At 40.2% G+C, this 72,089-nt stretch overlaps 3 protein-coding genes across 3 annotated transcripts in view; 1 reads left to right on the top strand and 2 right to left on the bottom strand.

Moving 5' to 3' along the window:
* Nucleotides 1-31,391: 31,391 nt before the first annotated feature.
* On the bottom strand, nucleotides 31,392-51,356 carry LOC311085713 (cell adhesion molecule CEACAM1). The gene is made up of 7 exons (XM_084118289.1): nucleotides 51,181-51,356; nucleotides 48,421-48,756; nucleotides 45,520-45,651; nucleotides 43,306-43,461; nucleotides 41,269-41,580; nucleotides 36,409-36,516; nucleotides 31,392-31,710 (listed from the first exon to the last, which is right to left on the bottom strand). The coding sequence occupies exons 1-7, from the start codon at nucleotides 51,224-51,226 to the stop codon at nucleotides 31,676-31,678; spliced, it is 1,125 nt and encodes a 374-aa protein (XP_083974415.1). The 5' UTR covers nucleotides 51,227-51,356; the 3' UTR covers nucleotides 31,392-31,675.
* A 3,171-nt stretch (nucleotides 51,357-54,527) lies between these two features.
* LOC311085718 (CD48 antigen-like) lies at nucleotides 54,528-59,424 on the top strand. Its single transcript, XM_084118302.1, has 4 exons — nucleotides 54,528-54,703; nucleotides 55,615-55,932; nucleotides 56,272-56,547; nucleotides 56,625-59,424. The coding sequence occupies exons 1-4, from the start codon at nucleotides 54,655-54,657 to the stop codon at nucleotides 56,774-56,776; spliced, it is 795 nt and encodes a 264-aa protein (XP_083974428.1). The 5' UTR covers nucleotides 54,528-54,654; the 3' UTR covers nucleotides 56,777-59,424.
* A 6,323-nt stretch (nucleotides 59,425-65,747) lies between these two features.
* The window catches only part of LOC311085719 (uncharacterized protein), an 8,407-nt gene continuing 2,065 nt past the window's right edge, over nucleotides 65,748-72,089 (bottom strand). Inside the window, exons 2-4 of the mRNA XM_084118303.1 lie at nucleotides 69,553-69,864; nucleotides 66,668-66,770; nucleotides 65,748-66,096 (exon numbers count right to left, since the gene is read on the bottom strand). Of these exons, the coding sequence (XP_083974429.1) occupies nucleotides 66,676-66,770; nucleotides 69,553-69,864 (407 nt within the window). The 3' untranslated portion in view covers nucleotides 65,748-66,096; nucleotides 66,668-66,675. The remainder of the gene's footprint in view (nucleotides 66,097-66,667; nucleotides 66,771-69,552; nucleotides 69,865-72,089) is intronic.

Consider the following 72,089-nt stretch of genomic DNA (forward strand, 5'->3'; position numbering starts at 1 on the left):
TTCCGCCTGGGAACGCTGGGGGGAGCGGGGAAAGTCACCAATATCACCAGAACAGGTTGTTTAACCATCCAAATGATTTCTAGACAGTTTTATTGAGTTAAAAAAGTTACCAAGTTCTCCTTTAAAGAAAAAAAGATTGATAAACATGTATTTGGAATGGAATTAAATAAGTAGGCTACTTTGAGTGTCTTGTTCATTACATTTATTTTCATATAAAAGCAACAGAACTTAAATTCCATCCAGTTTATTAGCAACACTGTGCACGAGCGTGAATCCCGTGAATCCCATGATATCCATCTTTGATCTCGCAGGTGTCAGATCCACGGCGCGAAGAGAGAACTGTCTGGCTTGCCTGCGCTTTTTTCACTCCTCCCCTCACTGCAGCCACCTACTCTCGCATACATTTCAGGCGAGGCAAGGCGCATCTCAAACAAGCCTCTTCTCTGCTACAGCACACCATGGTCGCAGATCAACATCATCATCAAGCTTCCTCAAACTCGCTCGCTCATTATGATCTGCGCTGTGTATGAACCTATTTTTTACAGTCTATGGTATGAACCAATTTTTTACAGTCTATGGTATGAACACTTATCCACTTTTTCATGAGAAATATTACGCATTCGTTTTTTCCAAAAATGTTAGAAACTAATTTTGTTTATGCGTGCCTCTCTGAGTTTTTTTTTTATCTTTTGTTAATGTTTTATTTATTGGTTTATTATTTTGTTAGTTTATATAAACCTTAATATTATTTTCTTTGTGATTAAGATTATTAATATGCCTGATCATTGTGCCCCAAATAAACTTTAAAGATTATCTTTGTTAAACGGTAAAAACGAGCATCTTTCATTCGACGACTTGTGGTTGCATCTCGGGACAAAACAAAACGTACTCGGTTACCAATGTAACCTCGGTTCTCTCTAGAAGAGGGAACGAGTATTGCGTAAGTTGCTTACGCATCGGGAAAGTTTTCTTTCTTCGAGATCTGAAGCCAAAAATTATCCTTAATTTTGTATTCATTGTCAACGCAGTGCAGCAGCCGGCAGACCTAGGCAGGCTGTATAAGCGTGCTCATTGGCTGCTCGGCGGCAACTGCTTAAGCCTATCAGTGAGCGCTCTGATACGCGGCCTCCAATGAGGGCGCTTCGCGCCCTCCACACTCTTCTAACCTTTAGAATGGGTGTGGCCAGCGTGTATATAACCAGCGCTCACAGGCTAAATATCTGGTTTTCGCAGTCTGAAGCGCAAAAGCTCGTGGCACGACACGGCAGGTTACGCAATACTCGTTCCCTCTTCTAGAGAGAACCGAGGTTACATTGGTAACCGAGTACGTTCTCTTACGAGAGGTTCTCTCGTATTGCGTAAGTTGCTTACGCATCGGGAACCCTTTGTCAACGCCGTGTGCGCCAAGCATCCAGCCCATGAATCCCAGGGAAACCGGGGAAAACATACTGCTGGAATATGTGGCCGGTCGGAGAGACGGGCCAGCACAGCACAAAGCACTTCACTTACTTCACGCGGCCGGTCTATAAGCATATAATAGTGCAAAACAGTAGGGCCGGCAGAGCGAGGCCACACAATACATAAGCACTAATTAGGGTAAGAAAAGAGCGGCATAGTCGGTCTTTCATGAAGAGAATAAACCCCCGCGCTACATAGTGGAATACGGGCGGACAGCAGCACGGGCCGCGGGGGGTTCATCCGTCTAGCTCCTCTGAGGAAGCGGATAATGAGCTCATTCCTTCCTATTGCCCGGCCGCGCGTCGTCTCCACGAACGCTGCAATAGCCGCCACATATACTTTGAGCGTGGAAGGGGACCTGCCCTTTTCCAACAGCTCTTGTAGGAAGGAGAGCACCCGCGGGACCCCGCATGCGCGTGGATCCAAGCTTTAGTAGTGCACCATTTGGAAAACACCGACCATTTAGACGTGTAGAGCCGTCTCGTAGAGGGGGCTCTAGACTGTGTGATCGTGTTCACGACCCCTTCTGACAGGTCAACAGGTATCCGTTGATCACCCATGCATGCAGAGGCGAACGCTCTGGATGGGGATGCCAGATCGATCCACCGGCTTGGGAGAGGAGATCCTTTCTCACCGGGATCGGCCATGGGGATGAGTGCGACAGCCTCACTAGCTCTGGGTACCAAGTTTGGTTCTTCCAGCGCGGGGCTATCAGAAGCACTGAGTGGTGCGTTTCTCTGATCCTCAAAATGACCTGTGGCAACAGGGAGATCGGAGGAAAAGCATACAGCGGGAGGCTGGGCCATGTCTGGGACAGCGCGTCCTCGCTTTCCGAGTAATATTTCGGGCAGTGAGCGTTGTCTTTCGACGCAAAGAGGTCGATCTCCGCTCTGCCGAATAGGCGCCAGAGAAACTGGACTGTCTGGGGGTGCAGGGACCATTCTCCCGGGGGAATGTTGTCCCTGGACAGTCTGTCTGGACCGACATTCAGGTGGCCCGGCATGTGCGCGGCTCTCAGCGAGCGCAGCGATCGGTAAGCCCACACGAGAAGGCGTTCTGTCAGCTTGCACAGATTCCTGGATCTGACACCGCCCTGTCGGTTCACATAGGATACCACGGACATGTTGTCCGAGCGGACTAGCACATGGTGATCCTGTATGAATGGGAGGAAGCGCTTAAGCGCGTTCTCGACCGCTATCATCTCCAAACAGTTTATGTGGAGTAGGGCTGCACAATTAATCGAATTTCTAATCGTTCAAAGCCGCGATTAAAAAAAAAAAAAAAAAAAAAAAGCCGCTTACATTATTCTGCGTGGTGTGTTTAGAGCATGTTACGCTGTGAGAGGCGAATCACGACTACTTCAGACAACCCAGCACAATGGGAACTACCAGAGACGTAAGTGTACGCTGAAATAAAAAGTCTCTCACTTCAGAAAAACGGACTTTCCTGTCCTGTCAGCCGCTATACTGCAGTAGCGCGCACTCTTCCATTGCACGCGCTAATGCGGCGGAGCGCTTCACTAAATAAAGCGCAAAATAAACAAGCATGCAGCGTCGTTGCGTTTTAAATTAGAAAAAAAAACGCGTTGTCCAGATTCAGATGAGATGTTGTCAGGATATAGCCAGTATGATTATTCTATCGTTATTTTCATAACTTGTTACTACAAAAAACTCTCACCTCAGAAAAATGAAATTTCATGTCCTGTCATCGTTATACTGTCCTCATAGAATGCACTCTTTAATTGCACGCGCAAATGTGCCGTTGCGCGCTGTATCACTTCACTAAAGCGCAAAAAAAAAAAAAAAAAAAAAAAATACGAGCATGTAACGTAGTAAATTAGTAAGTAACGAAATAAAAGTAAAATACCAATAAATCACGTTATTGGTACGTCATGTGTTTTGCATGCAGGTATAATGTTCATTCGATTTATCAGGAGCAGCTTCCATGTTTCTTTAACAGTTCTTGCAAGTATTGTGTATCACCATGGTAGCATAACTGTTGTTTCCATAACCCCAAAATGCCACTTATTGGTTATTTTGTATATGTTTATATGACTGTGGTGGCTCACACCAAGATTGTATTAACAAACACTAGTTTGGGACTGCTAATAGCTTAACCTCGTAGGCCGACTGTTTATTTATCAGTATTAGTCATATTCTTACAATTTATTTGTTTGTTAAGTAAAGGGGGACAATACTTGTGTGTGTGTCAACAATTTTTAACACATTGTTGATTTTTAACACCATTTTTAACACAATTTGTAAACAAATGTATTATAATAGGCCTATATAATTCCTAAAAAGGTGGGTCGCAGCTTGATGACCATGGGGAAATGTGGGTCCCATGGCCAAACTATTCAAAACATCATTCAATGTACAGTAAATTGTGATAATCATAATTAATAATCGCAATTACAATTTCAAGGGAATAATCGCCAATTATGATTTTTGTCATAATCGTGCAGGCCTAATGTGGAGGCATTTTTCCTGGTCTGACCACAGGCCAAAAACCGGTTTGCCCTCGAAAAGAGCGCCCCAACCTGAGGTGGAAGCGTCCGCCCTCTCAGGGGAGCGAGAGCCGTGTCCATGCACTTTGTGAATGTACGGGGTGCTAAAGACAGGCCGAATCTCAAGAATGGCCTGTGACGGGGTATTATCTGGATCTGAATGTACGTGTCTTTCAGATCGAGAGAGATGAACCAGTCCCTTGGGCGAATCTGCGCGAGGATCTGCCTGGTTGTGAGCATTTTGAACGGTCTTTTCATAAGAGCTTTGTTCAAATATCTCAGATCCAAAATCGGTCTGAGAGCTCCGTCCTTCTTGGAAACGAGGAAATAACGGCTGTAAAAAGCCTGACTCGCTCATAGAAGGATGAACCGGTTCTATAGCCCCTTTGCACAGAAGTGTGCTATTTCTGCTCGAAGTAGATGTGCTACTTCTCCGTTCACTCTCGTCTCGGTACGCGCCTGAAAGCGCGGAGGGCGGCGAGCGAACTGCAGAGTATAGCCCATTTTTACTGTGCTTAGCACCCATTCTGATGCGCCTGGAATAGCTTCCCACGCTTTTGCGTGTGCAGCCAGGGGCAGAATGGCCTCCGGGCTCGAGAGCTCGAAACGGAGGGGCGGGCGCGTTGCGCACGCTCTTGGTGCTTAGATACGGCGGATCGCACGCAGCGATAGCTGGGCGTTTTACACACAGTGTCCCGGTGGCTTTGGACGGGGAACATATAGTGTGCGCCAGTGTATAATAAGGTACAGAGAACCGCTGACACGAGAGACTGGTTTAGTCAAGCCTTTAATGGCGAAGGAAGATAAACAACGACGAAAACTTCACGCGCATGCGCCGCCTGGGTCTGCGCATCTGCGCTCCACGTCACAGAACACGTCACGATCCACGTAACACTCCACATCCTGGCGCCACCCGTTTTCCTCCGGATTCTACGCCCTCTTTTCCAGCTTGAGAAACACACAAACAGGGAAACAAAAAGGTGGAATGTGACAACACAAGATAAGATGACTAAACCATTCGTGCCATAACAGACAGAATATCTCACGGAGCTGCATAGAACACTAATGCAACGTCTCAAAGAAAATACTTTTAAGCCAAAATAAGGATACAGGCGAAGGCAGCCCATCTACTGAAGCTCATAATCTTTCAACTTGTCAGGAGGCCGACGGAGACGAGCAGACCGCCGTGGGACCTGCACCGGGAAAGTTGATGGAGTGGCCAACTCGTGACATGGAACCTCCACCAAACAAGATGGGGACACTTGTCTATCCACCTGACGTCCGTTGCCATCAGACCCTGGAGGTGATGCAGGCTCCGCTATCGCCAAGGGGATATCTGGATCACTTGAGGGAGCGCTAAGTGGCACTCTGCCCTCCTCTTCACACTCCTCTTCACTCTCAGACGCTGCACCGTCTTCACAATGACCTAGGACACTTGGGAAAGAGTCAACTTTATAACAATCAGATAAGCGGACCCTATAAGAAGCACGCCGCAGCTGGGAGCCTGTAAACTTGCGGATGTTGCACCACGTACCGTCAGATCTAAGCACGAGATATCGGCTTCGAGCTCGGAACTTATTGCGGTCACTATAAAGGTAAACAAGGTCGCCCGGGCTAATATCTGGTCTGGGTGCACCCCGACTTCGTGGTGCTTTTGCCTTAACACTATAGGGGTGGTTAGCGAGGCGTTGTGCATGCTGCATTGAAATCAGTTCCCGGTCACGCACAGGTAATTGCTCGAGAGAGAACTGATCACGCTGCAACAGCATTTCACGAGCGGACATACCACGAGACCGGACACGGCTATTTAACTGAGCAACAGCTACCGACAGCAACACAGGGGTGACGACCCCGCAGTGTGGTTCTAGACGTAAAATCTCGCCCTGTAGCTCCTGTATAGCCTTTTCCGCCACTGGATTTTTGTTGATATTTTTAGCATCGCCTACCTCAATGGCCAGCCTGTGCTGAGCAAGCATTGCGTCTTTGGCCAGTGCTGAAAAACCTGGTGCTGGGTCCGTTCTAACTACGGCAAAGGGGCCATTGAGCGGACGAAGGCTAATACACATACGTATGATACCATCCCGCAACGTTTCCTTCCGTTCGTCATCAATCAACAATGCAGCTGTGAAGGATGTCACACACTCACGAACGACTAGGATGAGCTGACGTTCACGTTTAAGCACGTCAGCTGCAAAGGTAGACCCGACCGTCTCAGGTGGATCGCAGCAGGACTGCTCCACTGCGAACACTGGGGACTGTGCCAGTGAAGCACATTGGTGACATCCCTTACTAGTAAGCTGAACGGCGGCCTCCAAATCCAGTGCATAGAAGTACCTGCCGATAACGAGTCTCAACTGGTGTGCCGAGGGGTGATCTAACCTAATATGCAATGACATAAGCAAACCATGCAACACTGACCTAGGAACGACGATGCACTCAGTGGTGGTCGACAGTGGTGTGTTGCGTCGTACGACTAAAAGCCCATCTCTTGCCAAGGTAACAGTGTTCAAATAACGTTTCACATCTTTAACATTAGTAACCCTTTTGGAAGGGCGCGTACCCTGCCGAAGATGCGCGTGCACCCTACGAATGTCCGGACACTCTGCCTGAATGGACACCCACGTGGCTCTATTGGCAAAGGGTACCTTTTGAGCTCCACGCAAGATGTCAGCGACGTCAGTACGGCACACCACAGAGACCATAGATTCACGGACGAAGTTGCAAACCTGACATGAAGGACTATCACATTGAGCAGCATTACGACTAGCATAATCTGACGGGAGAATGGCAGCCCCAGCGACATGCCTAACAGAGACCTGGAAGCGGCTTGCAGTGGACAAGAAAGTGGTAACTCGCGGGCTTGCAGAGAATTCGCCCCTGCACAGCTTTTCAAAGGCCTGTACGCATGGTTTACTGTCAGTGAGCACACATGCCTTCTGTGATGACTGAATAATGTATGGGCTGCAATGTTTGAGGGAGGCAGCTATAGCCAGGGCCTCAATCTCGCACGGAAGCCAATTAATCTGATTCTTACGAAGTTTAGCGCTAAAATATCCAGAGATCAGCAGCTTTTCCTCCCGTGTAACATACATTGTAGCGCCTAACCCTGGATCCCTGAGAGCACCATCAGTGACAATCCAAAGCTGATCATCAGGACGCGGTATCGTCACAGCGCAACTAGTAGATAACGCCTGCTGAGCCTTATGAAAACACTGGAGAAGCTCATCTGACCACACAATCGCAGCCGTCGACTCACCCCCAGCGACCACATTGTCGAAGGGAGCAAGGATCGACGCACAACCCTTAAGAACACGTGCTAGGACTTTATACGCACCGATGAAGGACCGTAGGCCACGAACAGTCGCAGGGGGAGCACATGAAGCCAATGTTGCAATGCGGTGTGAACTAGCATGAATAGTACCCTGACTCCACACCCACCCCAATATGTCGGTCTGGACCGGGGCAACGACAGTCTTACTGGGAGCTAAGCACAGATTGCATGCCTGGAGAGCCACTAAGACCTTTTCCCACACTGCAAGAAGGCCCTCAAGAGTGTCAGCCCCACAATAAAGGTCATCAGCAACCTTAGCCACCTGTCCCTGTTGAAGGAGATCACCGAGTACCCAACAGGTCAGTTCTTCTAACGCAGTTTCTGAACCAGGCATGCCCATGGCACATCTGGCATACACCCGGACTCCTTTAAATGGCGTGACGACCCCGCAGTACTTCATGGAGGCTTTGGATAGTGGAATTTGGTAGAACGCCTTGGTGAGGTCAGTGGCGATAATATACCTCCACTGAGCAATCTGACGCAACGTGGCGTCCACATTTGGCATAAGGGATGGCTGGGGTTTGCTGTAACGACCCACATCGGCGAAAGCTGTAACGAGACGAAACCCGCCATTAGGTTTTTTGATAAGAAATGATGGGTTGACATATTCAACGTCGATGTCAATGTCTTCAGGCTTTCGAAAAACGCCTAGTGATTCTAGCTCGTCGAATTGAGCCTGCAGCTCCTGTAACTGGCCCCTGGAGTACTGCGGAACTCTTCCCTTCCGTTGCGGTGGCTGGACAGGTCCCATGTTTACCCTCGCCTGGAAGGGGCCAGCAGCGCCATTATAGCCTCCAAACTGCGGATTGAAGACCTCATCAAATTTCCTATGAATCTCGTGAAATTTTTCTCTGATGTCTGCCGTCATAATACCATTGGGGTCTAATGAGATAAGGTCAGAGAATAGTGTAAAACTGGGCGAACTGGACTTGCAAACAGTGGCCTGAGAGGTCTCCATTGGGGCATGTTCAGTTAGGGACTCCGGAACGTAGGTCATGCGAACACGGCATACATGGTCATGTTTCTTAATCCCCTGCGGTACGTCAGTCAAATTGGGAATCCTGATTTTTCCGGATACCCCTACGACCAACGATGGGGCAAACCAGTGTGTACGGCCCTCGTGCGGCTCAACAGCAAGCTTGTCGCTAATGTTTGCTAGTTCTGCTGGAAGCTCAAATTCGACAAAATCCCCCGGCCACACAGTATGTGATGAGGCGGCACGGAGTACGTGAGCTCGCCGAATGGCATGTCTGTCTCCATACGTTTGACTGGCACCATACTCGTATGTGTCAGACCCCACACTGACCTGATGTCGAGCAGGGCGGATGGAGATGTCATTACATTCCATAAAGGGGATGCCAGCGAGAATGTCAGAATCCAGGTTCTCTACCACAAGTCCGTCGAAAAAGAGATTGTGACCATCTCTCTGAAAGTGTGTGCGTGTCTCCCCCACTACCTTCAATGGTGAGGAGCCATCTGCCTGACGAGCTGACTGTGTACTACTGGAGACTTTAAGGCCCAGTCTGCTCGCACATGCTGCCCTTATCATGTTTCCTGTCGCCCCACTGTCAATGGTCAGCCTTATGGGGATGTGGCCATGGAAGGCTTCGATGCATGGTGACTGCATAATATGAACGCGCTGTACTGCCTTAAGGTTGGATGCACTGTCCTCGTTGTCGTCCTCAGACTCGCTGTCAGAGTGACTCAGTGAGCCAGCAACTTGCCGCGCCTTGGCAATGAAAGCTCTGTCAGGAGGGGGCAGAAAGGGGCACTTACTGAGAAAGTGATTGTCTGGTCTGCGAGCCTCTTTACAAAGTGGGCAGGATTTCTTTAGTCGACCCAGTGAAGCCAGCTTCTGTCTTGGGGGGTTAGACACAGCCAAGCGCATTGCTCTAGCATCCTCTGAGGACTGCAGCTCGTCTAGTAATGAGCACAGGGCTTGAGATATCTCTGGTTTAATGGACGCCAGAGTGCGTGAACGTAACTCTGTGCCATACCTCTGCTTTACAAGCTTCGGCAACTCGCTGTGTATAAGACGAAGCCAAGTGAGAACAACAAAGTTTTCTATCGTGGGGGAGAGCTCCTCATCCTCTGCAATGAGTTCACCTCCATGAGTAATACCAGAGTCTCTGCGTAGTAGATTATCCTCAACAAAAGCCATTAATTTCTGGTACAAATCCTCTGGTCCTTCATTAGACTCTAGTTTAATAGCAGAAAAATCAATAAAATGTGCACCAGTCGACTGGAATCCATAATGTAGTCTGATTGTCTGCCATATGTTATCAATGCATGTAGAGCTCTTAACAACAGTATTTCGGGAAATAACTGGGCAGTAGTTAGCGATCTGCCCCAGCATAAGCTCAAGCATGCCGACCTTTTGTTGGCGCGTGCGCCGTTGCGCCGCGGGAACATCTGCGTCATCATCGGTAAAACCTCTGAATGGTGAAGCCCTCGTCTTTTTTTCCCAGCGCGCGCCGTCGACTAGAAACGGAGCGAACTCTGTGTCCAGAGATAAAGTGTAGACGAGGTTCTGACGCCAGTTCTCAAATGAATTTACAGTCTCAACTTTTGTGAGGCACCATTGTTTCGGTGCTCTGTGTGTATTAGCCATGGCTTAAGTCTCGCGTTACACCAACAAAGATAATCCACAACGCGGCTCGTTTATGCGCGTCGATAGAGTGAATTAATCTCGCATGAACTCACCAGGCTGTTTGGGGAGTGAGTGCGTTAAAGCTGCCACCACGCCAGTGTATAATAAGGTACAGAGAACCGCTGACACGAGAGACTGGTTTAGTCAAGCCTTTAATGGCGAAGGAAGATAAACAACGACGAAAACTTCACGCGCATGCGCCGCCTGGGTCTGCGCATCTGCGCTCCACGTCACAGAACACGTCACGATCCATGTAACACTCCACATCCTGGCGGTGAGGCGCGATGCGCGATGGCGGCGTCGGGGGCGAAAATGTTTGTTAGTATGTGTGAGCGCTCGAGGGCGGGCACAGGACATACATTCAAAACATGACCGGTCGTGCGAGGCCGTGTGACAGAGCGGGCAGTGAGTAGGTGTGGGCATGGAGAAGTGGACACGTGACCTACTTTTAACACTAAAGCGGCTTTTGCCTGCTTTATGAGAGTGGGCTCTGTGAGAGACACGGGATGTATAGTGCTTGTGTACAGGGGTGAGCACAGAAACGTGGGCACATTCACTGCACTTGAAACACATACGGCGTCAGCCATGCAACCAGACATTATGCTCTTTTGAAATTTCTCTGGGTTGCCGTGAGAATGGCGGTTGCGCGGAGGCGAGCGGGTAGATATACCGGCTAGAGATGGGGAGTCGACTCCAAAAGAGTCGATTCCTCGACTCTCACTAGCCCTAGTGTCGGAATCGACTCCAGGTCAGGAATCGACTCCCAGTGTCGAGTGTTTTTTTCAAGTTCAACACAGCAACAGTTCATTATAACGAAAAGATTATAATGAATGTAAAGATACGGAAATTAAAACAAAAAGATAAAGAAATGAGAGGAAAAAATAAGTAATGCCAGGAAAACAAAGAACAATAATGTATAGATAGTTTTTTAGTTTTTTTTTTTTGATAGTTTTGTAAACGTTGTTTAAAATTCAACAGTTAAACGTCGTGCATGTGGAAACACTTGAAAGCGTTTCATCGAACAGAACTCGCAAGTCTTCAACGGCCAAGCACCAGTCAAGATGAGATGGATGAGGTAAACGCTGTAACGCTAGTTATATGTTTTCCTGTACAGTCCCAGATAAATATTTAATTAAGATAAAACACGTAATTCAGTACTAACATATTGCACACTTAAATATGATTTGAAGAAGCTGCGATGTGAAAAGGAGGGGGATTTATAAGGTTTAGTTGAATAAACATTTTAGTATAGGAAACATTTGTATCCTCGCTCTTGACTCCTCAGGAAGCCTCCTCGTTCCTCGCCCTCCTCCCGGTGGAATTAAAGAATTTAGATGTCCTACATGAGAGCGGAGCTCGATCGGTTTCAGGGTCGTAGGACATACGAGCGAGAAGTGAGGAAACGAGGAAGCATATTAAGACGCACCTTCTGAATCCTGACCCTATTTTAATTCAAAGTAAATGGAGTCGAGGAGTCGATTCCACCGACTCCAAAATTAGGAGTCGGGAGTCGGAGTCGACTCCAAAAAAACCGGAACCGAACACCCCTAATACCGGCTCGTTGACTGCGAGGTAAACAGCTGCAGTAGCCATGGCAACGGGGACTGACAGAGCGTGAAGCTTCGACGGTGGTCCAGCCGCAGCACTGCGGGACTTAACCGTCTTTTCTTCTCTCGTGTTTAGACGCTCATAAATACTCGAGCACCATGAGTAGGTGTGGTGCGAGAGGCAGGTTCGCTTTCTGTAAGTAAGAAAAACTGGCGAGCTCGGAGAAGCAAGCAGCATCAATTTCTATCTGCCCGAGAGCCGGGATCGAACACAGATCTCCCGCGCGAAAGCGTATGATTTTGCCACTCGAACCACAGGGGAAAACACATTAGCTTTCGGTTAGCGCGAGCATATAAAAAGCGACCTCATGTGTCGCGTCGGCGTTTGTTTGCAGGCGTGCGTGTATTTAAAACAGGCTCGTTTACTGCAATAGTAATATTTCCAGCCGCCTGAACTTAAGAGGGGACTGAGAAATGTGTGAGAATTGGCGGTTGTCCGGCCGCAGCGGGACTAAAACACTCTCTTCTCTTTTCGCCGGTGAGTGAGGCGCGCGCGCTGAACGTTGCTCGTGACCGTCCGCTTTGTCATCCCTTGTGAACGGCGCAATCTGCGCGGCCCAACAAGGGAGAGAGCGGGCTTGCTTTCTGTATGTAAGAAAAACTGGCCGTGAGCTCGGAGAAGCGAACAGCATAAATTTTATCTGCCGCGAGAGCCGGGATCGAACTCGGGTTTCTAGCGTGAAAGTCTAAGATTCCGCCACTGAGCCACAGGGGAGAATACATTAGCTTTCGGTTAGTATATTGGCCTTGCAGAACCATCACTCTACTATCCAACAAGTTAAACACCTCCATACAAGACGCCAGGACACCCGGTTGTCGTTTAGAGCCTTTATAGAATGGTGTGAAACTGAAATACAGATTTACACATGTATGAATAAAAGATAACATAAATGTTCCAAATACAGTTACACAAAAATGTATGAATTCCAGGTAAGTGGTCGAAAAACTGAATAAACATTGAAACTGTCAAGTACAAAGACTTTCACTTTGCTCCAAAATATAATTAAAACGAGTATAAACTAGATATAACACATTTAAGCAAATGTAAGCTAAGCCAAAGGTGTTAGCTGAATGAACTGGCATGAATGTAATCCATATTGTTCAAATGTATAAAATAAAATCATTAACATAAAAGGGTTCAACATTTGTAAAGATTAATGCTGACATAAATGTCTTACTTACAGGGAATGCCTTAAAAAGGGCTAACAAAAGAGGATTGGAACAGATGCCAGCGCATGGATAACTGCAGACCAGTGGTGTAGTCTACGTGATACGCAGGTATACGCCGTATACCCACTAGAAAAGGCCAAGGATTTCCGTATACCCACTTAAAAAATCGTGAGGATACTTAACAACTTCGTTTTGTGTCAGAACTTTCACACTTTCATTCATAAATTCACCCCGTCAGTGTTTGCGAAGCGACACCGAATCGCGGAATCCAGTCACAAATGGAGCTTGCTAAGCAGAACGTCATCACGGAATTTGGCTATTTTTTAATTAATAAATCAAAAGTAGGGATATGATATGGATGGACTAGTGTCTGTGAATATTAAAGTTAAAAGAGACTGCAATTGTTCTACGCGTCTCCGGGAATGAGCGCTCAATGTGTGCTCCACTACGCACGCACGCACACACACACACACACACACACACACACTGAAGCACGCGTGACTCACGCTCGTGGTGTTTTCAGCGTTTCACTGTATTGAGACATGATGTAGGATAGGATACACATGTGCACTTTCATCGCAGAGCTGCTATGAGAGTCAATGCACGAGAATTTCACCATTTAATTTGACAAAACTATCATCATTCATTCGTTTCATATAGCCTACACATAGAAACTGTAATGTCTTCAAAACAACCTGTCAAAATAAAAGTTCGGTATAACTTGAAGAAATTATAACAGAAATATATTACTATTGCACAGTAGAGTATACTTCAAGTAGGCCTAATAATAATAATAATAATAATAATAGTTTATTAAAACACACAGAAACTCAAATGTCTACAACCCACCAAAATAAAAGTTTGGTCTAACTCAAAGAAATTAGAAAGAAATTGCACAGTAAAATGAATTTTAAAATAATAATAATAATAATAAAATCTATTAAAACGTTATTTTAAGGGAATATCACACAAGTTTTCATACATGTTATAATTTAAACAGTAAACTTGCCAAAACAATAACACCTTTTTTTTTTCTTTTCTTTTTTTTAAACACCATTTCTAAAGGTAAATTTGTATTTGTGCCTATAATGTTTCATTATTTATTTATTTTTATTTTTTTTTAAATTGTCAGCTGATAAAACCTGTGCTTCAGGGACCATATTCATATAACATCTAAGGCTAAATGTATCTCTTAACTGGCTAAATTAGCCAGATTCCCAGTGAAATGCTCTCAGACAACAAGTGCAGTGAGTTTGCTTCTTTCTTCTCTGAGAAAATCAATAATATCAGAAAGGTGATCAGCACATCCTTGAGTTGCCCTGGGGTCAGACAGATCAAACCGCCTGAGAAAGTAGTTACTATGTCTGATTTCAAAGAAATTGATGGCAAAATTTTGGAAGAAACCGTACAGCACCTTAAAACATCAACCTGCGCTCTTGACACACTTCCCACATCATTTTTCAAAAGTGTGTTAAACTGTTTAGAAGCAGATCTCCTAGAAGTGGTAAATGCCTCACTTCTCTCTGGGAGTTTTCCAAACTCCCTGAAAACTGCAGTTGTCAAGCCCCTCCTGAAAAAGAGCAATCTGGATAAGACCATATTAAGCAACTATAGACCGATCTCAAATCTTCCTTTCATAGGCAAGATCATTGAAAAAGTTGTCTGCAATCAGCTGAACAAATTCTTATGCTCAAATGGATACTTTGACAATTTTCAATCTGGTTTCCGACCGCACCACAGCACAGAGACAGCGCTCATAAAGATAATAAACGATATTCGCTTAAATACTGATTCAGGCAAATTATCAGTGCTGGTACTACTCGACCTCAGTGCTGCATTTGACACTGTCGATCATAACATACTTCTTGACAGGCTAGAAAACTGGGTGGGGCTTTCTGGGATAGTCCTAAAATGGTTCAGGTCATACTTAGATGGGAGAGGTTATTATGTGAGTATAGGAGACCATAAGTCTGAGTGGACATCCATGACATGCTTGAGTCCCTCAAGGCTCAATTCTTGCGCCACTCCTGTTCAACCTGGATGCTCCCAATGAGCCAAATAATGAGAAAGAACCAAATTGCTTACCACAGCTATGCAGACGACACACAGCTCTACTTAGCCCTATCGCCTAACGATTACAGCCCCATTGACTGCCTGTGCCGATGCATTGACGAAGTCAACAGTTGGATGTGTCAAAACTTTCTTCAATTAAACAAAGACAAAACTGAAGTCATTGCGTTTGGGAACAAGGATGAAGTTCTCAAGGTGAACGCATACCTTCACTCTAGGGGTCAAACAACTAAACATCAAGTCAGGAATCTTGGTGTGACACTAGAGTCAGACCTTAGTTTCAGTAGTCATGTCAAAGCAATAACTAAATCAGCATACTATCATCTGAAAAATATTGCAAGAATTAGATGCTTTGTTTCCAGACAAGACTTAGAGAAACTTGTTCATGCTTTCATCACCAGCAGGGTGGATTATTGTAATGGACTCCTCACTGGCCTTCCCAAAAAGACCATAAGACAGTTGCAGCTCATACAGAACGCTGCCGCCAGGATTCTGAGCAGAACCAGAAAATATGAACACATCACACCAGTCCTCAGGTCTTTACACTGGCTCCCAGTTAAATTTAGGATTGATTTTAAAGTATTATTACTGGTATATAAATCATTCAATGGCCTAGGACCTCAATACATTGCAGATATGCTCACTGAATATAAACCCAGCAGATCACTCAGATCACTAGGATCATATCAGCTAGAAATACCAAGGGTTCGCTCAAAGCATGGCGAGTCCGCTTTTAGCTATTATGCCAGCCGCAGCTGGAATCAGCTTCCAGAGGAGATCAGACGTGCTCCTACAGTAGTCACTTTCAAATCCAGACTCAAAACACTTCTGTTTAGCTATGCATTTAATGAATGAGCACTGTGCCATGCTCGTCCGACTATCTGTACTGTACTGTACTGTATTTTATTTTTTATTTTTCTAAACTGTTTTAATTATTCTTATTTCTTTTTATTATTTTAATTTCTTCTATGTAAAGCACTTTGAATTGCCATTGTGTATGAAATGTGCTATATAAATAAACTTGCCTTGCCTTGCCTAAATTAGATGGTGATTAACAATAAACAGTAGAAAATCAGTCCAGTCTCCCCAGCTGTAAATGTCATTGGCTGTTAAAGTCTTGTGTTGCTTATAATAAATTGACATGTTGATAACACCTAATACTTCATAATGCTCTCAATTTCATGTCGATGCATACTATATGCATTAGTGAGTGTGGTGGTGCTTATGGGGTGACGCTCTGGGATGGGTGAGTATGAGGCGGTATATTACAGTATACTCACTACAAAAAACTAGACTACACCACTGCTGCAGACTACCTGCTGCCTTGATTTCTCTGAGCTGTCTGCTCTCTTTACTTCCTGTCTCCTCCTTCCTGCTTCCTGCTGGCAGACTTAAAGGGCCAGTGCGATCTTGGGGCAGAGAGGAAGGCCAGAACAGTTAGCGTCATCATGTCTTGTGACGGCGTTTGCTTGCAGGTGTGCGTGTATTTATAACAGGCTCGTATACTGCGATAATAACAATTCCAGTCGCCTGAACTTAAGAGGGGACTGAGAAATGTGTGAGAAATGGAGGTTATAGTCCGGCCACGGCGGGACGAAAACACTCTGTTCCCCTTTCACCGGTGAGTGACGCGCGAGGACGGAGTAGCTTTCTTGTAACGTAAAGAGAGCTCCAAGACCGTCCGCTCCTGCCATCCCTTGTGAGCGGCGCAGTTTGAAATATATGCATTAGAAAATTATTTATTTTGACAAACATCAATCACAAATGGTTTCAACCTATCACAAACATCAAATAATCAACAAAAACAACTATTACTACTAATTACAACTAACACCCCCCATATGTATGTGTATGTGTAGTGTTTGGTGTAAATGTTCATATGAATATGAACATTTATACATAGTGTTATGGGGGGTGTTAGTTGTAATTAGTAGTAATAGTTGTTTTTGTTGATTATTTGATGTTTGTGATAGGTTGAAACCATTTGTGATTGATGTTTGTCAAAATAAACCTTCTAATGCACATATTGCTTGTTTTCCCTATTCCACCTATGTAGAAAACCTTGTGAGTTTTAGTACCCTCATAGCACAGTGTTGCCCTGAGGCAACGAACAAAAAAATACAGTTTTAGTATATAAATAAAAACAAAATAAATCTTTAAACAATCAAACATACTTCTTTACATACTGATGCACATGCATATATTTTTTAATAAAACAATATTTTAACTTAAACATGTTAAAAAGTGATATTTATCTTACTAATTGGTGGCACTCTGTAGCATGTGGTTTTGCTTCATTAAAGCACAGCTCCACCCCCCCAAAAATGGTCACACCCACTTCAGCCCCTCATTTCATTGAACAAACATGTCAGGTGATATTATATATATAAAAAATATATATAAAAAAATTAAAGGGGCGGTGTGAGGTCCAAAAATGTGGTTTGTTGCCTGAGGGCAACACCATGCCATAGAGGGTTAACTGCATTTAAATTTTATTCATTTTATCTGCGGTAACCATAATTTGGTTAGTCATAACATTAAAAAAAACTTAACTTACTCTCACAAAGCAACAAAACAGTTAACAAATTAATCACCTATATATGCCTTGTACAGTGTGGACCTCAGACCGTCCTTGCCAACTGTTTTGGGCTTTTGCACTACCAGCTCACTAACCGGTTCAGGATGGATTCCCTTAAGTAAAAGACAAAAACTAATTACAGTCTGTAGTCACTACTGTTGTTATAGATACACATCGGTTCTTTAATCATAATGACATGTTTATCACAAACCCACCTGTGTTCTTGGTCTGTGCCATCTTTGTAAGCCACTTGTGAAGGGGGGGTGGAACAGCCTGCAGACCCAGCTGTGAATAGTGTGCGGTCTGGTACAGGATGGCAACTATGTGATTGCAGAATCCTTTACCAGCCGCACAACTGCAGCAGAAAGCCTTCAGGTTGGCACTTTCTGCCTCCAGTGATATCTAGACACAATAAATTAAATAGGTTACACTGAAGTCATACTTATGTTGCTACATCAATGTTCATAATAACATGAAACTATAACTTTCAGTAGGGTGACCAGATTTGAGTTGGCAAAAAAGAGGAGTGTATTGAGTTTTTGAGATATTTCATCGAGAGTAATGGGTGTGCAGAGCTGCGTACATAATGCAAATATGATTACATTTCATGTATGTTCAATGCTATTTTATTATATAGGTTTAAAAAAAAGAGGACATGTCCGGGAAAAAGAGGACGTCTGGTCACCCTACTTTCTGTAAAATAATAGTAAGTGAAGAAAGTGCCGCAACCGCAGCAAGAAGAGTGAACACGCAAGAACAGGCAACTTTTTGAACTTTTGCCAACCGGCATTCTGTCTATAGTCAAACCTCCAGTTTGTGAGGCTCCTCGCTCTTTCTCATTGATCTGAAGCATCTACCTCTCACTACTACCTGTCCCTGGAGTATATTTGATACTATAACCGCATGCAACTGTTGCAGGCCCCGCCTCCGGAGACCCAGCAGACAAATTACTGAAAATACAGGAAAGGAAGAAGAGAGTCGGGAATCGCGTCTGTTCTCTGCCAGCTCCTCTGTATCGTATGTTTATTGACAACAAATCAATCTTCAATATCCACCAGTTTCTTAAACCACAAAAATAAACTTCTATAATCTCTTTTCATTGTTTGTCCTTTTCTCATTTAACCTGTAACATACAACAACCCTTTTTTTATACTTTCTCATGGGTCAACAGTCAAATCTAGCAAGTTATTACTTTGATTATTCACCTAAGTGCATATTTTAAGTCTGTTTCAACTCTTAAAACATTTGTGACACTTGTTTCACCGTTAGTTTGTCAAAAATCAACATTTCAAAGCATTAACAGCTATTCAGGCCGCAGTTACACACTTCTGCATGAGCTGGTCACGTGACCATCAAGCGCGCCAAGCGCGAGTTCAGAGTGAGCTTTGCACATAACATATAACAAAACCGATTCACTTTTACACATAACTCAATGGAACATTTTGATCTGAGACACTGAATAAACATGTTAGACTCAAATATTGCATTACACAGAAGTATTTACAGTAGTTTTACCTCAGTATGAACACTTTTAGAAATCACAGATGTAAGTTATCAAACTCTCACAACCAGCCCTCACTGTACATTGCAATTAAATGGATGTTACCCTATTTGGTCAAGTCTTTCCCGAACATTTGTACTATATACCTGAAAATACAGGAAAGGAAGAAGAGAGTCGGGAATCGCGTCTGTTCTCTGCCAGCTCCTCTGTATCGTATGAGCGGAAGCTGCAGAGATAGCCTGTAAGCGCGATCCCGTGTCAAAATAAAAGTCTCTGTTTCAAGTGTCCTTGCAAAATAAAAAAAATAGGTCCTTCATGAATGTCCATATGAAAGGGTATAGAAGGGGGATATTATTATATATATATATATATATATATATATATATATATATATATATATATATTGTGTACTCATTTTTCATGGGTACCACACTCTCCCTGACAAAAGGAAATGCAAAATCCCATAATCAATCACTCTTAATAAACAGAAGTAGCAACCCCATAAGGTGTGTGTACTGGAGGTAAGTATAAGTGGGGGTAAGTGATAGGTGTGGTGTAATTAGGTGAACCCCAAACAGGCATGTGTGGAATGGGGTAGGCAGTAACTGAGTTCAGTGTGGGGTAGGGGTGGATTGCAGGTTGGCCCAACATGTCATATGTATAAATCTGTTTTGGCCTCCGCTCCCTGGCTGACTTTCTCACACTGGTTTCTCCTTCCATCCTCAGATCCCCGGCTCCATCTATGTCCTCAGACTCACTTTCGGGATTCGCACAGTTTCCTTCATCAGCATTGTCTGGACATGTAGCGTCATCAAGGTAGGTATCTGTAGCTACTAACCGAATGTTTTCCCTTACAGGTGCTCGTTCTGGGAGTTGGTTGTTCCCCACTATTGGCCAGCTGACTGGAGCTCTCAACCAGTATCCTCCTACTCCACTCTCGGCATCTGAGTCTGTCAGATCACCGTCTCCGACGTTCTCTTTGTTGACTGTTTGTCTAACTGTCTTTCTCTGTCTTTCAGGCCGCCTGGATCTAGGTGTCATTGCTGGAGCTTCCACCGGTAAGTCATTCACCAGTAACAACAGGTTTCGATGCAGCGTCCTGGTTTTTCTGCTATCACCATTCTCAGGGTATACCACATATATGGGGTTGTCAGTCAATTGTTCCTTTACCACATATACTGCTTTCTCCCAGTAGGACCGCAACTTTCCTGGGCCTCCTCGCTCCCTGAGGTTCCTGACAAGTACTCGATCCCCTGCCTTCAGCACAACTCCTCTCACTTTACGGTCATACTGCTCTTTCCCTCTGGCGCTTGCCTGACGGCTGTGACTTCCTGCGATTTTGTATGCTTCAGTCATTCTGTGTGCCCACTGCTCCGCATACCCGTTTGGTGTTGTTTCTTCCTCTTGCTCCACCAGGCCAAAGATCAGATCCACTGGAAGGTGAGGATGCCGTCCATACAACAGATAAAAGGGAGAATACCCTGTGGACTCGTGTCGTGTGCAGTTGTAAGCGTGCACCACTTGAGGTAAGTAGTCCTTCCATCTCTCCTTTTCCCTGTCTGTTAGTGTCCTCAGCATCTGCAAAAGGGTCCGGTTGAGCCTTTCCACTGGGTTCCCTTGGGGGTGGTACGGAGTAGTGCGGGAGTGACCGATGCCAGCAAGTTGTCTGAGGTTCCGGAACAGTTCATTTTCGAACTCACGGCCTTGATCGTGATGTAATTTGGCCGGGTATCCAAACCGTGGGATGTAGTCCTGGAACAAGCGTTCTGCTGCAGTCCGACCTGACTTGTTTTTTGTTGGGTAGGCTTGGGCGAACCTGGTGAAATGGTCCATGACCACTAAGATATACTCATATCCTCCTCGGCTCGGCTCCAAGTGGAGGTAGTCTATACACACCAGCTCCAGAGGTGAGTGTGATGTGATACTGCCCATAGGTGCTCGGACGTGTGCGGTGGGTTTCTTCTGCTTTATGCATGGGCACCTCCTGGTGACGTACCCCTCTATCTCATTCTTCATGTACGGCCAGTAGAATCGATCCCTTGCCAAGCTGAGTACTCTCTCCGTACCCACATGTCCCATCCGGTCGTGGAGGTGCTCGAGGGCCAACTTCTTATACATGTTTGGTAGGACTAGTTGTGTTCTTTCCCTTGCCCTTCGGTAGAGGAGTCCCCGTTCCAGAAACAGATTTTTCCACTCGTACATGAGCTTCCTGCTGGTCCCTGTCATGCTTCGTCTCATTTCCTCCGTTGGTATGACCCCATCGACTTTCCACTGTCTTACTTGTGAAATCACTGGGTCCTCTTTTTGGGCGGTAACCAGCTCTTCCAGTCCAATTGTCGGCAACCAAGTGGTAAATGGCTGTAGTTCGTCTCCCCCCGTAGACAGGTACAATGCAGCGATCCAGGCCACATCCTTATCTTCTGATACGCGACTACCCTCCCAGGCTGCTCGTACTACACTGGTAGACAACTGTTTTGTGCACTCTGACTCAAATGCTTCAATATCCAGGGGGAGACGGGACAGAGTGTCTGCATCGATGTTAACCCTGCCTGGCCGGTATTTGATGTCAAACCGGAAGTCGGATAGCTCCCCAACCCAGCGATAGCCCACTGCATTCAGCTTCGCTGTGCCCATCACGTATGTCAGTGGGTTGTTGTCGGTATACACTGTGAAGTGTGAGGCGTAGAATAGGTAGTCCCGGAATTTCTCACATACCGCCCACTTCAACGCCAGGAACTCGAGTTTTCCGCTGTGTAATCGATAGTTCTTCTCAGCTATCGTCAGTGTCCTGGATCCATACCCGATGACCCTCAACTTTCCCTCCTGTCGCTGGTACAGGATAGCCCCCAAACCCTCTTCCGATGCATCGGTATGGAGTGTAAAGGGTTGATTGAAGTCTGGATATGCCAGAACTGGTGGTTTCTCAAGCATATTAATTAGTCTCTCTAGAGTCTGCTGATGGTCTCGGTTCCATTCCACTGGAGTCTTTGAGGGAACTTGTGGCCCTTTAGTTTTTCTTCGGCTGTGTACATCCTGCTCAGTCCCTGGCTTCCTCTGCAGCAATTCATACAGGGGTCTTGCGACTCTGGAGAAATCCTGGATGAATGTTCGATAGTAGCTGAGAAATCCCAATAACCTTCTTATATCTCCCACCGTCCGAGGAATCCTGCGTGTGAGAGACCGGACAGCTTCCAGGTCCTTTGGATCTACCCGCACCCCTTCAGCCGACACCAGACGCCCCACGTACCTGACCTCTTGACGGAATAGCTCACATTTTTCAGGTTTTAACTTGACCCCGTGGCGCTGAAGGGCTTTTAATACTCTCCTTAGGCTCTCTACATGTTCCTCAAAGGACTTTGCGTAACATAGGACATCATCTAGGTATGGTATGCAGCACTCATCCCTTAATGAGTCAAGCATCTCCTCCATGCTACGTTGAAAAGCAGCAGGTGCGTTTGACAGGCCGAAAGGGATACGGACCCACTCATACAGCCCCCAAGGTGTAGTGAATGCTGTCATATGTCTGCAACCCTCAGCGATAAAGCCCTGGTGGTACGCCTTACCCTGGTCTGAGATGCTGAACCAGGAATATCCCCCCAGTGTGTCAATTAGCTCCTGTATCCTGGGCAACGGGTGTCGATCAGGTATAGTCTTCTTATTTAGGAGACGATAGTCCACGCAAAGCCGGAGGTTGCCGTCCTTTTTCCTAACACAAACCACTGGAGCGGCATATGGCGACTTGGACTTGACAATCCATCCTTTTGTCAGGAGATCTTGTATATAGCTTTTTACTTCACTGAACAGGGGTTTTGGAACTGCCGAATACGCCCTCTGAACAGGAATGTCATCCTGAAGGATTATTGACATCTGCAGACTGGGGATACGTCCGATGTCGTCGTCGCCCTTACTGAAGGCGCCAGACTCCTCATATAACATCTTCTGTACGACTTCACGTTGGCTCTCACCCAGATGTCCTAAGTCAACAGGAGGATACCACCCGGCTGTGTTCATCCCTCCCTCTTGTGTCGCTGCAGTCTGGACCCTTGCCATCTGCCTTGCTCCACTTGTTCGTCCAGAATCAACTATTTCCTCTACCCGCTGCAGTGTTCCGAGGAGCGTACCCTGCTCTAGAGCTACGTCACATCCTGTGTTATTCCCTATGGGTATAGAGATGCATGAATTACGTTGTTTTGGTATCTCCAAGAGTCCCTCCCCAATATCCAAATGGCTTAAGCGGGCATTATCCTCTTGTGGTTCAAACAAGACTACAGAGTCCATCTGTGCTAACTTTGGTGAAACTCGACATTGAACCCAGGCGACCTGTCCTGCTGGAATGATGACTCCTCTTTGGCCGACCTTTAAACGGCCACTTTCCTCATCTTCATCTGCTGTCCGTATCACCTCGACTAGGGTCTGTGCCTTCTCGCTAGGAACATTAATGGCTCCAGCTAGTAGCGTGGTAAGTGTTGGCACGAGTCGTTCAGGCTGTCCCTGAATCAGTTCCTCTACTACATTGAAGCCCAGAAGTGGTCTCTCAATCGGCATCTTACTCACTAAGAATGGGACATTGATGGACAGGTCGGGGTCCTCATTTCCTAGCAAGTTAACTGTAATGATTGTCCATCCGTCGAATGGAATCCTCAATATTGGGTAGGTATTTATCTTTCCACATTCGATCCACTATGCTGACCTGTGCACCTGTATCAAGTAGTGCTCTCACAGTGAGTCCATTTAAGTTGCACTGGGTTAATGCTTTGCTTCCAATTAGCTTAATTATTGTGTCATTCTTTTTCTGGCAGGGATCCAGATCATTGGCTCCTGGGCTCCTATGCACCACTTTTGTGTCTGTTGATTTGTTTTTTTGTCTCTGATTGTTGTGTCCGGGCCTGCCCAGCTCTGAGCAGGTTGCATAAGTGTGGGACATTCGCTCTGCGGTCACTGGTTGCCCCTCTACAGTGGCCGGTGCTCGTTTCCCTGCCGCTGAGGTCGTCTCAAACACCCAGCTGCCCGGTGCCCTTCCTCACCACAAATGAAGCAATGGGGACAGTCCTGTCGCCCTTCTCTTGTACACTGTGAACAGCAACGTGACCGGCTTACTCTGTGGGAGACTGGATGACTGGTGCAGCAGTGACAGCCCCGCTCGACCTGTGCTGCCATGGAGTGTTGTAGTGTATCGACCATGTTGGTTAGAGCGTCGATCCTCGCAGTCAGTTGTTTGATTGGGTCGTTCTGGCTTTTCTTTACAGCAGCCTCTGTCCTTCCTCCCACATCACTGCCAGGTTCACTATGGACTTGGGCACTACTCGCTGTGGACTGTTTTGTTCTGGTTGGTGGCCCCAACTGTCGCAGCCTCTCATTTTCGTCGCTTGTGACTTTCATTACATGTCGGAGGATGGCATCATCAGTCACGTTACTGTCAGCAAGCAGTGGCTTCAGTTCGCTGCGAATGTCTTTACATCGGTGACTCAAGCCCTGGTACACTGTATGTAAAAACACGTCCTGCACGGTGGTTGCATTATACTTTCTCTCTGAATCAGCCTGTCTTGCTGCGAAAAGTATTTTCTGTTTCAGCCCCATTACTCTGTACAGGAATTGCTGAGGGGTTTCATGCTCACTCTGTTTGGTGCACATTAGTTCTTGGAACAGCTCTGTGCTATTTCGGTCACCCAAGTGCGATTGTAAGAAACCTTTTAATTCAGCTACAGTCATATCGTCCTTGTTCATTAACATATCTTTAAAAATGCCTGGCTTGATAATTCGCAGCACCCCTCTGACAATGTCGGCATTGCTGAAGTTCTCTTTCAGACCACTGTCTATTTGCCTGCACACGTTGTTATACGTGATGTCTGACGAGTGGTCCCCAATCTGACCTCCGTGTATCTTAAACTCACGTGGCTGGATATACTGTAACCCCGTAGGAAAAGCAAAATCATGAGCTACATGTTTGGGTCGCTCAGTATGATTTACATGTGTTGTAGTGGTGTTTCCCTGCGCTACAGTGTGAGTCGAGTCAGTGTTCTGGTTAAGTGTCATGTACTGGTGGATTTTTCTACTTATATCTTCATATTCTGCAAGCATTTTATGTATATTTGTGTTTGTTTCAGATTCAGCCCCCTTAACTACCCCTGAGTCAGATGCCACATGAGGTGGAGCCATGTAAGTGTCACCAGTGGTGGATGGATGTAACACATGTGCAAAGTGAGTGTTTATATCAACATCAGGTGTAGATACAGCAGCGCCAATCTGTTTTGCTGATTTTACAGTATCTTGCAATGTCAACAGTTCGCTCATCCCTTGGTCCTCAGCCTCAAGCAAAGGTTCACTGGACATGTAATCGTCAATGTACTTGAAACAAACCTCACTATCCTCCAGATCCAGTTCACTTGTGTGGTGTCCAGGTACTGGCCCGATACCCTTGGCAATGCGGAACAGTTCGTCAGCAGATAAAGTGATTAAATCTCTCTTTACGTCCCACACCAGCTGTTTCCTTGCACGACCCGCCATTATGTTGCTTTGTCGGCACTCCCGTTGTAGCCTCAACCTCAGGATGAAAAGACAGCCACCAGCAGATCACCTGGTACACGCCTTGTTGCCTCGTTGTCCGTGGATGTAGCAGCCGCCGGCCTCTAGCCCCAACGCCGCCTGGTCCCACGTCCTGGAAATCTTTGGATCCGCCTCCTAGCGTCACATGGAGTGGATCCCGGACGAGCCCCCAAGAATCTGTTGCAGGCCCCGCCTCCGGAGACCCAGCAGACAAATTACTGAAAATACAGGAAAGGAAGAAGAGAGTCGGGAATCGCGTCTGTTCTCTGCCAGCTCCTCTGTATCGTATGTTTATTGACAACAAATCAATCTTCAATATCCACCAGTTTCTTAAACCACAAAAATAAACTTCTATAATCTCTTTTCATTGTTTGTCCTTTTCTCATTTAACCTGTAACATACAACAACCCTTTTTTTATACTTTCTCATGGGTCAACAGTCAAATCTAGCAAGTTATTACTTTGATTATTCACCTAAGTGCATATTTTAAGTCTGTTTCAACTCTTAAAACATTTGTGACACTTGTTTCACCGTTAGTTTGTCAAAAATCAACATTTCAAAGCATTAACAGCTATTCAGGCCGCAGTTACACACTTCTGCATGAGCTGGTCACGTGACCATCAAGCGCGCCAAGCGCGAGTTCAGAGTGAGCTTTGCACATAACATATAACAAAACCGATTCACTTTTACACATAACTCAATGGAACATTTTGATCTGAGACACTGAATAAACATGTTAGACTCAAATATTGCATTACACAGAAGTATTTACAGTAGTTTTACCTCAGTATGAACACTTTTAGAAATCACAGATGTAAGTTATCAAACTCTCACAACCAGCCCTCACTGTACATTGCAATTAAATGGATGTTACCCTATTTGGTCAAGTCTTTCCCGAACATTTGAACTATATACCTGAAAATACAGGAAAGGAAGAAGAGAGTCGGGAATCGCGTCTGTTCTCTGCCAGCTCCTCTGTATCGTATGAGCGGAAGCTGCAGAGATAGCCTGTAAGCGCGATCCCGTGTCAAAATAAAAGTCTCTGTTTCAAGTGTCCTTGCAAAATAAAAAAAATAGGTCCTTCATGAATGTCCATATGAAAGGGTATAGAAGGGGGATATTATTATATATATATATATATATTGTGTACTCATTTTTCATGGGTACCACACAACAAGACAACATTACATGTTATCTCACATAGAAATACACAACTTTACAAAACAATGTCAGTAACATTTCACATTTACCTACTAATGTTACAGCTTCACCAAACTACTGGTTGTTATGTTAATCTCATGCCATCTCACTTAAACATACACATGACATATTCACTGCGATGTGTTATACCTTATATTACAAATTCACAACACTTAATTTACAGTTAACGTAAACAGAGTTATAACCGGTGATACGGCTTTGGCTAAAGCTAAAGCTAGCTAAAGCTTACCTTGGTATTTGTGGATAAACTCTTCGTGGAAGAATTTATATCCCTTGTCCAGTTTGTTCCCTTTAGTGGACGAATGCATCTCCACACTCTTCACCACATCGGCGCTGGTGAACTTCGGAAGACAACTCAGGCTCGTCGAAAACACTCTAGCTGCCATTTCTCCGCCAAAAAAACTCATACCGGAACTGGGTTTACGCTTCGTTGACGTACTTCCGTTTTTTGCGTAAAAGGTCTGTTGCACGGCTCGAACAGAGGGAGAGTACGGGTATCTATCACATTCGCCTCATCTCCTGACGCGGCGGCGGCGCTGGCGAGAGCCGGCGGTTGAGCGGCCGGGAGGGAGAGGGCGAGAGAGAGCTCGAGGGAGAGGTTCCGGCGAGCTCCTTAGTCACAACAGTCTCCGGTGGTCTCTGCGAGCGGCGCTTCTTATTGCGCGGCCCGGCAGAGACAGGCGGAGCGACAGCTTGGTCGAAAGCTTCAAGTCGAGCCCGCAGGGTCGACATTGAAAGCTCTTCGCACTCGGGGCAGCCGCCCGTAGAGAGTGCGGTGGCGGCGTGCCCGCGGCCCAGGCAGAGAGCGCAGAAGAGGTGGCGGTCTCCATTGCTGAGCGGGGCGCGGCACGAGCCCCGTTTTTACAAAAACGCCTCGTGCTCTTTTAGAATACAGAGAAAGTGTGTCGCGGAGCGAACACACACAGTAACAGTAATAATGTAAAGGATATGTTGCCGGATAGCGTAGCAGGCACGGATGGCTGAAGGCGGCGAAGACGGCCAGCTTCCTCAGGCGCTGTCCTAAGCTTGCTGGTCGCTGGTTTCAACGGCGGTGGCTCTCAAGATCCAGCGATGCGAAGAGCTTCGCTGAAGACAAGAAAATCAGATATTTAGCCTGTGAGCGCTGGTTATATACACGCTGGCCACACCCATTCTGACGGTTAGAAGGCCACACCCATTCTGCCGCACTGCGTTGACAATGAATACAAAATTAAGGATAATTTTTGGCTTCAGATCTCGAAGAAAGAAGACTTTCCCGATGCGTAAGCAACTTACGCAATACGAGAGAACCTCTCGTAAGAGAACACCATTGTCGAACTACAGTCTCTCCACAGAAATAAAGAACTGGTAATCGGTTACCTTAATATCACAGAATTCTGTGTACAACAATATTTGGAAAAACTATAATTTGAAAAGACTAAATATATAACGTTATGTATAACTGAAAGGTAAACTTCTAAGAACGTGAGGCTGTTTGTCCCCGCCAAAGGATGTAGTCCCTTTTAGCAACTTGTTAGCAACCACCGTTTTTAAGACACAATAAAGTTAAAAAAAATCACAAGCAGGTTATAACTGGTGTGTTTTACTATAATATTACTACAATATAACTGTAGTAAAACCATGGATACCACGGTTACTACGGTCGTAGTTAACTACAGTTTGACTATAGTATTACTACAATATAACTGTAGTAAAACCATGGTATCAAAACCATGGTTTCCGCCAAAATACCACTGTTACTACGGTCGTAGTTAACTACAGTTTTACTATAGTAACTCATACTCAACCACATGGCTCTCTATATGCAGATTAAGTGAGGTGATACTTGGTAACATGTATCTATTGCAAAATATCATACATTTAGTTTTGGAAATATTCAGTACCAATTTATTCTTTTTCACCCAGTCCACTGCTGTGTTTAACTCATGCTGGAGATTCTCATTGAGTTCAGGTAATGTTGATGCTGCAGTGAACAAAGTAGCATCATCAGCATACATAACAACACTAGCCTTTCTAAAAACATTTCTTTCTAAAAACAAATAGTTTATAAATATTGAGAATAAAAGTGGACCCAGGCAGCTTCCTTGTGCTATGCCGCATGATGTTGTTAAGCAGTTGGAAAGACAATCATTGAAAAAAACCTGTTGCGTCCTATTGGAAAGATAACTATGCACCCAGGTCAGTGCTGAATGTGAAAAACCATATGCTTTGAGTTTGGCTATAAGAAGAGTATGGTCTATTACATCAAAAGCTGCTGTAAAGTCCAAAAACACAGCTCCTACTAGTTTCCCTTCATCCAAACATGTTAGCCACTCCTCTGTCATTTGTGCTAGGGCAGTGTTTGTGGAAAAGCCTTGTCTATATGCATGTTGGAACTTTGTCATCAATTCATTTGTACTGAAATAATCCATTATTTGATTAAAGATGATCTTCTCCAAAATTTTGCTTAACACTGGGAGTAAACTAATTGGTCTACTATTTGATCCAGTAAAGCCCACTTTGGATCTTTAAGAAGGGGTATAATTTTTGACTGTTTCCAAAGCTCAGGAAAAGTACCACTCAAGACGGACCTATTGAAAATGTGACTTATAGGTTTTGAAAGCTGAGTCGCAGCTACTTTAAGTATTCTTCCTTCCAAATTATCTATACCTGCAGATGTGTCAATAGATAGACCCTGTAGCAGCTTCTCTACGGCATCCTGAGTTACAGTATTGAATTGGAAATGGCAGTTTTTGCCCTGCATTATGTTATCAACCAATTTCCGGCATGCATCACTGTCAGTTTTGTTCATGTCAGATCTTAAATTATCCACTTTTCTTGTAAAAAAAATTGTTAAAATAATTTGCAATATCATGGCTTCGTAATGAACTGCCCCTCACATTCAACACATTTTGGGGATGGCTTTGGCTTCTTGCATATTAATACATTCAGTATTTTCCACAGTTTTTTCCCATCATTCACAGAGTTATACATTTTCTGTTTAAAATAACCACTCTTTTTACTATGATTTAGTTTTGTGACTTTGTTTCTTAGTGTGCAGTACGTCTTCCTATCTTCAGGCTTCCCTGTTTTTTGAGCAACTGCTTTGGCTTTATCCCTTTGAAGCATCTTCCAGCCATGGAGCACTGTTACTTCTTATTGACCTTTTCCTAAGGGGAGCATGCATATTAACCAATTTCATTAATTTATCCATAAACATATTTAAAGCAGTGTTGACATTCTGTTCTTCAAGAACATCTGACCATTGCATATTATTGGTGTCTAATATAAATAGATCTGGGTTGAACCTTTTAAAGGACCTGCGGAGAACAATTCTGACTCCAGATTTAGGCAATTTAGTTTTTCTTGATAAAGCAATCAGATTGTGGTCACTACACCCCACAGCTTTGGAAACTGTCTGTGAACAAAGCTCTGGTATATTAGTGAATATCAGATCAATACATGTAGATGTATTCCTGTCACCAATACCTACAGAGATTCTAGTGGGCTGAATAACAAGCTGGGTGAATTTACAGAGGCTGGCCATTGAGGACAGTTTTTTGCGTAAGGGACAAAATTTGGACAAATGATGGTGAGTGTCTCTTCAGTGACATTTACATTTATTCATGTAGCTTTTTATTTTTATTTTATTTAATGAACATTGCAAAACAACTGCATATCATATAGCAATTTAAACCACTGTTTAAAATGTGTACACTGCACATTAACATACTGCCATGTTTAACCGAAGCTAACTTATGTCTTAAGGATTACTAAACAGGCAGGGGAGGGGAGTTTTTATCAGGGTTGGAGTGAAACTCTGCTGGACAGTGGAGCTCCAGGACTGACGTTGCCTATACAGAGCTGTTATTCCATAAATATATCATCAGCTTTCTGTTCTTCATCTCTGACTTATTTGTATTTACCCTGTATTTGCTCTTGTCCTGATATCTGATTCTGATTTTTTTCCAGTCACACTTGCTTTTATTTTTTGTCACTTTTATGAAAGCTGCTCTTGTCTTCTTTGCATCTGAAACATCAGGTTTGTTTTTCTCCTTTGAGCTTTTGTGTTTGTGTTCTCCTACAGAAATCTGAAATGACGGAGGTGGTTTATACATGTTTAATCACAGATAAATGATCAAACTCTCTGATTTTGTTTGTTTACAAATGATGTGCTGATTATCTTACTAACATTTGTGTTTTACACTGTATTACTTTTAAATTAAATTTAAATTTACAGTTGATTTAAATCACGCTTTTTGATTCCTTTAGACTGATATCGATATCCACTTTTGGTCGCAACAAAATATGTTGTCTGTTCATTAAATCATGGTAAACTCATAAACATGGAATGTGCAGCATGCATTTATATTTCAGTGTATTTATTATTGATAAAGCTCTTGGGTGTACAGTAATACATAGTATAAATGCCTTATTTCATTTGATTTCAGATAGATCAATTTTTTAAAACCATTATTATGCATCTAACTTGAACACAAACATGCAACACAATTATGGCAAAACAAGCTTTTATTCTCTTAATACTCATCCACAGTGAGAACTGAAAAAACTGATGCGTTTTATGCTAGATCTTTAAAAAAAAGCAAAAGCTGAATGAATGTTCTGACAGTAAAATTATCTTTAACTCCTGTATGAACACAGAACATCAGAGCAACACTAAGAGCATTTAATACTTCAGTCCAAATAATGCGGTGTCTATATTCTTACAAGGTTTTCAAGAAGGCAATCATTAAAAAAATTAAGCATGAAAAATGGAATAAAAACAAAAAATATAATGTAACAGAGTAAGTGCTTCAAATAAAACAAGAATAAAAGCATTTACACTTTAAGTTCAGTATAATATTATTTCTGCAATATTCTGTAAAAGTGTAACAGTAATCAAGCCTTCTTACAGAGTTTAACATGATAAATTACACTAAACAGTCAAACTGTATGTTAATACAAGAAACCTATGAAACCAAGAAACCACATTACAAGTTAATGTGTCTATTGTTACAATGACTATAAATAATCACTGATGGCCAGTCTCCTAACAAGAGTTCAAAGGATCGTTTGACTGTTATTTTCCGCATCATCTGTGAGAAAACAAAGAAAGAATCACAGGGTTAAAAAGAGAAAGAAACAGTCTTATGTCTGCATATAACACTGATGCAGCATGCATTTCAATTTACTGTATTAACAGTGTTTATTAAATTAACTAATGAAGCCATATTAACAAAAAATGTAATGCTGAGTGTTATCAACAGAGTCAGGGCTCCTGCTGTACTAATTAAACCATACGTTTAAACAATAAAGCTTTTCATTCATTGTTAAATTTACTTGTTTAAGTGACCAGGAGTGGCACTGAAAAATGATCAATGCATGGATAAAAAAAATACATTTAAATTTTTTTTGTCAATTTTAGTTGACTGATTTACATTTAATTAATGCATCCATTAATAATAGATTTCTTCATTTTATTTTAGTGTCACTCCGAGTCTATTGTGTTTCAAACAGTGAAGAATCTACTCAAAAGGGAAAATTAATATAGTAGAAGGGGGTCACTTGCGCTTCAGTCTGGTTGGTGCTCACGGAACAGGACATAGAAATCAAGAGAGGAAACCCCAGGTATATATATATATATATATATATATATATATATATATATACACACTCACCTAAAGGGATTATTAGGAACACCATACAAATACTATGTTTGACCCCCTTTCGCCTTCAGAACTGCCTTAATTCTACGTGGCATTGATTCAACAAGGTGCTGAAAGCATTCTTTAGAAATGTTGGCCCATATTGATAGGATAGCATCTTGCAGTTGATGGAGATTTGTGGGATGCACATCCAGGGCACGAAGCTCCCGTTCCACCACATTCCAAAGATGCTCTATTGGGTTGAGATCTGGTGACTGTGGGGGGCCATTTTAGTACAGTGAACTCATTGTCATGTTCAAGAAACCAATTTGAAATGATTCGAGCTTTGTGACATGGTGCATTATCCTGCTGGAAGTAGCCATCAGAGGATGGGTACATGGTGGTCATAAAGGGATGGACATGGTCAGAAACAATGCTCAGGTAGGCCGTGGCATTTAAACGATGCCCAATTGGCACTAAGGGGCCTAAAGTATGCCAAGAAAACATCCCCCACACCATTACACCACCACCACCAGCCTGCACAGTGGTAACAAGGCATGATGGATCCATGTTCTCATTCTGTTTACGCCAAATTTTGACTACCATCTGAATGTCTCAACAGAACTCGAGACTCATCAGACCAGGCAACATTTTTCCAGTCTTCAACTGTCCAATTTTGGTGAGCTCGTGCAAATCGTAGCCTCTTTTTCCTATTTGTAGTGGAGATGAGTGGTACCTGGTGGGGTCTTCTGCTGTTGTAGCCCATCCGCCTCAAGGTTGTGCGTGTTGTGGCTTCACAAATGCTTTGCTGCATACCTCCGTTGTAACAAGTATGCTTGTTATTTCAGTCAAAGTTGCTCTTCTATCAGCTTGAATCTGTCGGCCCATTCTCCTCTGACCTCTAGCATCAACAAGGCATTTTCGCCCACAGGACTGCCGCATACTGGATGTTTTTCCCTTTTCACACCATTCTTTGTAAACCCTAGAAATGGTTGTGCGTGAAAATCCCAGTAACTGAGCAGATTGTGAAATACTCAGACCGGCCCGTCTGGCACCAACAACCATGCCACGCTCAAAATGGCTTAAATCACCTTTCTTTCCCATTCTGACATTCAGTTTGGAGTTCAGGAGATTGTCTTGACCAGGACCACACCCCTAAATGCATTGAAGCAACTGCCATGTGATTGGTTGATTAGATAATTGCATTAATGAGAAATTGAACAGGTGTTCCTAATAATCCTTTAGGTGAGTATGAGTGTATATATATATATATATATTTTTTTTTTTTTTTTTTTTTTTATTAGTAGTATTATTATTATTTTTGTGTGCTTTTTTTTTTTTTTCTGTCTACATCTGAGTGCTTACACAGGATTGGCTAATTGATGTACCACACCCAACTAGGCCAGTAACCAATGCCTTGAATTTTGACTCTTTAAAATCTGTACATCGTTGCCATTGACTGTTTGACTCTGAAGAAGACGCATAGGCGTTGAAACGTTAGTCGTTTTGCACCAATAAAAATCATTCAAAACGTTGTGTGCTCCGGTCCTGCTCTTTGGTCCTAGTAGTTAGACCTGGGGTTTCCTCTCTTGGGAAAATTAATATATTTAACAAAACGTCCCCTTGGAATTATAAGGTTCTATCTGACATTTTTGTCAAAATTGAGTTATTCACATATTCTTATTCTGTGACAACTTATTTACATTATGGGATGTTTTTTTTTAAGTTGTGTACATTTTGGGACTTTTTATTGAAAAAACAAAAAGGTTCTATCTACAAAGTCGAACTCTAACTTGGCTCTATAAGGTTCTATCTGCGTGAGCCAATCAGCACTTCGAATGGACAGAATCAAAACCAATCAAAAAATGAGTCATAGAGAGTATAAGTCTGTGTTTTAAAAAATGAGTCACAGAGAGTATTATAGTTCTGTGTTTTAAAAAATGAGTTTTTGAGACCTTGAAAAAATGAAAAAAATGAGACCTTTTTAGTGATTATATAGTCAGTGAATCATTTTTCAATGATTATTAAACTTTATGAATTAATTTGCTGATGCATGTCTGTTTTCTTGCAGTTTTTAAAGTCTTAAAATGTCTTAATTTTTACAATATTAAGCCTTAAAGGTGAAATAGTCAACAATTTAATTGATTGGGGTCTTAATTACAACAATAAACGTTAGCATGTTATTTCAGCCATACTGATGTCTAGAGAGAAAGCCATTTTACCTGGCCCACTTTAGGTGGAATAAAGTCCTGCTCAGATGTATTACAGTAGCTGCTTTTTGTCTAAACAAAAGAAAGATTAAAGTAACAATTTCTGCAATAATGTGTTTAATTACCCACCAAATTGGTACCAAAAATTAACATCTGCACTGGACAAAATATTTAGACCTATACCTTGCTTAATTTGAAATGTCCTAAATACATGGAAGTGCTAAAAATATGAAATAAATGTCATAGAAAGGATCAAATTTTACTTTCTAACACATGTTGAGACATTGTTACAACATTAATAATTTTATATTTAGTGTTCAAATAATGTTTTGGCAGATAGAACCTTATAATTCTAAGCGAAAAGTGTTTTTTTAGAATTAGAAGGTTCTATCTGCATTTGACCCATTCCAAAAATCCCCATTTACAAATTTGAGAGGATTTTGATATTGTATATTTAGAATACATTTAGGGTCCCTGTTATTTTCATGTTTGAAAGAAACTTGTTCCCCATATACATTTTCCTATATGTAATGCAAAAACTTTGAAGCTCAATATCTCAAAACTGCTCAGAACGCAGATAGAACCTTATAATTCCAAGGGGACGAAAATATATAAATACAATAACTGAATCTGTGAAAACTAAACAAATCCTTTTTAATTGCAAGTTGTTATAGAATATACAGTGTGTTACATTTAGAATAAAATTAGCTCACTTTTTTTTAATTAAATATATTACAGGTATATTATTGGTTAATATCTGAATGAAGGTCAGTGTGTCTCAGACAAAAATATTTGTAAGAAGTCTCTGTAGTGAAGCCAAGAAAATCTGACTGTAAAGTTAAATTAAAAAGTAATCGAGGTCATCTTTAACTTTATATTCGTATTAATGGTGTTAATGTTGTAATGATGTCTGAATGAACAAGAATGAATCCATATCACACATCTTACAGTGTTTGTCCATCCTGATTTTAATTCCCTTGCTGGAAACAAACACATATTTTAATCTTTTATAAAACTTTAATTTTTATTGGCATACAAGAATATGAAGAACAATCTGACCGACATCTAAAGCAGCCGATCACAGTTCTAGATAGTTATGAACTATATATTCTACTATATATTCAGATTCACAAATCTCAGATTTGTTGTGAAAACTATACCTTTGAAAACTAACTGTAGCAAATCATAATTTCATACTCAAAAGCACTTCCTGTATCAGTCTGGTATCTTGTAACAGATAAACACTGATAAACACACCTGTGTGCTTCTACTTTTAGAAGGCGAATAAAGCCAGCCAATCAGATCAGATCATACTGGATGGAGAAAGTGTTCTGCCAGTAATTTTAGTCTGTGCTGAAGTTGCTAAATAATCTTATTAAACCAAACATCTTCATTATCTAATTTTAAACATTTGCCTTGTACCGTTCTTAAATTGATTTGTGCACGCAGTATGAACTTGCAGAAGTACCATGTTGCTTTTAATTAATTATACTTTTATTAACATTTATTATTCTTATTTAAATGCCTAAGCTTATTTTATGTTTAGTTGATAGAAATGCGTGATCTCTCTATCTCAGGATATGATGCACTATTTACTCTTCAGTCTAAAGTTAAACAGCTCAAGATCAGTGAGGTCTTTAATGTTTCTGTATTAATATTGTGTCTTTGTACTGTGTTCAAAATGTATTTAAAATATGTAATATCTTCATTATAGATTAATGAGGGCACATCATACACAGACACAACAAATAGTGCAATTGTTGCTGAGATCAAACACTTTCATATATCTGCAGTTACTATGTTCAGTTTGAGTTTTCTACAGACACACAGATGCAGATCACATTAGATCAGTGTCTGCCCTTCATCTGTTATTGTTTAACAGTATTCAGACTTTACTCAGGTTTATTTCCAAATTATGTGAACTGTGGGTGATACTTACCCTTAGCTCTTTTGCAGCGATAAATCAAACCAGCAACTGCAGCAAACAGCACCAGCAGAACAACACCACCAACAATCCCTGCTATAGCAACTGGAGACAGACCTGAATCTGTAATGATAAAGACAGACATTAGTGTGAATGTGTCCGATCTATTACACACACTATAAACATCAGCACTATATAACCTGAGTGTAGATCTGATACTGTAATGATAAAGACAGACATTAGTGTGAGTGTGTCTGATCTATAACACACACTATAAACATCAGCACTATATAACCTGAGTGTAGATCTGATACTGTAATGATAAAGACAGACATTTGTGTGAGTGTGTCTGATCTATAACACACACCATAAACATCAGCACTACTGTATATAACCTGAGTGTAGATCTGATACTGTAATGATAAAGACATGATGATGGACAGATGATCAACAGTAACGTAATCATCCACATCACCAACGAGCGCTTAGGTTGAATTCGTTTACAACAAAGATGACTGCCGCTGGAGAATTGAGAATTCACACTTACAAATAAGTCAGATAGAATAAATGCATATTTGGCGCGCTGTCTGAGGAGAGGCTCTGGGTTCGGTATTCGGCCCGAACCCAAAGGACTCCCCCCGTATTCCTGGCTGTGGAAGAACAAGCCAAGAGTGAGTGGAAGGATGCTGAAAACTGTCAAGGAATGTTAGGCGAGTTGACAGAGTGAATAAATATATGCTTCCTCTCATGCTGATAGTGTAGTAGACGGTAATTGTTTGATGACGTTGAAGTTGATTGGATTGATTATTTGAACGTGCTCCTCCCAAACTTTGTTTATAAAACATCATGTGTAGATTCCGCCATGCCATCTGTTATAGAAGATATCGACAGCACATTCATTTTAAAAGAGGAAAAGAGAACCGCGATCAAGGCAGTTCTGTCACACATGACAATAAAAATGATTTAGGACATTTTTATTGAATAAATTGCAATTCAAGTTGATAATTCTGAATTAATTTTGGCGGTATGGCTCTGTTCAGGGAGTCCTCTGACCTTTCATAAGCACCATGCAATAGCAGAGAGTCAGAGGACAGCAGCAGCATTAGGGAACACTCACACAGTTTAGGACTGGGAGAGCTGAACTATTCCATATGAACAGAGCAGCAACGATGACAGAAAAGCAAATGCCACGTTATACACGACAAGGAGGAGCTGGGGAGGTGGCGGGCTGCAGAGAAGCTAGCATCAGCAGTTAGGAGCGAACTGAATCTGCTTAAAGGACAAGTTCGGTATTTTACACTTAAAGCCCTGTTAACAGATTGTTTCTGATGAAATAGAAGTGTTACGATTAAAATTTGGACAAATGCTGCTGTCCCGAGAATTTTAGGTTTCTTTCGCTTTCCCAAACACCTCCAGAATGGTTGTATAGGTGCACTGGGACAATCCTTCCTAAAACGCATTAAACTTTCGTTTACAAAGACGTGAAACTCACCGAGTGGTCAGGGGTAATTAATAATTAATTAATTATGCAGAATTTTAAATATTAATCAACTAAACGGATGAGTTATAAAAAAATTCACCCCCCTCACAGTTGTTATGAAGGGCAAAATTAGCTGTATAGACCAAAGCCACATAGAGAGCTAGGCTGTAAACATGTTTTTTTCTGCTGTAAAGTTGGTAATTTTAACATGGGGGAGATACAGATTTGACTCACTTCTGCAGCCAGCCTCAAGCGGCCAGTCAATGAATTGCAGTTTAACTCACTTCCGTGTTGGTTTCAAGAGAGAGACGGGGAGGTTGCCGCTTGGGCTGAACGCAGCCCTGGCCTGCCAGAAATGACGCTTACGCCGCCTTCACACTGGCAGTTGAAATCAGCTCCGTAATACGCAATACGCACCCAGCGGACGTCGTACTACACCGTTGAAAACATAGATATCATATAAAGGCTAGATGTCTCGTCCACGCTGCTGGCCAATGGAGGTCGACGTCCGCACACGGCGGCCATCTTACCACAGGGTGCTCGCTCACTCGTCGTAACATGGTGCATGTACTTTTAAATAACCAGAACTTGCTCAATTTTCTACCGATTTTCAAACGGTTTGGTTTGTTATAAATGTCAGAGATGTAGTTATGACACTGCATACATATGAATAATTATAACAATGGACTTCCATATGAAAGAATTATAGCCACGTTAATGACGTTTGTAAGAAACCAAACCGTTTGTAAATCCGTCAAGATTTCAGCGAGATAAGAGTATTTGTGTGCGTGCTGATCACTCACCTTAATTCACAGAGCCCAGTGGTAAGATGGCCGCCGGTGATGCCAGAAGTGACTTCGCCTTAAGACATCTAGCCTTTATATGATATCTATGGTTGAAAAGCTTCGGAAGTGAGTAGAACAAAAATGGCGGAGAGATTATAACAGTTGATTTTGCCAGTGTCAGAATGTACAATTCTGGATGATCTTTCTGATGAGAAAGGCTGCTGCGTGGAGGAAAGTTGCTCAGGACGTTGACATTTCAGGTCGGCTAAATGTGATATAGTGTAAAGGTATATTTAATTGTATTAACTGCCCTAATAACGTTAGAAAATCATGAAAATAAAAAAATGACATTACAACTTGTTATAAAATCATTATTTATTTTATTAAGAATCCAGGTTTGTTTATCAGTACCATAGCAACGCTAAATTTCCGCTGGAATTGTCGGATAGGAACCGTCTGTAGCCTTTCGCAAGAGTTAATTTTTTTGAACGCATCCGGATGCCGATTTTTTTCGCACCTGACTGCACTCGTTCGGACCCGGTTCGGACACATTCGCATGCGGTCTGCGAATCTCCATAGGAAATGAATGACTTCCGGTCGTTTCGAAGCCGTATCGGAGCTGATTTCAACTGCCAGTGTGAAGGCGGCGTTACGCTCAATTTGTCGATCGGAAAGATGAATGAAGGACATACGTCACTTACTCAGTTGCTCTGATTGGTTGTAGGTCTATCCAATTGAGTGCAGAGGCATTAGGCTTGTTCGACTAAGGCGGGTAATCCATCGACTGGAAGTTGAAGCCGGCCGCGTGCCGCCATCTTGTAGCAGAACTTCACTTGCGTTAGCATTTCATTGACTCCCATTCATTTTGGCGTCACTTTGACAGCGAATAACTTTACATCTGAGGCGTTTAAAGACTCCATTTGTCCATTATTTATTTCTAAAGAAACACGACAATGTATAAAGGGCTCCATTACCTTATATGTTACATTATGGCCCCGTAGAAACAGTTTTTGTAAAAATAGGCTAACGATTGCGTCATAACCACTCGACTCTCTGTCGCACAGTAGAGAAATTACCGTACAGACAGGAGGAGAAGCTCGCAGGCAATCGGGGGGACGTCAAGGGAGAAGCCCTGGCGTTACATTTTAAAATAAATACTATACAAAATAATTAATCAGAATACTTACTCCTGCTCACTCACGCCAAAGAACTCTTTGCTCAAGCTCGCCGTCTCTGCAAGATTAACGTTGGCAGTTTGCACGCACAGCTACTAGAAGATTTACATCTGTCAGACAGGTTGCTCACGTTATTAAGCTTAGTTTGAGTCGGTTTGAGTCTGCGCGTCAGGAACGGAAGTGCAAAAAAATAAATAAAAAATAAAAATCGCTAAAAATGGGCTTCACTTGTCTCAATTGAGTTCCAATGAGATGGCTCTGTCCACTTCTTATACTGTCGATGGTTCGACTTCATGCAGCTCTGCGCAGAACGATTGGTGGCGGTCAGTGCATGAAGCAGTGCATGCTGGTTAGAAATTTTGTCCGACTTGATACAGCGCTGACGCCACGTGACTGTGACGTATGCCATCAAAGTATTGCGAGAGCGATTCGAGAGTAGCCGGAGAACTCAAAGAGCGGCTACACAAGCTCTGATGACGACACAGCTGTTCCACGATTGGCCGGATTTCCCGCATGACAACGATCACGTGTGTTTCGTGTTTATTCGAACACCTTTAGTTCCTATAAAGCTCACAAATCAGTTTTTTATAACAGTAAACACTCAACACTATTGTGTCATGTTTATCAAATTAAAACTGATTAAAAAATGTAGACTCCACTTCATTGATAGTAGCTTATGTTGAACTTTATTCTTGTTCAAACAGACGCTGTATGAAGCTGTAGCCTACATAAAGTATTGAATGAAAATGTCTCTGAAACATCTGTGTATTATTTGGCAAATATTGCATTTATTTCACTTCAGCTGTGGTAAAGTATGCAAACACCACGTTAGCGGTCACTACGGGAACCAGAAAGTGTCCGACTTCACGTCTCCGTTTGCAGCTCCTCCCCGCCTGGACGCGGCTACTCTCGCCGATCGGTTGCATCCAGCCGCAGCCGATGTCGAACACATCTATTTTCTTTCCTGGTTCGGTTGAAACACGCCCCATAATCACAGCCCAATGGAGCAGTATCAGACTCATATTCTGACTAGAATCTGAGTATGACAACATCAGGCTAATATTTATTGGTAATAGTAAGCTGATTCAGAGAGAATCATACATATAAAAAATTTAATAAAAAAAAAAAACCTGAAGCTCTTCTGTGACAAATTCTGTTCTCACTGAAATATTTAAAACCCGTTTCTCTAATGAAAAAATATTGGAAACACTAATCTAGGGTTCCATGAGACAATATGTGAAATAATTTAAATTTCCTCTACAAATTTCGAATTTCTTGCAAACAATTTCTTGTATAACATGCTTTGTTTGTCAGATGTCCATCTTCAGTCAGATTTATATATATTTATATATAAATATGTTGAATTCATGTCTAAATTGTTCACAGAGTACAGATGTAAATAAGATATTGATACTGAAAAATCTGATCTACTCACCACTGACAGTAACACTGATGTTCCTCTGTATGGTGTGTGAGCTGCTGTTCATGTTCAGATGATAATCTCCAGAGTCTGTGGTTTTAGAGTCACTGATGATGAGAGATACAGTTGTTTCACTTTCCCGCAGTCTGCCTTTGAATCTCTTATCTTTGCTGTCATATAATGAAAACCGATTGGTTCTATTATTGATTTCAGCAATACGATGGTCTTCAAACTTCCACAATATCAGATCATATCCCTGCATTTTAATGAGACCAGTGCGTATAGTGAAAGGTTCTCCCTCCTTCACTGATACTGTCGTCATTTCATCTGTCACAGCAACAAACACATATGAAGAACATATGATTACACATATGAATAATACATTTTTTTTTAATCACACAGTTAAGTGTTCTGCGATTGATCTACTACTGAAAATTAAAAATATATATAATAACAGCGCAATCTACCAAGAGCAGCATAAATTCACATAGAGTTGCAAACAAGAGAGATCTACTAAAAACACAGGAGCAGCAAATAAAAAATAACATGGATCGGCAAACAATATATTCGGATAATGTCTTCCTCTGTGATTCCAAATAAACAAACACAAGTGGAGAAAATGCTCTCCTCTCACAAGCTCTCTGTTCTCCACAGCGCCTCTAGCAGCAAATATTACAGCATGTCAAGCGCAAAACAGGTTAAAGCGATGTTCCAGTCCTGTTCCTGGAGATCTTCCTGCAGTGTTCAGCTCTAACCCTGATCAAACACACCTGAAGCAGTTAATGAAGATTTTCAGGAGCACTTGATCATTACAGACAGGTGTGTTGGAGCAGGGTTGGATCGCAGCTCTGCATAGGGAGATCTCCAGGAACAGGATTGGGCAGCCCTGGTTAGAGTCTGTGGTTCTGGAGCCATGGATGTTGAGATCTCCAGATTGGTGATGGAGCTGCAGTCTGCCTTTGAATCTCTCATCACTGCTGTCATGTAGGCTAATAAAGGTCCATTTATTGATTTCAGCAATGAGATGGTCTTCAAACTTCCAAAATATCAAATCATGTCCTTGTATTTCAATAAGACCAAAATGCTAGGTTCTCCCTCCTTCACTGATACTGTCGACATTTCATGTCACAGCAACAAATACATATGATACATATGATACATATGATTACACATATGAATAATTCTTTAAATAAATGTTTCACATGATCTGGAATGATGTTAAAAGTAGTCATTGACCCAGATATTACTGTTTTGTTCTAAAATATTTTTTTTTATTTTGTGATTTCAATGACTTGATATTATTGTACAGCACTATACATCACTTTAATCCTTTAATTGTTTTTCTCATTGGCAGACAGACCGCAGAAGTGAGAGGCGGTGATGGGGAGGAAAGTAAAGCACAAGTTCTCTGGAAAAAGTATCTGCTATGACACCTTTTTATTTTCAGTCAGGGAGGCGAACAAAGAATTACCAGTCAAAACTGAGCTTGTTCCAACTTCTTGCAAACGATGACTTATAAAAGTTTAATTTCCTTCAAGCAGTTCTAATATTTTGTCCATTTCAAATAAAAACATGTCCATGAATGCCAAATGACATTTTACACACAGGTATTATTATCCAGGTAAATATTTGAATGTTCTGGTATGGACATGTGGTATTAAATGTGTGTTCAGCTCTTAAATATACATTTAATTTGTCGTTATAAACAGTGCAGCAATACTGAATATTTGATATTTAATACCTGAAATTTAAATCTCTAGGTGCAAAGTTGTTCTTTATTCAGGGAGCGTGTTGCAGCTCAAAAAGATGATTTATATGAAGCCACATTACAATATTAGAACGGTATTAGTCTTACTCTTACTGCAAACATCTAGACATAAAAAGTACAAACGTGTTAACATATTAATTAAGCAACTAATGGAAATCCGTCTCAGTAAATTATTAAATAAATCCTGCATGCTTTCCTGCATTTTAAGAGTTAATTTGAGCATCTAACTGTTTACTAGACATCACAAAATCAATAATAGAACACAGAACAGAACACCTACTCACCAACAGCCAAATAGAATTTCCTCTGTAAAATCATACTGTTGCTGTTGATCTCCAATTTATAATTTCCAGTCTGATCTCTTCGGATGTTACTGATGTTGAGGTCTCCGGTTTGATCATTCTGATCAATGTTTTTCCATATCGAGTCAACAGGGCTGTTTAATCCATTAACTTGCGCGAGACCATCGCTGGTTCCGATGTTTGTAAATTAACTTTTACCGAATGATTCTACTATCACAATTTTAATAAAAATCTATAAACAATACGTCATATTAAAGTTTAAAGGCTCGAGCATCGATATTTACGATCGTAATGTCACAGCGCCAACAACATTTCAATTCGTATCAAGAGATCGTATAGCCTACGTAACTTCAATTTGGGGAGTTCTGCGTTATTTTGTCCTTCGAAGATGACATCCATTAAATCATACAAAACAGGGGTGGTTTTATAGGCAATAATCCAGAACATAAAAGTTTTTTGTCCAAAAAAGGCTAATTTAAGAGAAATATTTAAATCTGCTTCGTATCTTCACAGAGAATAATTGCCAATTCTTCAACAAGTCAAACTGTTAGAGGTATTTCTGTAGTAGGCTACAACTTCACATCATCTTGCTTGTTAGAATCTTAATATGTAGAGATTAACCCCACCCCCAGCGTTTTTTGTGAGGCACTGATTGGTTTCTGATTCAAAATGTTATAACAATGCCACCGATTTATGTGTCGTCAAAATATGCCCCACCTATAATATTCACTGCACACAGTCAGCCATTGTAACAGTAGTAAAGTTATGATTGATGGAAAAATTAAGCCAACATATAGATTATTTCTGAGAGTAGGTATTATATCATAATGTTCTATTTATTTTTTTCAGTCAGCCTTGTGTGTAGGTTTTCAAGTATGAAGTTTGTAGACAGGAATTTTAATATGTGTATTCCTTATGAAGGTGCATTATGTAATTTATGCTTCACTGGCATTGAAATGGAATTCCAAAAATAATGATAATCACTAAATATTCAAATAGGTTTCCTGAAGCCTATCTGCCTCTGTCTAACCCCCTGGTTTTTCACCAAACTCGCTTCATTGGTTTAGCCAGTGTTGCTATGTCAGTCTGCTCTGGATGCTCAAACACACAGATCAATGTTTGATAGCACCACACAATCACAGTGTTCAACTTTTCTGGGAATCAACCTACAAATTATTTATTGCTGACTCAAACACTGAAAACACACGTCACCTTAACACACTTCAAAATCAACATGAAATGGATTTCAAAACCTATTTTACTTCTATAATGTAATGTGTTACCAAGTGAAACAGAATATTCAATGTGATTTTTTTTTATTTTTTATCGGGATATGATTTTAAATATTAGAATTGATTGGATGTTGATAAGCGTGTTATATACCAGAATGGAGCCGGTATTAATGTGGGTTTGCATTTTATGTGCAAGTCATTTGAAAAGTAGCTGAGAAAGCTATACACAATGATAGTGAGAAATGTGCTGTACTAGCGCTATGTTTCATGCCTGAAGAGTGGATGACAAAATACCAGTTTGGAATCACAGATTTGAATATTAGAAATGAATTTGAAATTTAACCGAGAACAGAAGAGCAGAAATAAATGTCAGACATCCAGTCATGTTCGTAACTTGTGATGAACCACTGTGTTTTTAGACAGCTTAACTATTTAGACAAAGCATAACTGATTTAATGTTCATAAACTCCAGCTTTACCAATTGTGCTCAATTATAAATAGTGTTATGTTGTGGTTCACCTTCTATTAATTGCTAATCGTTCTTTTCGGGTTCTCCAAATGTCCTTTTTTATTTGTATTTTTTTAAATGTGCTTTCACTAAGAAAAAATATAACAGAAACCTAATTTTTAGTGTCTTTAACTTCAGATTTCAATTATAACTTGTTCAGACTTTGACTTTATTACTTTACAAATTGTTCTGGCATAGTTTCATATGCTTATTACTAAATACCTTTTATGCAAATTAAATAATAATTGCTTTTTTGAAATGTTTAAGCTTCTCTTACCATTTTTTCCTAGTTATATAATTAATTCTGATACCTGAACATCAAACTCACAACTCTTATCTTTCTAAAGAGACCAGCATTAAACATGTAGTCCAGAGTGTTCATGAACTGTAACTGTTTTAGTCTGTATATGTCAGGTTTGGGTTTAAGCTCAACTAGTGGGGGCGACTGTTAACAGGTTAAGTCTTGATCTCCAAACTTCCACAGTATCTGATCATCTCTCTGTATATCAACACCAGTGTGTAGAGTGACAGTATCTCCCTCAGTCACTGATACTGACTTCACTCCATCTGTATCAACAAGAAACACATCTGGAGAATAAACGGAAATGGTTTAATCAGCAAGTCAATTTCATACAATACATTTTTAAATGTACATATACAATTGGGCAAAAATGCCTGGGACCCAGAATATTTGTGACTCAAAATTTAAGTTAAATGTGAAAATAAGCAGAAAGATTTTAAACAAAGATAAAAATGTGATTTAACAATTTAACAAGAAATATTTCAGACTGTGTACTATTTTTTTGTGAGTAATAAAATGTAATAAGTGACACTGTTAATATGACTCTTGTACGGACAAGAGATTCCCAAACTTTTTTGTCAGCTGAAGCTCTTTGACCAAAAGTATTTTCTTTTGTAGTCCCCCCGAGAAGTTAATATTTCAATAAATGAACAACTCATTTGAATGTAAATGTTTCTCTGTTGTCAGTTAATGGTCAATTGAAAAAATATAACAGAAACCTATAGCAGGTAAAAAAATAAAAAAAAATCTTATTTTAAGATTATTTATTTTAATTTAACATTATTATGATTTTATATATGTGACTCAAGAACCCCCTTCAATTCCCCTTTACAAACCCCTAAGTGTTCGTGACCTTAAAGGGTTAGTTCACCCAAAAATGTAAATTCTGTCATTAATTACTGTTAATGTACTGCTAATGTACATTAATGTTGCTCCAAACCCGTAAGACTGTAGTTTATTCAACAACTATTCATTATTCAACATTCTCATCTCTTCCACGTTGTTCTCCTACGCTGTTGACCCAAGTAATCACAGTGCAGCGCTTCGGGGTTCATCGTCAGAAAGCCGGCTCACTATTGGCCGACGCTAGTCACGTGAGCACCTCGAAACATGCGTGTGATGCTGACGCAGGGGCTGGCCAATAGTGAGACAGCATTCTTACATAGAACCTGAAACCGCTGCACTGTTTACACTACGTCAACAGCATAGGAGAATGACATGGAGGAGAATAGGTTGTTGAATAAAGTCGTTATTTTGTTTTTGGTTTTGCGCACAAAAAAGTATTCTCATCGCTTCATAGCATTAAGGTTATACCACTGTACTCACTTAGTTTACCAATGTCTTTACTACCTTTCTGGGCCTTGAAAGTTGAAATGCCGTTGATGTCTATGACAGGACAAAAAGCTCTTGGATTTCATAAAAAATATCTTAATTTGTGTTCTGAAATTAACAAAGGTCTAACGGGTTTGGAACGACATGAGGGTGGATAATTAACCCCTTCAGTTTGGCAAACCCTGATACAGACGGTCAGATCAACTCAAGATGCTCACTGGAACATTTCAAATCACGCTGGTGAACAAGAAGTCACTTTAAAGATTGACATTGAGTATTCAAGACCTGTTTCTCCTCTATACCTACTCTTTTGATAAAAACAAACTCAAATCATGATATCTGGAAATAAAGGAGCTCAGAATCAGTAATTTCAGCCAAAACAATGGTAACGCAACATGACATAGGACTTCATTTGTGGTAACATGATTTATTTCCTCATGGTTTAAAGAATACAAAATATAAAAGAACAAATGCAAAGCGGAAAACAAATACTTATGAAAAATATTTGACAAACCTTTCTGTTGCAATTACAATGATGCTAATGAAATATTTAAATAAAATGGACAGGAATTAAATTAAATGATTGAACTTCCATATCACTAAAAACATTAAAATAATAAATTATCTCAAAATAGTGTGCATATTAATTTTTTTTAAATATATATCATATTTACTCATTACTTTCACCTGTCTATCAGCTCTTGCTGTGTTTAGGTAAGTCTGGGTCCATTCTCATCACAATACAACTTTTGTGGAGAATGTAGATGGTTTGTGTGTTGTAGCTGTTCTCCAGTGTTTTCCTTGTGCTCACTAGTTCTGTATTTTGTTTATATAAAGTACCCGCTTGCTTTTAGATCCTTGGCTTCCTTCTCTATTGCCTTCATTGTGTAAAAGTACAATTTGTGCTTATCTTTTTTGAATTTCTGAAAATAATGTTTGCTGATTAAATTATATTAAACATCAAGAAATCTCTTTAATCGTATTCGAATATGAATCAGGCATGTGATAAATTAGAAAAAAAAAGTGTTATTTATATATAAAATATTTACATGTATATATAATATAAATTATGTATAAATATATATATACAGTATATGCAAATATTTCTTAAGTATATACATGCATGTGTGTGTATTTGTATATACAAAATAATTTTTACGACAGTTATTTTGGATGCGATTAATCGTTGCCCAGCACTACTTAATTTCTTTGCATTCAAACGTTAAACCATTGAGCTTTTATTTTGGCGGAAAACTGCAGTGCTTCTTTTTGTTGACAATATATTTATTTAAAAAAAAAACATAAAATAAAATAATATGAATTTGGGAGATGGTTGGAGCATATTGCTTTTCCAAATGCAAGTTATAAGCGACTCAAACACTACAGAGTAGTATTACTGCGAATTAAAACTGTTTATATTATACCACAACTGTTGCGATTTGATGATCACACTAAATATCACATTCTCAAAAATCATGCAATGTAAAAATGTATTTTTACTCGCATTTGGCGCTTTGAAACCCTGTCAGAAGCAATCCATGCATTAAATAAAATATTAGAAAACGTAACATTTTGCAGTTTATTTTATAATCATTTAAGGCTATTTCACAATTTCAATCATCATACGTGTTTATGGATTCAAGGATTATTGTGTATCATTGTGATTATTTCAACTCATCTTCACAAACAGGTAATCCACATAATGATCACACTGAGTTACTCACCGCGGACAGTGACAATGAATCTGTAATTGTTCTCATTCATGCTGTCCTTGATCTTTAGTTCATAAACTCCAGAGTCTGTGGTCCTGATGTTTGTGATGGTCAGAGATCCGGTCTGATGATCCAGCTTCAGTCTGTCTCTGAATCTCTCTTCATTATTCCCAGGTACTGTGATTTTGTTGACTTCTCTATCAATCTGTGCAATGACATCGCTTTCACCTTCAATCCTCCACTGCAGCTCATCTCCCTTTGTTTCAGTAAAATCAGTGTTTAGAGTGAGAGAATCTCCCACCATCACTGACACTGACACTGACTTCACTTCATCAACACCAAACACACCTGAGGAACAAACAGAAACAGTTTCTAAACAGATTACGCTTGTAAAGCTGTCAAGATTTCCATTTACATGCACTTCTAAAATATATGTATTTAACTGTAACATATGCTAATTCCATTTACTATATACAGGTTGGAAAAGAAAGATTCAGGCAATTAGATTTCCTAACATAAATTCCTGACACTATTTTTTTGTACTGTCAATGTAGCACATGCTACTGTGAATCGCAGATCTGTTGCATGTGTTTTTTAATTAAACCTGTCATGACTTGTAAACTGTCAAAGTTCCTGTATCAGGAAGATCACATGCAAACAGAACATGCACAAATTAAACACGATACACGGTATTTAATAGTAAAGCCTGAAAACATGGTAATTTCACACGTCTAATACAGATAATTGCAATTATGTAACATATACTATCATTATATATCAATTAACACGTGACCAGATTTAACATACATACTGATACAAAGATAAAAAACAAAATAGCGTAGTGTACAGGCTACATTCGTGACTACATACTATTTTATTTTGTATTATTTTACACTATCTTGTTATTTTAACTTTTTAATTATTTCTATTATTGTTTTCACCTTACTGTTTTTGATTAAAATGTTTCCTAGAGACCTTATGTAGCTCTGCAGCTTTTCAGTCTTCCAGGTTTGTATTTCCACAGCATGATGTAAGATCTTACAGATTTATGAATGAACCGCTCGTTTTTAAAATGCCATATGAAATACACAGAGTCGAAAAATGGAAGTTCAAACTCAAAATTCTAGAGATGGTTACGCAACCCGAAAGTTCCTTTGAGATTTACTGTACATGGGGATTTAGTTTACACTTCATTTTAAGGTGTCCCTGTTACAGTGTAATTATACATTAAGTATTGAGTAATATTAATTAACAACACGCACTTACTATAGAGTTAGGGTAGGATTAGGATTTGGTTGAGGGTTAGTTGCATGTAGTTATGCATGGACACTGTTATGTTAGGCTATATAACAAAACGTAAAAATATCGTCATGTTATGTTTACCACAGGCTTTATTTTACTCATAAATAAAATTAAAAAAAGAGAAAACCATAGGAAAATCTCATAGGAACCATCGGCGAATTAGACTTCTGGGTTCTGATGTCATCCCACTCTATTGGCTGATCCTTGAATTATAAATTAATAAATATGAATATATATAAATAAATATTAATCTTGTGTTCTAAATCTAAACTTTCTAGATTTTATTTCCTTAAATTATAATTTCAAGATCAATTGGATAAAACAGTATTTAACGAATCCTGTTTCGGTTTGTAATATTCTTCCTAATCTTGAAAAATTCTTCCTAATCTTGTTTTCTCTGAGTATCCCATTCCTTATGGGGCCATAACTCTTCTCAAAGACTAGTTTCTTTCAGAATGAGATGGTCATTTAACTTTGATAAAGATGTAAAAGGAATATTTGAATAAACTTTTATTTTCCAATTCTTTTTTTTTTTTTTACACAAATGTAAATGTCAGGGTCCTTAAGCCATACTTTTTTAGTTTTTTGTAAGGAACTTAAATACCTGGACACTCTCCTTACATCCAGCAACTCCAAAGCCCTTAAAACTGTCATTTCTATGGTAATTCTCAATATAGCCTACCCTGGAAATGGTTTTGTATGTTCTTGCAATCATACAATAAAACATAATAATAATTAACTGCAATCTTTAAAGAGAAACAAGGTGTGGTCGGGTGGCATAATTATTCTGAAGAAATAGAAACTTGTCAACACAACGATAAACCAAACCCACCTGCTGTTACAGGATCAAGTTGTAACAGTAATAAAAATTCTCTCTAATTTTACTCGTTTGATGGTAACCACGTGTTTTCTATTTCCGCTTTAGACCTAGTTCCACTGAAAGTTGTAATGCAATAAACATTATCACGCATCGTCCTTAAATTAAGAAGAAAGAAACGTTAAAATGGTATTCATATTGATAGGATATCCAGTTCACCAACATCTTACTAAAGATGCGTTAATGTGCTTTATTTGTGTCTTCAGTTCTCTCGCGCCACGACTGACAACAATTTCCTCACAAAACCTAAATAGACCAAAACAGCGAATGATTCTGATTTTTTTCTGTTCTATTCCACTATAAGCAGCAACGCTGTTTGTGTTGTCGGTTTTCATGTAAAATAGTGAACGAAAATTGCAGGGCGTCAGAACCCTCTAGTTTTCACTATCAAACACATGCACAAAATAACTTACTAAAATTACCCTTAATGGTGCTGACATCCTGTCATTATTCACAGTGTTATTTATATTTGTATAAAGGTAATAATAGTTAAGAATGGTAAGAAACACTGGTTCAGAATTTCACCAAAAAAAAATTAAAAATCAGAACATGCGCCTTTTGAAAACCGAAAGTGTCGACTTAACGTGACTCACCGTGAACAAGTAATACAAGCCCCAAAAGGAGAGAAAGGTTCCTCATGTTGATGTCACTTCTTACCGCATCCAAACTGAATGACAGCAGTGATCCAGGATCGCCTACTGATGATGATGATGATGATGGGCTCTAATCAAACGGACCAAGTCACGTGATTTCTGCGAAGGTAGCGGATGTGTTACGTCATACTAGTGTCCCAAAGTGAACCTATAGAGTTGGTCAAAAGTTTGAACATTTTCACAGAGACAGAGAGAAAGATTGAGAGAGAGAGAGATTGATATTTATAATCTTCTGAGTAATCTTGTCAGTATCATAGCCTAATAACTATAACTGTCAACAGAATCAAGACAAGTGCTGCTGTTAATCAGTACAGATACAGTACAAGTCAGTACAAGTTCTTTATGTAGAAATCAGTTTAAAACTCATTCACTTGTCTGGATCATCTGCATAACCTATTATTAGCACATATTTCCTATAAGAGCATAACCTGTTAAGTCACATTTTACATGAGCATTTTATCGCCATACAACAAAACTGTCTGATCCTGTTTTGGTCAAAATGTACACTGTGGGGAAAAAATGCCCAATACAACTATTTAGTCATTTTGAAAGAAAACAGTTAAAATGTTGAAATAAACAAATGTTGAAATAAACAGTTACATCATCGTGAGGTCAACTTCAGTCTGTTACCCATGAATCAGACATTTTCATTTCAGGACACTAGGAGGCGAAGCTGTGCAATATAGAGCCTAAATACTAAATGTAGTGTTATATGATTTGAAATTATGGCTTGATATCACAAGTCGTCACAAGTCATGCTCAGTTTCCTTGTAATCACATATCTACATCAAACAAAATACAAAATGTGATGACCGCAGGGAATGAATAAACACTCTGAACTTTCAAATCTCTCTAAATGCACATTTACATTAAATTGTGCAAAGCAAATGGCGGGTTAAATACATAAGAACATTGAGTGAAAGTGTATGTGTGCTGAGACAGAAACTGTCTTCAGGATGTGGTCTGCTGAAACTGTGTTCTGGCCTGCAGAAGACTTAATAATAAGAGATGATGATGATGATGATGATTGAAACATCAGTGTTAAACAAGTTGAAAAACAATTCCAACAACTTATATGTCATTGGTCTAGGAACTGAAATTAACAAAAATATATAGTCGCTGTAAAATGAGAAGTGAGATAAAAAAAAAAAAAACAGAATTGACGTGTACACAATAATGTGACTTGAATCAAGTCAGTTCTTCGTTGAATTCTATTCAGTGTCTTTTGTGAGGTTTGGAAATGATGGAGAGGTTTTTTAATGCTGTTGTTCCCTGACAACATAATATAAGAACATTAAGGGTCAGTTGTGTCTGCCGAGACAGATACTGTCACAGGATGTGGTCTACTGGAAACTCAAAGTCACAAAAAAATATATGAAATGAGAAGTGAAAATAACATGTGTAAGAAGAATTAATGTGTAAACTTGAATCAAGTCAGCTCTTCTTTGCACTTTATTCAGTGTATTCCGTGAGGATTGTAAATGAGGGAAAGGTTTTGTTAATGCTGTTGTTCTCTAGACAGGGTCTGTAACCGCAGAGAAGAGAAGATGTTGAAATAACCAAATGAGACCATCTCAGAACTGATCAGATCCTATTTAAGATTATTTGCATTCAATGGCTACAGAATCGTTATCTTAAAACAACTCTAAACATGAGTCTGATCTGATTGGACTAGCCTATTAGAATTAAAAGTGAACAAAAAGTGTTAAACAAGAAGCAAAATAAAGAGAACCTTAAAAAAAGGCCAATAACACAGAAACAAACACAAATAAAATGTGATAATTTTCCTGGATGTCTGAGTGTTAGTGTGTGTGAATGGCTAATTTTCCTGCTGACATATGTAAATATATGACTTCCCCTCAAAACAGCTTTACTTTGGAATAAAAACAGTCAAATGAACGTGTTTTTTTCTCTTGCAAGTTATAACATGCTTCCAAAGAATGCTTTAGACACTCTCAGCTCAGTTTCTGAGTTAAAGTGAAACTTCTGTGGTCTGAGTTTATTTCAGGTTAGTTTAGTGTCAGACTGACCCAAATGAATGTGGTTTCTGTTGAGTGGACAAACGTCTCGCTCCTGTTTACTATTGCATGTGTGCGGTTGACTGATGGGTAAATGGACAAATGCATTTTCCTTTAAGACAGATTTTTACTCACATCTATTTGAGTGCTGCAAGAGAAAAATGACATGCAACACCTCTGCGAGTATGAGAGCTGTGTGTCAGAAGTCAAGGGTCTCAAACACAAAGTTAGTTCATGTATTCATGACCTCTAGACTAGATTACTGTAGTGCATTAAAAGCTGGTTGTCCTGCATCCTCAATAAACAAGCTACAAGTCCATAATGCAGCTGCTAGAGTTCTTACTAGGTCAAGAAAATATGATCATATAACACTAATTTTATCTTCTGGTTACATATTAAGTTCTGATTGCTACTGACCTATAAGGCTCTGAACAGTTTAGCTCCTGTGTATTTAAAGGGATAGTTCACCCAAAAATGAAAATTATGTCATCATTTACTCACCCTCAAGTTGTTTCAAACTTGAAAAAGAAAATATTTTGAAGAATACCGGTAACCAAACAGACTTCCAGAATTTGTTTTTCTCTACTATGGAAGTCAATGGGCTCCATCAACTGTTTGGAACCAACATTCTTCAAAATGTCTTCTTTTGTGTTCAGCAAAAGAAAGAAATTCATCCAGGTTTGAAACAACTTGAGGATGAGTAAATGATAGTAAATGAACTATTCCTTTAACCGATCTTCTATCGCCATCCATACAATCCATCACACTCTTTAAGGTCACAAAACTGTGGGCTTCTGGCAGTACAGAATATCTAAGTCCACTAAAGGAGGAAGAGCGTTTTCACATTTGGCTCCTAAACTCTGGAATAGCCTTCATGAGAATGTTCGGGGTATTTACATACTACTTGAATTTACATTTCTTAAATACATAACTTAGACAGTTACCTCTGATAACAGATCACTCTAAATTTGAATGTAGGCACGTGCATTTTCTGTAAAGCTGCTTTGGAACGATGTGTATTGTGAACATACAAATAGGCTATATTGAATTGAATTGACAAAGAGAACAGAATGAAGTTCATCTACTCTAGAAATGTAAAGGCTGCAGTAAAGATCAGTCAAGAGCATCATTCTATTGAATATCTTGGAACACAGACTGATTAAAGACAACATTATTATAAACACCAATAGAGGTGAGCGCGTTCTTGTACACCAAACTGAGCGCGTTCTCGCGCGTATTCACGGAGGCGCGCAGAGGGGAGGAGTTTGTCTGTTTGACTCTAAACCTCAAATTATCTACAGATACTTTTTCGAGGTATTTACAGATAGTATTTAAAAACACTTTCTGTCGAAATCGGTTGCAAACTATAGCGATTTATCTCAAACGTTTGGAGAAAATGATCCACGCGTTTATTTTCTTCTGTTTGTATTTTTTTCATCTGTTTGGTAAGTACAGCCTATGACGTCACTCGAAATAACACACATGTTTAAGTCCGTGGATTTGAATCTTGCGCGTTTGAAAAATAAACTATTTTGCATCTGTTTTTTCACTGCATTTACTCAAGATTATCTTTGCAAGATTTAGAAACCTTTATTAGTAGAAAACTGAAGTGTATGATAGAAATGTGTGTATTTGATGCGCTTTTTTTATACTGAGAATGACAATTTGGAATGTGAAGAACAACATATTATACAGTTATTTTGTTTTATTAGGAAAATACCATATACATAAAAAGAACTGGGCTCAATGCAAAGTTTGCAAACCAAATTTTGCACATTATCACATTTTAAAAATGACTAAATTATATGTAAATCTTTTAGGAAAAAAAAATATTTTTAAAGCACTGGATTTTATGTAGGCTAATGTTTCTATTTTTTATTTCTATTTTTGTTATTTATTGATTTTTTTATTTTATTTCCTGGCGGCTAATGTTAATGGTTTAATGTGAATATGTAATATCTCTTGTTCTCATGGCATTAACGTCAGAGGATTTCCATTTTTGGTATTAGTACAGTAAGGTTAAATCCGTTAACATTAGTGAATGTAATATGGTGTCATTGACTGAAAAAGAAAGATAATTAGCATTTATGAATCTATAGATAGATAGATATAGGTTAGGCCTACTGTTAATTTCTACTAATACATTAAAGTTGTATGAATTAACAGTATCATAAACATACATGAGTTAACAATGAACAACAGTATGTTTATAAATCAACATTCACCGGATTAAAATATGCTGTAAATATTGTTGTTTGTTGTTAACTCATGCCACATTGTAATGTTAACAAATAGGACGTTATTGTAAAGTGTTGCCATATTTTTTATATTTACATTATTTAATATTGTTCTTCAGGTGTGCTTGTTGCTGAGTCAGATGTGGTGAAGGCAGTGCCAGTGACGGTGGGGGATTCTGTCACTCTAGAGTCTATTACTGACATACAGGGATATGACAAGATAGAGTGGAGGTTTGGAACCATTCGCATTGCTAGAATCAGGAAAATGAATGGTATCTTCTCTACAGAATATAATTATTCGAGATTCATAGACAGACTCCATTTGGATAATCACACTGGATCTCTCACCATCACAAACATCAGCCATGAACACAGTGGAGTTTATAAACAAAGCATCGGAACTAAGGATCCAGCGATTTACAATGTTACTGTTTATTGTGAGTAGATTTCTACCTATGTTGTAGAGTGCATTTTCCTGTCTTTTTGTATTCATGTTAGTTCCATTTACCCATAATAATATTTCAGAATCCAACTTTATATTCATCTTTTTTTTTTAAACCCAGCTTTTTATGCCATTTGTGTCTGTGTAATTCTACGTTAAATTTGAATCTATTATAAATGTTAGGATATGAGTTAAAATGATGATGGTATCAGTGCTCTTTGTGCGCTCTTTGCACTAACTGACTGACATTATAGTAAACTCGGACTAAGTAAACGTTGAATCCATAACAAAGCATCCCTCTAACTAACTGTCATTTATTTCTTGTGTTTTCCAGCTCCTCTGCCCATTCCTGACATCTCTAGTTACTGTACACAAAATCCTTTATCAAAATGTTCTTTGCTGTGTTCAGTGTTAAATGTGAGTCATGTGACTCTCTCCTGGTACAAAGGAATCAGTTTATTGTCCAGCATCAGTGTGTCTGATCTCAGCATCAGTCTCTCTCTTCCTCTGGAGGTGGAATATCAGGATAACAACACTTACAGCTGTGTGATCTACAATCCCGTCAGCAACGAGACCAAACACATCAGTGATCTCAATTGGTTGAGTTCAGGTAGGTCTGGAGTGATCTTAGAGGTTTTTCAGTCGTGTTATTTATTTAGCTGTTTACTACTTATTGTCTTTCCTCAGGCTGCAACCTTTGTTTTGACACCACTGAAGCTGTGATCCGATTGGTCGTCACTGCTCTGATGGGCGTGGCTGCGGTGGCTGCCACTGTTGTCCTGGTTTATGACATCAAATCCAGAACAGGAGTGGAGAGAACAAACATCAGACATCGGTGAACCAGATATTGTAAACAAGAATGTTAAACTATCAATTACAATGAGGAGAAATAATATTGTTTTTTAATTTATAAATTAATGACATTTAATATGTCTCAATATGAGGTAAATCCAGCCCTGACTCGCCCTCATGTCGTTCCAAACCGTAAGACTTTTGCTGAAGATATGAAGATATTTTAATTCAATCTGAGAGCTTTTTGTTCCTTCATTGACAGCTGCGCAACTACTACTTTGCGCTTCAAAAAGTTAACAAAGAGAACGTAAAACTAATCCTTATGAATTGAGTGGTTTAGTCCAAATTTTCTGAAGTCACGATTTCTTTATATGATGGACAGATTGAATTTTTTCACATATTGATCAGCGAACATAAACAGAAGCTCAACCGAACCTGCTTGATCACAAGAACAAACCTCATTGGTTCTTGCTGAAGCTCAAACGTGCTGGCTGTAATTTTGCTCAGAGTTGTTGGCGAGTTGTCTTTTCTTTTCTCTTTTGAAAATTTTGACTAAACTGCTCGATTCATATGGTTTAGTTTAATGATCTCTTTGGGAACTTTTTGAAGCGTCAGAGTGATAGTTGGTTAGACTGTCAATGGAGGGACAGAAATCTCTCAGATTTCATTAAAATATCTTAATATCTTCATTTGTGTTTCAAATAATGAACGAAAATCTAATTTTTTGGGTGAACTATCCCTTTAAGAATGTTACTGATGACTTTGCTCCTGTGAAAGTCAGAAGACTGGGAAATCTAAAGCACCTTGGAGAATCACAACAGCAGTTCAAAGTATGAAAAGAAAGTGCAGAAATGCTGAGCATATGTGGCGGAAGACGAAACAAGTAGTCTATCTATAAACATCTATAAAGACTGCCTTCATGCTTTCAATGTGGAAGTAGGCACAGCTAGACAGACCTTCTTTACAAATATTATAACAGCAATTTAAAAAACACCTGCACTCTTTTTGCTAATGACTAACAACCCCAAAGCCAGTGAATTGAGTCTGCTTCCTTATTTCTGAGAAGAGAAATAATATCAGAAAGGCATAAGGCAAAGGCATATCCACGTGTTTTGCTGAGGTCATACAGACCGGACCACAATTTATGTTTCTGATTTTGAGGCAAATAATGGTAAAATCTTGAAAGAAACTCTACAGCATTTTAAATCATGAACCTGCGCCCTTGACACGCTCCCCACTCCCAGATATTCTAAGTGGTAAAAGCCTTACTTTTTATGGGACAAAGTCCCTTAAAACTGCAGTATAAGCCCCTCCTGAAAAATAGCAATCTGGATAAGACTATAAGCAACTATAGACCAATCTCAAAGCAAGTTGTTTTTAATCATCTGAACAAATTCTTAAGCTTGAATGGATTGAACCGCTTCAGTCTGTTTTCCAACCACATCATAGTACAGAGACAGCGCTCATAAAGATAATAAATGATGGTCCTCGTATGGTTCAGGTCATAGTTAAAGGAGATGGGATACAATGTGAACTGGTGACCATAAGTCTTAGTGGACATCCATGACATGTGGAGTCCCACAAGGCTCAATTCTTTCACCGCTCCCATTAAACCTGTACTCTCCCACTGAGCCAAATAATGAGAAAGAACCAAATTGCTTACCACAGCTATGCAGACGACACACAGCTCTACTTAGCCCTATTGCCTAACGATTACAGCCCCATTGACTCCCTGTGCCAATGCATTGATGAAGTCAACAGTTGGATGTGTCAAAACTTTCTTCAGTTAAACAAAGACAAAACTGAAGTCATTGCATTTGGAAACAAAGATGAAGTTCTCAAGGTGAACGCATACCTTGACGCTAAGGGTCAAACAACTAAAAATCAAGTCAGGAATCTTGTTGCGATTTTGGTGTTGGACCTTAGTTTCAGTAGTCATGTCAAAGCAATAACTAAATCAGCATACTATCATCTCAAAAATAAAGCAATAATTAGATGTTTTGTTTCCAGTCAAGACTTAAAGAAACTTGTTCATGCTTTCATCACCAGCAGGGTGGATTATTGTAATGGACTCCTCACTAAAAAAAACATAAGAGTTGCAGCTCATAGAGAACGCTTCTGCCAGAAATGATGACATATCAATCCAGTCCTCAGGTCTTTACACTGTCTTTCAGTTACATTCATGTCTGATTTTAAAGTATTATTACTTGTATATAAATCACTCAATGGCCTAGGATCTTAATACATTGCAGATATGCTCACTGAATATAAAACAGACATGCAGATCATCAGGATCAAGTCAGTTAGAAATACCAAGGGTTCACACTAAGCATGGTGAGTCCGCTTTTAGCTATTATGCCAGTCACAACTGAAACCAGTTTCCAGAAGACATCAACAGTATTCAAATCCAGACTCAAAACACATCTGTTTAGCTGTGCATTTACTGAATGAGCACTGTGCTACATCTGACTGATTGCACTGTATCTTATTCATGCCTCCTCTTTTAATTCCTTTTATAACTGTTTTGATACATATAAATACTTTTTAATCAGTCTTTTTTTTAGTTGCTTTTATTGTCATTCTTATGTCTTATGCACTTGTTGTGATCATTTTATGATTCATTTTTACGTAAAGCACTTTGAATTACCATTGTGTAAGAAATGTGATATACAGGAAATAAACTTGCCTTGCCTACCTTAGTCAGTTATGACACAATTCAATTTAATGAATTCAAAAATCAAGTATTTATATAATATTATATTTTAGGAAGAAGCTGAAGATCTTACATTTTAAAATAAAATAAAAGTGAGCAGGGCACACAATCCATGGGAATTATAAGCAACATGGTATAAGATTATTTTGTCCCTTCAAAAAAGCTTCATCTGCAAGACAAGTGCTGTCTGAAGCCAAAACAACGATGGCCGAATGCAGTTTAATTAATATACTAAATGTAGTTTCATATGTTTTAAATAAGACAAAATATGACAAAAATGCACAACACTGCATTTTTTGTTGCAGAGGTTTCTTAATGCTGTTGTTCCTCATAGACACTGTCTGTAACCGCAGAGAAGAGAAGATGTTGAAATAACCACAAGAACTGAGACCATCTGCAGTCTACATTACATTTAGATCAGAGAACAGATATCCATTTAAGATTGTTGTATTTAATGACATATAATCTTTAAATATCCCCTCAGTACTGTTAAATAATATTAAAAAATGCAAAAACCCTCATGCAAGAAACATATTGTTTCAATGCTCACTGAAAAAAATTATTCGGTGAATTTAATAAAAAAAAATGATCGTAAGTGGTTGCACACAATTGATTTTAGCTACATTTAAACAAATGCATTAAGTTGAACTTAATAAATTTTAGTTCAACTTAATGCATTTGTTTAAATGTAGCTAAAATCAATTGTGTGCAACCACTTGCGATCAATTTTTTTATTAAATTCAACGAATCATTTTTGTTTTTGAGTCATCTGAGTTTATTTCAGGTTAGTTTAGTGTCAGACTGACAAATGAATGTGGTTTGTGTTGAGTGGACAAACGTCTTGCTGCTGTTTACTATTGCATGTGTGCGGTTGACTGATGGGTAAATGGACAAAGGCATTATTCATCAACACCGACATCTGATTCTTACCCCTTTGTGCATCCTTGAACAGCTCTTCTCTATATCTCATGACATATTGCCTAAAACAGCAGTAGATCTAACCAAAAAAGTGCTGCAACATTCTGGAAAGAAACATAACAGCACCAGAACGAGAGCTTTCAGTGGTCAAAGGTATAAAGCGTACTTAACCGGAGCTTACTGACCTGTCTGCGCTAAAAATGTGTCATTATAGCCTATTGAAATAGAGTATCTATGGAAACAAGTGATAAACACAGGATTGTATTTTGCAGTGTTAATAAAAGCTAAGGAATAACAACCAGGATGAGAAACTGATCTACGACATCAGTATTTGAGCCTTTTTGCTCTTATCAGAGAGAAGCGCGTTCATGACATGTACACAACCAAGCACCACACCAAGGCGAGCAGACTGAAGGAGTCTTCTGATTGTTTTTTTCTGGCATAAAGCCATATTACGGATTTACCTCAAAGGGTTGAATAAATGATTTATGCTGCTTTGTTCTGTTTATGTTGTTTTCTTCTGGATGGTGAGTTCTAGGCTAGATAAAGTCTTTGGAGCATTCAAATGATTTAGACGATTTACAGATTTATATAGGCCTAATCTATTCTTGATCTTCAGGAGTGTTCAGTGTTGAGACTGATGAGATAAACACCACAGCCAGCATTCCCATGTGGGCTCCATGTGGGTTTTTGATGGGCTGTCACTTGGGCCCTGCAGGCAACTCAAATGGAGCCCAGAGAAACTCTGATTGAACAAAAAACCTCTGCACGCAATAACCTAGAATACTGTCTAACAATTGATGGCTGCTCTGTCAAGTCCTCTTCATCAGTTAGGAGTGTGCTCTTTGATACCAATCTTTCATTTGAAAGCCATGTTTCTAGCATCTGTAAAAAAGCATTCTTCCATCTTAAAAATATATCTAAATTACAACATATGATTTCAATGAAAAATGCAGAACAGTTAGTTATGTCAGGTCCATTAAGTCAAGAACACACAATAAAAATAATTTAAGAATTTTTATTGAATAGATTGCAAACAAGTTGATGTTCCTGAATTGAAATTTGGCGGTATGGCTCTGTTCAGGGAGTCCTCTGACCTTTCATGAGCACCATGAAATAGCAGAGAGTCAGAGGACAGCAGCAGCATTATGGAACGCTCACACAGTTTAGGACTGTGAGAGCTAAAATATCCCCCCTGTGAACAGAGCAGGCAACATGACAAAGCAAATGCCACGTTATGCATAAGGAGGAGCTGGGGAGGTGACGGGCAGCAGAAGCGAGCAGCAAGCATGTATGAGCAAGCTGAATGTGCTTTAAATAGGGCGCCTTGTTTGAGCTTTGGCCATTGAGCAGCGAGGGGAGTTAACGAGCTAATGCAGCTCAGCTGGAGCAGATCAGCTGACGGGACAGTGTTGTTAGCAAATAGCATTAGCAGCGTCTTGACTACCTGGCCTGCCAGATATGTAAGCTTAGCGTTAAGTTCTGCCAGGAAGACTCAATCAGCGTGTCATGTATTAACTCACTTCTAACCAATCATGTGTTAACACTCTCAGTATAAAAGAAGGGTACTTACATTGGTCTGAGTTCGCAGATACTGACGGCGCCAATTACCTCCATCCTCCCCAACCACCTCCAAGATGGTCCTTTCCCTCCATCCTCCCCACCACCACCAGGATGGTCCCTTCCTTTACCTCCAGGGGGTCGGCTGCGCCCCTGCCTTCATCTTCAGGCGGGATTTGCAGATTCCGTTACCCTCGCATTGCTTGCTAAGGACGGGGCCTACGCCAAAGACTTTATAAAATTTATGCTTGCTGAGCTATTAATAAATTTACACTTGTTATATCATTTTATCTCCCGAGTCTTTCTGGTAGAACTGACGCTGACGCTCAATTTCATGCGCTTATGCCATCAATGCTAGATTATTGTAATGCTCTACTGGGTGGTTGCCCTGCACTCTTAATAAACAAACTACAGCTGGTCCAAAACACAGCAGTTCGAGTTTTTACCAGAACCAGGAAGTATGACCATATTTGCTCGGCTCTGTTAACACTGCATTGGCTATAAATTTTAAAATATTGCTGATTACCTACAAAGCACTAAATGGTTTAGCTTCCCAATACTTGAGCGAGCTCTTAACACATTATAGTCCTTCACGTCTATATAGCGATCTCAAAATTCCGGCCAGTTGATAATACCTAGAATATCAAAATCAACTGCTGGCAGAAGATCCTTCTCCAATTTAGCTCCTATTTGGAACAGTCTTCCTAACATTGTTTGAGAAGCAGACACACTCTGTCAGTTTAAATCTAGACTAAAAATACATCTCTTTAACCGGGCATACACATACAACATTACACATTCCTATTATTCAAATCAGTTAAATGATTATTAGGCTGCATAAATTAGGTCAGCCAGAACCGGGAACACTTCCTATAACACCAATGTACTCGTTACATCATAATAAGAATGGCATCGCCATCTACGCTAATGTTAGTCTTTCTGCTTATTTTGAGGTTAACTGTAATCAGCCAGATCCTGGCCGTATCCAGATCAAATGGTGGACCTGAGCCTAGACACGACCACAACGCATCCCTGCAGCGTCAGCAGAGATAGACTCTCCTGTGTGAAGAACTCATCGACACGACAGCCATCGGCACTGATCCTCAACAAACTGATCCTGATGACTCCCATTTTCAACCAGATGGAACTGGATAATATTCTGAATGTTCTGATCCAATCTGACTTCTGACTTATAATGCTGCCTGCCCTGAATCATAATCATACACTGTTCCTTCAGTAGCCAGAGGAGAACTGGCCCCCGACTGAGCTTGGTTTCTCCCAAGGTTTTTTCTCCATTCTGTCACTGATGTAGTTTTGGTTCCTTGCCACTGTTGCCTTTTCCACCTTTGTCGCCTTTGGCTTTGGGCTTGCTTAGTTAATATTCCACAATATTATTGATCTGCCTGCATTGACACCATTATATGAGAACTGAACGCAGCTGGACAATGACATCACTGTTTTCTCCAGATCGGCTATATATATAAATTAACTAAATTAAAACTTTTTTGACAACAAAAATTAACCATCACTGAACTTACTTAAGCTGGACTATGACGCTAATTTCTTCTAGAAACAAATTTTGTTACATTATTACTGATTATTAAGCGCTATATAAAAGTGACTTGACTTGACAGGGAACACAGTCTGACCGAATGAAATGATTGAACAAACATTTTTCGGTCCTACACCTTTCCACAAATGATATATATTTAAAAAATGTTTATTTTAAAACATTTTATATTTTAAAATGTTTTTATACAATATTGGCACTTATTCCGAAATCCACAGCGCTTCAATGTATATCTGTTGAGTGATTTGTAATGAGCTATTAATCAATATTTATGCTTCTAAATATCAAATGATTTGAATGACTTCTTCAAGGATGATTTGAATGACATCTTCAAGCTTCTGAGATTTACTAATTATAAAGTTACATGTGAGAAAAGCACCGAACACCTGTTAAAAAAAACTATATGTACTGTTGTAAAGTTTTCTTTGATCGAAGCAGAGACCAGTGAGACAGTTGGGATCGCGTTCAACAGAAGTTATTCTTTATTGAGAACTCCACTGTACGCGGCTGTAGAAACTTCCAACATGATCTGACTGAGGGAACTTTACATGGTATCTTATAGGCCATTCAGTGGGCTGTCCCTAAAGGTGCTGAACTTACACACAGCCTTAGAGATGACTACTGAATCTAATCATCTAAAGACAATAGAGGCAATTACCCCCAACTGAGATAATGGTACCCCCAAATTGTATAAACAACACATGGTCACGAGAACTAAGACTAGGTAAACATTCACACATAGTTCAACTCTTAGTAGAAAGATCAAAGACTAACAATCCCCCTTCAAAGGAAACTGTTAAATCTAATCAGTAAATGGATGCCCTCATGTTCACCTTGAATGCCCAATACAGTATAGTTCACCTTAGTTTTTTATGTGATGTTATGTAGGGAAATAGGATCAGCAGATCTAAAAACATATTCTTAAATTTTAACCCTTCAGTACTCTTCTAGCTGACCCTGACAGCCGAGGTCACTAGGGTCACTCAGGCCTGTTGCCTACGCATCAATTCTTAGCTAAAACATTTGCTTTACTTTTCATTTTCAATCACTAGAGAATAATGATGAATACTGTCTGAACCGCTTACTGAGAGAGAGTACGTTATCAGCATGTTTTGGTAAAATTTCCTGGTCAGAGCTAGAGCTCAACCACCTCAGTGTGTGTGTGTGTGTGTGTGTCAGCACTCTTTTGTTACAGGATGTTCTGAGGTGAACTACTGTCACGCAGGGGAGGTAAAATGACCATCTGTCATCCAGATCATCGATGGAGATATTCTTCTCACTCACAGCCCATATGTGGACATTTTCTGTTTATCTGTGCCTTAACCAATCATCATTCAGCCTGACGTGATGATGTAGTTCAGTGACCTGTGTGAGAGTATATACGGCCTATGAACTCCTTGAGTGTTGAAACTGACTTCTGCTGATGAAACTGCAAACTATTCTTTAGTAAAAAATGTCTTCAATCTATGCATCTCTTGACTCCTGGTCTTCATTCATCATATCTGGTCCTACATTTTTTTTTTTTTTTTTTAGTATTTCTTGTATTATTTAGTTCAATGTTAGTCTGATGCCAGTCAGATCCCATTTAGTTAAAAAAAAGGTATAGGTAAAAGAACAAATGACCAACTTCTACTGATAAGACATGTTAAAACTTTGCATAAGCTTTCTTTTTGCCTTGACCAATTTCAGCAACTTGCAATCCATCCACCCTGTTCATTTTGACACCATATATTAGTCTTAGTTTTATCCAGTTTTAGCCATTGTCTTTATTGTGTATTTGCACATAGATAAATGTATGCAGATACTAATGGAACAGAAATTACACTTTACACCTATATGATCAGTCACAAATCCCCATGCAAATAAGATTACACTAAGAAGAAACACCAGTTTCAGATTATTTATGATATATCTGCTTTACAAATATCTGTGATACAGAAAAATTATAAATGAGAAGGATTCAGATTTAAGACAAGAATAGGAAGTCCAGGCAACAAACAGTAGTCCACAATAAAATGAATAATAAAAAAAAAAAAAAAAAATCATGGATTCATAAAATCACATTTTCTTTTGTATTTGATTCATTTTAAAAAGTTTGAAATATGAATCAGTTCAGTAAGATCATATAAAACAGCAGTATATATTTACTCGTGTTAAGTGAACTGCAGCCAGCAAACTATTACTCATGCTCGCACTCAAGCACAAAATGGACAAGAGACTGATTGTGATTCAATGCCCCAATATACCCACCGCAAAGGTATTTTTAGTTAAAAGTAAAAAGACTGTGAGACTATAGTTTACATTAATCCCTTCTCTTTGCATGACACATTGACATTACAGTACATAATAGCTCTTTCGGCATTATCCTGAACATTGTATAAGCATTCATTTAATGTGTCATAGAACGGAAGAAAGGCTCTCGGGAGCGTGTGCAAACGCCACATCCTCTTGAATCTTTCGCATAAAAAAAATGTTTCATTACAATCATTTCAGACATTGACAATAAAATGTGTCTACATGTTTACATTGTTACAGATTATTACACATTGATTCTCCTCATTATTCATCCTGATCCTGAGTTTGATTCACTTTATCTTCACTGAAACCTGTTATAAAAACACAGAAATATTCACAGTAAAAACACCAAGTTAAAAAAATGAAAACAGTAATGAATTAATAATAGTGTTGATAACAATGATGATAATAATATTAGCTATTTGTTCTCCTGCATTACACTTGTTTTTGTTTATAAGCCTGCACCATTGTAATGTATTTCACACTGTGGAGAATATTATGATTTGTAAATTTTAATTAAAATTAATATTTGTTCTTTAGTTTTTTATTTCTGATATGATGCTAATTAATGGAGAGTGATATCAACACTGACAGTTAGATTAAATGGATATAAAAGGACCACTGGCTCAGGAGTCAATAACAATTTTTTAAATTAAACAATCAATGGTGCCCAATCAATGGGGTAAATGACTAAATATTAAATGGCTAAAATATCCAGCAGCATTGTGTTCTTTGATCAAAACAGCACCAGATCAGCTCTATTTGTGTTAATGATAAGGTTGGCTGTTCTGTCTAAAGTAAAACAGCACAAGTTGTGTGCTGTATTTAATATGTCTGTATTAATGGTGTTTCTTTGTCAAGTTGTTTGTATGTAATACTTACAACGTTACTTATTCTTCTTGCAGTAAAAAAACAGTTACAGCCCAAACCATCAGAACAACACTGGCACCAGATATTCCTGATACAGCACCTGAACGATCTGAACCTGTAATGATAAAGACAGACATTAGTTTGAATATGTATGATCTATAACACACACTATAAACATCAGCACTATATAACCTGAGTGTAGATCTGATACTGTAATGATAAAGACAGACATTAGTGTGAATGTGTCTGATCTATAACACACATTATAAACATCAGCACTATATAACCTGAGTGTAGATCTGATACTGTAATGATAAAGACAGACATTAGTGTGAATGTGTCTGATCTATAACAAACACTATAAACATCAGCACTATATAACCTGAGTGAAGATCTGATACTGTAATGATAAAGACAGACATTAGTGTGAATGTGTCTGATCTATAACAAACACTATAAACATCAGCACTATATAATCTGAGTGTAGATCTGATACTGTAATGATAAAGACAGACATTAGTCGCTTCATTCCACTTATTTCTGCTGGCTTGCTCAATTGTGCCGCTGACAAGCCTTACGACAGCCTCTGGTCCAGACAGTGGAGACTCCGCCCCCAGCTGGCCCGCTGTTTGGGACCACTTCGGGGTCGCACAGCCACACCTGTTGCCCCTCCGGACTCGTTCCTCCGCCACAGCTGGCCCTGGGGCCCCGCAGAAATGCATTCCCCAGTGAGCCTTCTTGCACTATGGTGCTAAAATCAGGAAGAGTTGGAGCAGGTCTTGTTAGCTGCCCCTTATTGGCCAACCGACCTCTCCTCTCAACAGCCTTCCTGACTCCTTCCTCTGAGTACATTCTCAGGGATGGGGCATGATAGGACCCGCGTCTAGACTTGGAGAGTTCCAGGTCTGGTTCTAAGTAGAATGGGATGCAGAGGTTCTGGTTACTACCGCAATAACTTTTATGCCGTAGAAACCATCACTTCTGTGAGCACCCTCAAGTGAGGCTCCCTCCCCTTAGAAGTGGAACCTATTCGTTGAAGTGAGTCTTCTCTTCTCTTCGTGAGGAGATCCCGAAGGTGTTCGATCACTTCAGTTCTCCCTTCCTGCTAACAGTTGGAGTGAGGCTGTCTCCTCCACCTCAAAATGTTGTGACCTCTATACTGACGCACATCATGATGCAGTGGATACAAATCCAGGGGGAGTGTGACTTGATCGTCAGGTTCCTGAGGGGAGCAAGGAGAAATAACTGCCTTGCCTGCAAGAGTAAATAACTCTTTACCTTCTTGGGACTTATCTCTGGTGCTACTGCACTGCAGAGACCTCCCTTGAGCCCTACAGGCAGTGAGTTAAAAATTCTGTTTTTAAAGAAACAGTTCTCCTGCTTGTTTGGTCTCTTTCTAGAGGGTAGGGACTTGCCCGAATTTTCGGTCAACGAATCGCGCCTGGAATTCGGGCCGGCTAACTCTCATGACTCCTGAGACCCCGGCCTGGATATGTGCACAAGTTTCCTACCTCTCCTACGGGACCAGGTGGTGAGCCTGCAAGCGCTGCCCCGGAGGAGGCAGACCTAGCCCTGGCTTTTCTATGTCCGACCGCTCAGTATGGTTATACATGATCAGAATGCAAAGCCTAGGCCTTAGACCAGCTCTGTCTGTTACGGAAACCATCAGAAGGGAAGGCTGTTTCCAAGCAGAAGTTGGCCCACTACAAGTGGTTGCCTTCGTCTTGGTGAGAAAGTTTCCCAAGATGCACATGCCCACCTGGGCGGTGAGCTCCTCCTAAGCGAGGGTATTGCTCCCTCCTAGGCGTTGACACAGAGTGCCTCGCTGAACAGATGTTAAATAGAGTTGGGGGCTGGGCGACACCTATACACGTTCGCTAGAGAACTAGCCTATGTGTCGAATCGTTGCTTCCCGTGGGCTTCCTTCACATGAAGCCAGTTTCACTGTAAGCATGGTTCGAAGTGTTCAAACCGTGCCATTCCCCTCCTATGGACTGGATACGTTTGCAATTCTTACACCAGTTGAGTTCCCTCTTAAACCGAACCCTGTTGAGTTCCTCTTTACCCTTCGGCAACGGATGTGGCGGAACGTCCGAAGCCAGGCCTATCACTCGTATGCACTGGTGGAACCCGTGTTAGGCTGGGTCCATATGTTGTGATCCCTATGGCGATCCCATAAGTGTATTCTTCCACGGTACGGCTCCCTGCGGCGAGCCAGTGTCTTCCCTCGGTAGAGTCCCCTCTGCCATCACTGTCGGTTGATCCTCCCCCGTTTTAGGCTGGAGTCATTCCAGTGACATTCCATATGTTGTACTGCCCAGTTTTCCGCCCAGTCCAAATGTGTATTCTCCACATGTTACCTCCCTTCGGGCAGGATGTGGTTTCCACAGCGTCCCTTCCTTCCTTGACAGGGTACGCTTTCCCAGTGGTCCTGTGGAACAGTATTTGACTTCCCTGACCTAAGCCTTGCACTTCTCCGCCTCAAGAGTTGCGGGGGGGCAGGAGTTGCGGTGGCGCTTTCCATAATAAGATCCCATTCAGTCGACGTCGACTACGTCTGACGTTCTCGACTGAAAGGGAAGGTCCTGGTTGCGTATGCAACCCACCGTTCCCTGAAGGAGGGAACAGAGAACGAAGTCCCTTAGCCACTATAGCTGGACCACCGATGACTCCGAGTTACTCTCGGCTGCTGATAGTGATCAAGGTCTATTGGCTGAGATGTTTATAGGGGTCTGCTAATTGTCACACATGTAGAATGTGTTGTATATGTTGTCAAATGTAATTATTTCATGCATATACTTTGAAACCATTTCAAGTGTAACTTTCTAAATATCTAAATAATTTTTAGAGCACAGATGTAAATAAGATGTTGATACTGAAAGATTTTATCTACTCACTCTTGACAGTAACACTGATGATCCTTTCTAAGGTGTGTGAGCTGCTGATCATGTTCAGATGATAATCTTCAGAGTCTGTGATTTCAGAGTCACTGATGATGAGGGATCCAGATTTTTCATTTAGCTGGAGTCTGCCATTGAATTTCTTATCACTGGTGTCATATAATGACATCTGATTGGTCAATTTTATGATTTTTGCAATGACATGGTCTTTAAACTTCCACAATATCAGATCATATATCTGTTTATCAATAACACCAGTGCGTAGAGTGACAGATTCTCCTTCCTTCACTGATACTATCTTCATTTCATCTGTCACGACAACAAACACATATGAAGAACATTATTATTACTCATATGAATAATGATTTTCTAATCACACAGTTAAGTGTTCTTTGGTTGATAACTGGCAATGTCCAAATTAAAGAACAAGCAGCTCATTTCAATAAAGATCAATGAAATCTACCAATACACAAACAAGCAGATTCTCTGATTGTCTATCTACACTGGATCAGCAAATTAAAAAATCACTTGGCTTGGCAAACAATATGTTCATATAACATCGACCTCTGGCATTCCAAATAAACTAACATGAGTGGAGAAAATTCTCTCCTTCTGTCACATGCTCTCTGTTCTATTACAGAATGTCAAGCGCAAAATAGTTTAGAGTCTGTGGTTCTTCCTCCATCACTAATATTGTCGTCATTTTACCTTTCGCAGCAACAAACACATGAAGAACATAGATCAGTGGTTCTCAACTCCAGTCCTCGGGACCCGCTGCTCTGCACATTTTGTATGTCTCCCTTATTTAACACACCTGAACCAGATCATCAGCTCGTCAGGAGAGACTCCATGAACTGAACTGAGTGTGTCAGATAAGAGAGACATACAAAATGTGCAGAGCAGTGGGTCCCGAGGACTGGAGTTGAGAACCACTGACATAGATTACACATATGAATAATCCATTGAATAACTGTTTTATATCTGGGTATGATTGGTGTTAAAAGTTGTTATTACCCCAGATATTACTTTTTTGTCATAAAATAAATCATTTGTTGGTAACACAATACAATACGGGTGCACTAATATGCATTAATTCATGCTTAACTAATGCACAGATAATCATGTGTTAATGTATGAGTCATGAGGAACTAAACCATTAATTAATGATTACTGCATCAGCAACTAATAAAGATTCTAAATGATTGATAGATTAATATGAATTGTTATTAATTAAATGTGTCATAATGTATTCATTCCTTAATAACTTATTTTGTTAACTAAAAGTGTCAATTAGTGTCAATTAATGCATTAATTACCACAGTTCGTCAAAGGAATGTACTTCAGCTTCCAGTTGTCTGCTTTAATTAATCATTAACTAGAGCTGCAAATGTATCATTATGTTATGACTTGTTGAGGCACATGACTATTAACTAATTGTTAAGTAATATGCCATTTATGGGTTTTGACAGTTTGCACATGCAGTGAATGTAATGTCAGAGAATGTACTTGAAGGATATGTGAGTTGGGCTGCACACTATCAGCACACCAGAATCTGAAATTCTGACGCTGTTACACTGTGTTTAAACTGGACGAGACCAGCTGTCATGACAGACCATCGCAAGTCCATTTGTCCTTCGTAACAGAACTAGCACAAGAGCTCTGAGTAGCCTATACGTCAGGAATAGAGTGTGGCATCGGTTTACTGTAGGGGTTTTGTCGTGTAGCGTCGCGTCGCATCCAGTGTAGTATCACTGACTATAATGGACGTTCTATTTAGGGATGTCCCGATCAGTTTTTTTTGCCCTCGAGTCCGAGTCCGAGTCATTTGATTTTGAGTATCTACCGATACCGAGTCCCGATCCGATACTTCTATAATACATAAAAAAAGAATAAAGAAGAGCGAAAAAACAGATCCAGGATGTTCCTTATTTTTTATTTAATTCACCTTATTTTAACATTCAACAACTCTGTTAACAAACAGAGCACTTCTGTGAGGTAGCTTGAACAATCAAGTAATAAATAACATAAATTCTTCACTTTTGGACTTTAGTGCAACAGTAAATATAAAAAAAGTCTAATATATAAACAAATAGCACCTCAACTTAAAATACCCGGCAGGCATGTAAACAAATAAAAAATAAAAGTGCCACAGTGTTTGCAAAGCCAGTAATGTGCTTGTTTCACACTGCACGCGTTAGCAGAGCGTGCAGCGCGTATTTTTTTCGCCGCCCATGTTAACCGATTAGAGCATTCACACCGCACGCAGAGGTGGCGCGGCAGTGCGTAGCAGACAAGAGCAGCAGTGCCGCGATAGTTTCGGCGCCAAGTCTATTTTTGCTGCGCCGCTTACGCTGAATTAAAGTGACAATGCATTGATCATGGCCAAAATACACCGCAGTTTTATCCAAAAAGTGCATTGATGATATCTATTGTGTTTTAAACAGTCAATCAAATGACCAACAGCAATTTAAAAAGAAAACAAATGTCCAAAAACAAACTTGTTGCCAGAACAATAAAAACAAAGATGAACCAAA

The sequence above is a fragment of the Abramis brama genome, assembly GCF_963993115.1.
Source record: "Abramis brama genome assembly, chromosome: 6".
Lineage (NCBI taxonomy): Eukaryota > Metazoa > Chordata > Actinopteri > Cypriniformes > Leuciscidae > Abramis > Abramis brama.

Bases quoted from the DNA above. Each gene is read 5' to 3' on its own strand.
- LOC311085713 (XM_084118289.1), bottom strand. From the start codon at position 51,226: ATGAGGAACCTTTCTCTCCTTTTGGGGCTTGTATTACTTGTTCACG. The intron at 45,652-48,420 runs GTGAGTAACTCA...TTTATTCTCCAG, and splicing joins ATTCATTGTCACTGTCCGCG to ATGTGTTTCTTGTTGATACA. The intron at 36,517-41,268 runs GTGAGTAGATCA...TTATCATTACAG, and splicing joins CATCAGTGTTACTGTCAGTG to ATTCAGGTCTGTCTCCAGTT.
- LOC311085718 (XM_084118302.1), top strand. From the start codon at position 54,655: ATGATCCACGCGTTTATTTTCTTCTGTTTGTATTTTTTTCATCTGTTT. The intron at 55,933-56,271 runs GTGAGTAGATTT...TGTGTTTTCCAG, and splicing joins TTACAATGTTACTGTTTATT to CTCCTCTGCCCATTCCTGAC. The intron at 56,548-56,624 runs GTAGGTCTGGAG...GTCTTTCCTCAG, and splicing joins TCTCAATTGGTTGAGTTCAG to GCTGCAACCTTTGTTTTGAC.